Source organism: Gossypium hirsutum, chromosome D12, assembly GCF_007990345.1.
Source record: "Gossypium hirsutum isolate 1008001.06 chromosome D12, Gossypium_hirsutum_v2.1, whole genome shotgun sequence".
NCBI classification, from domain to species: domain Eukaryota; kingdom Viridiplantae; phylum Streptophyta; class Magnoliopsida; order Malvales; family Malvaceae; genus Gossypium; species Gossypium hirsutum.
The window spans coordinates 21,292,021-21,364,109 of NC_053448.1; the positions used below are offsets into that span (position 1 = coordinate 21,292,021).

The window sequence follows — 72,089 nt, forward strand, 5'->3', positions numbered from 1 at the left end:
GGAAAAGGTCAGTGTAGTCGACCCCTGTAACATGGGAGACTTTGACTAATAAACTGTACTAGTTGGCCCAACCAAAAATTCTAGAAAAAAATCCATAGGTGGGGACATGAGTCTAGCTTCAGGAAAAATCACAAAACTGATTTTTGAGTTGTGAAACTCAAGATATGATTTTTGAAGCGACTAGTACTCAGACTGGCAGTGTCTGGAAAAAAATTTTTTTTTTTTAGTTTGTTAACATCTCGTGTCCGACTCCGGTGTCGGTCTCGGTTCGGGGTGTTACAATTTAGTGGTATCAGAGCTACGGTTTAGTCGATTCTAGGACTACCGTAATGTGTTGGGGTCTAGCTATACATGCCATTTTATGTGATTAATTGATAGTGTGGTGATTTCTGACATTTGCAAATGTGTTTATTTATAGCAATGGATCCCGATCCCAACCGAGCGGTAGCTGATGATCTTGAGAGTGTAGCGCCTGCTCCCGCACAAGGGACAGCGCCGGTGGACTCTCACCTAATGCGAGTAACCCGAACGATGAAGCTAGACAAGCTTTCTATAGCGTGATGAATGATTGGTTCAACCAATACATTCGAACTAATACGGCTGTTCCACAACCCCATTCCCGACAAACACCACCCCCGCACCTACAATACCTCCGGTAACTGACCAAATAAGGTCAAATAAGCCCCCAGTTGACCGAATCCGAAAACATGAGGCTACTGAATTTAAAGCTACGGATAGCGACGATGCCGAGCAAGCTGAATTCTGGTTGGACAACACTATCCGGGTACTAGATGAGCTATCTTGTACACCCGATGAATGCCTAAAGTGTGCTATCTCCTTGCTACGTGATTCTGCCTACTATTGGTGGAGTACTCTGACTTCTGTTGTGCCCCGGGAGCAAGTAACTTGGGAGTTTTTCCAAACTGAGTTTCGGAAAAAGTATATCAGTCAGAGATTTGTTGATCAAAAACGGAAGGAATTTCTCGAGCTTAAGCAGGTTCTATGTCAGTTACTGATTACGAGCGAAAATTTGTTAGACTTAGTAGATACGCTCGGGAATGTGTTTCGTCCGAGGCTGTTATGTGTAAACGCTTCGAAGATGGGCTGAATGAAGATATAAAAATGTTCGTTGGCATTCTTGAGATACGAGAGTTCGTAGTACTTGTCGAGCGAGCTTGTAAAGCCGAAGAGCTTAGAAAGGAAAAACAAAAAGTTGATGTGGGAACCGGGGAGTTTCGTAAAGATTCTCGGGAAAGTCTCATCAACAGGCATCGAAGAAATTTCGAGATGATGTGGGCCGGTCTAAAAGCACTTCGGGCCTTTTTAGACGAGATCGTGATCGACCCCCTGTGGGTACACGAGGCACTTCAGTCGCCAGTGTTGGGAATGAACGTCGAGGCCGAACGGAATGTCGACATTGCGGTAAATGGCATTTGGGGAGTTGTAGATTCCATGACCGCTCCTGTTACAAGTGTGGATCAGTGGACCACTTCATTAAAGATTGCCCGAGGCTGTCTGAACAGAATGTAAATCAGAGTGGGAGACCGGGTGCTACCACTGCTCGAGGTAGATCATCTAGAAATATGGGCAATGCTAGTGGTGGTCAGAGAGGATCTAGAGATGCTACGACCGGATCCGAGGCTCGTGCACCTGCTAGAGCATATGCTATACGTGCCGCGAGGATGCTTCATCGCCTGATGTTATTACCGGTACTTTTACTCTCTTTGATACTAACGTAATTGCTTTGATTGACCCCGGTTCTACTCATTCTTACATATGTGAAACCTTAGCATCCAGTAAGACTTTACCTATTGAGTCTACTGAGTTTGTAATTCGGGTGTCAAATCCCTTGGGTCGTTACGTGCTTGTCGACAAAGTGTGTAAGAAATGTCCCCTAGCAATTCGAGGTTCCTGTTTTCCAGCGGACTTGATGCTTTTGCCGTTTGATGAATTGATGTTATCCTTGGGTTGGATTGGTTGACCGTGCATGATGCGGTTGTGAATTGCAAGAGCAAGACTATTGATTTGAGGTGCGCAAATAACGAAGTAGTCCGAATTAAGTCCGCGGACTTGGAGGGGATACCAGCTGTAATATCAGCAATGTTGGCACAGAAATATGTGAGAAAAGGGTGCGAAGCATACCTTGCATATGTGCTTGATGACAAGAATTAGAAAAGAAACCCGAATCTGTGCCGGTGGTTTGTGAATACCCGGATGTTTTTCCTGAAGAATTGCCGGGTTTACCACCTGTTCGGGAGATAGAGTTTGGTATTGAGCTTATACCTGGGACTACGCCGATTTCGATAGCTCCGTATCGTATGGCACCAACTGAGTTAAAAGAGTTGAAAGCTCAGCTGCAAGAATTGACAGATAGAGGTTTCGCTCGGCCAAGTTTCTCACCTTGGGGTGCACCCGTATTGTTCGTGAAAAAGAAGGACGGAACCATGAGGTTGTGCATTGACTATCGTCAACGGAATAAAGTGACGATAAAGAATAAATACCCACTACCACGTATCGATGATTTGTTTGATCAACTAAAGGGGGCCTCAGTGTTCTCAAAAATAGATTTGAGATCGGGTTATTATCAGTTGCGGATTCGAGATTCAGACGTACCCAAAACTGCTTTCAGAACGAGGTACGGTCACTACGAATTCTTAGTGATGCCGTTTGGGCTCACTAATGCCCCGGCAGTATTTATGGATTTGATGAATCGGATCTTCAGACCATATTTGGATCGGTTCGTAGTTGTGTTCATTGATGACATCTTGGTCTATTCAAGAGATGAGACCGAACATGCTGAGCACCTGAGACTAGTGTTGCAAATTTTACGGGATAGGCAGTTATATGCTAAGTTCAGTAAGTGTGAGTTCTGGTTAAGAGAGGTTAGCTTCTTGGGTCATGTGGTATCCGCGTCGGGTATTCGAGTTGACCCGAACAAAATTTCAGCCATACTTGACTGGAAACCTCCGAGAAATGTTACTGAAGTTCGGAGCTTTTTGGGGCTCGCCGGTTATTACCGACGATTTGTGAAAGGTTTCTCGATGATAGCCACACCAATGACGAAGCTACTTCAAAAGGATGTTAAGTTCGAGTGGACGGAGAAATGTCAGAAAAGTTTCGACCAACTGAAAACTCATTTGACTGAAGCTCCAATTTTGGTGCAACCCGAATCGGGTAAAGAGTTTGTCATCTATAGTGACGCATCCCTACTTGGGTTGGGTTGCGTATTGATGCAAGAAGGTCGAGTCGTGGCCTATGCGTCGAGACAATTGAAGCCACACGAGAGGAATTATCCGACCCATGACCTCGAACTAGCTGCCATCGTATTTGCTTTAAAATATGGCGACATTATCTGTTTGGTGAGAAGTGCCATGTATTTTCGGACCACAAAAGTCTCAAATATTTGATGACTCAACGAGACTTGAATCTGCGACAAAGACGTTGGCTTGAGTTGTTGAAAGATTACGAGCTTGTCATTGATTACCACCCGGGAAAGGCTAACGTGGTTGCGGACGCCTTAAGCCGGAAGTCATTGTTTGCTTTGCGAGCGATGAACGTGCATTTGTCTGTTCTACCAGACAATGTGTTAGTAGCTGAATTAAAAGCTAAACCATTATTGACTCACCAAATTCGTGAAGCTCAGAAAGTCGATGATGAATTGGTTGCAAAACGGGCTGAGTGTTTTCCGAACGAGGGATCAGAGTTTCAAATTGACGACGATAATTGTTTGAGGTTCAGAAATCGGTTGTGTGTTCCAAGGAATTCGGAACTCATTTCGATGATTCTGAACGAAGCCCATTGTAGCCGAATGTCAATTCACCCGGGGAGTACGAAAATGTACAACGATTTGAAACGTCAATTTTGGTGGCATGGTATGAAACGGGACATCTCCGACTTTGTTTCGAGATGTTTAATATGTCAACAAGTGAAAGCGGAACATCAAGTGCCTTCAGGATTACTCCAGCCGATCATGATACCCGAGTGGAAATGGGATCGAGTCACAATGGACTTTGTGTCCGGACTGCCCTTGTCAGCAAGTAAGAAGGATGCGATATGGGTTGTTGTCGATAGACTAACTAAGTCGGCTCACTTTATCCCCGTGCGTACGGATTTTTCATTAGATAAACTAGCTGAATTGTATGTTTCTCAGATTGTGAGATTACACGGGGTACCGATTTCTATTGTGTCGGATAGAGATCCGAGATTCACCTCGCGATTTTGGAAGAAATTGCAAGAAGCTTTGGGTACCAAGCTGCATTTTAGCACCGCTTTTCATCCACAAACAGATGGTCAATCCGAGCGGATAATTCAGATACTTGAGGATATGTTGAGATGTTGCATCCTCGAGTTCAGTAGTTCATGGGAACGGTATTTACCTTTGATTGAATTCGCTTACAACAATAGTTTTCAATCAAGTATTAAGATGGCACCTTACGAGGCTTTGTACGGTCGTAAATGCCGTACACCATTGTTTTGGACCGAGCTCGGTGAAAGCAAAATTTTCGGAGTTGATTTGATTAGAGATGCGGAACAGAAAGTAAAGGTAATCCGTGAAAGTCTGAAGATAGCCACGGATCGTCAGAAGTCGTACGCAGATTTGAAACGAAAAGACATCGAGTATCAGGTGGGAGACAAAGTGTTCCTTAAGGTTTCACCTTGGAAAAAGATACTCAGGTTTGGCCGTAAGGGCAAGTTGAGCCCAAGATTCATTGGGCCGTATGAAATATCCGAAAGAATTGGTCCAGTGGCATATAGATTGATTTTACCCCCTGAACTTGAAAGGATTCACAATGTTTTTCATGTTTCGATGCTTCGACGTTATAGATCCGATCCGTCACATGTGATTAATCCCTCGGAAGTTGAAATTCGATCTGACTTGAGTTATGAAGAAGAACCAATTCGCATCCTAGCTCGTGAAGTGAAAGAGTTGCGAAACAGAAGGGTTCCGTTAGTTAAGGTGTTATGGCTCAAACACGGGATCGAGGAAGCTACTTGGGAAACTGAGAGCTCGATGAAAGAACGATACCCAAACCTATTCACCGGTGAGTTTTTCGGGGACGAAAATTTCTTAAGTGGGGGAGAGTTGTGACAGCCCTAAATTGACCCTAGTCGGGAAGTGGTTTCGGGACCACAAAACCGAGTTAAGAAAATAATTAAAAGTTATATTCTGTGTTTATGAAGTGAGTAAATGCATGTGTGAAAGTTTCATGCATTAATTTGATCATCTTTATGTGAATCTTTTTTTATATGGACTTATATGAAACTTTGTTGGAAAGTGAGAGGCTAATTTACAATGGTCTAATAGTACATGCATTGAAAGGAAGGGTTTTGCATGTCAATTTACCCATGATAAACATGGTGGCCGGCCAAGGAAGGAATATGCTCCACTAATTCAAAAATTAAAATAATTTTGTATTAACAAAGGATTTAATAATTGATATTAAAGGAATTATAGTATGGAAGGAAATAATATAATGAGAAGTGGGAGGAGAAACCAAAGTGACTCATCCTTACTCCTCCATTGCCGAAACTAGAAGAAAGAAAGAAGAAAAACTCTTGTTGAATTTCGGCTAAGGTGTTTTGATACAAAAAGGTATGTTTTATGCCACTCTTGAAAATGTATGCATAATTTGGAGGTTTGGTTTAAAAGCTACTTGAATCTTGGATTGAAGTTAGGTTATTATGAGGGTTGAATTTCGGCCTAGGAGCTTAAAATTTTTAGTAGAAGTTTTGATGACATTAGATGGATAGTTAGGTTGGATGTGTTAAATTGTTAAGTGTTCTAGCTTGAAAGTTAAGGTTAATATGGCTTATGGGGTTGCCGAATCTAGTTTAGAGAGAAAGAAAAATATATGTATTCGGATGTGCTTCAAGGAATGACATTAGGGTAGCTAGAGTCTAAGAACTTTCGGTCAAGGACTATTGTGTGAGCAAATTCGGTATAGAGGTTTAATTGTTAAGTGCATTGTGTTCAATGTTTAAAGAATGGGTAGTAGCTAATTAAAGTTAAGAAGGCTGGAATTTCTTTTAAGGGAGGTGTGACCTTAACATGAACAAAATAGAATCAGCCTTAAGCTTGACTAAATGGTTCGGTTATTATTAGTTTAGAAGAAACCTATATGAAATGGTTGATATATGGTGAATTGGTAGTACTCTACTTGGGACAGCAGTAGTAAGGTGATTTTCGAAAATCGCCATAATTTGTAGGAGTTGAATTAGAAGCTGAGTGAATTATGTCATTAAAGCTTCAAGGGTCTATTTTCTTACAAAAGAAACTATAGAAACAAAGGAGTTACCGATCTAGAGATATTTGAAGTATTATGGGGCTGAGTCAAAATGACTGCCGGATTCCCTGTTCTGTTTTTAGAAAATCATTATAAATTGTACAAAAATGATTATAAGATAAAATTTATATGCTTAGACTCCTTAATGAGTCTAGTTTCAAATGAGATTAAATACAACACACTTGGAATTCTGTAAAGTGAGAAATTGGATTCGTAGTGAAGAGTGGTCAGAATAGTCAAACAGTGAAATAGGGGAAACTTTAAGAAAAATCTGGTATTGATTGGCCAAGCCTAAAATTCTGAAAATTTTATGGATGGAAGATATACGAGTCTATATTCAGGGAAAATTAACGGCAAGTGATTTGGAGTTTAGTAGCTCCAGTTATAAGTAATTTAGTAACTACTGCTCAGGAAAACAGCTCGTAGTGAATATGAGATTTTGTTGTAAACATTAATGAAAGTTTGCCGATGAATTATTTATTGATTAATATAAAGCTTGCTATAATCTATGTGTGTGAAAGTCGGATCAATATATATAATATTATTCGGAAAGTAATATTTGAATAGTCGATTAATGACTATTTTAATTTTTGTTGAACTTAAGCTCAAGAGCAAAGGGGAACTAGATCCGATAAAGGGAAGGAAAAAGTAATTGAATAGCCGTTGAAGTCGTTCGACGACATTTGAGGTAAGTCTTCGAGTAATGACCCTACTTGAATTATATTGAAATGATTAGTCATATTATGACGGATAGTCGAATGTGCATAGAGACTATGTTATAAAGCCAATTGAAATTATGCTCTTTGTGTGTGGCTATTGAGCCGAAATTTGAAAGATTTAATAAATGTTTTGTGTTTGAGCCTTAGTAACGAAGAAATGATATGGATGTGTTATGATTATTGATATATGTGTGCATGAGCATTGGAATATATCCGGGCTAAGACCCGAAGGCAATTATGCGAGTTGATATATCCGGGCTATGACCCGAAGGCAATTATGCGAGTTGATATATCCGGGCTAAGACCCGAAGGCAATTATGCGAGTTGATATATCCGGGCTATGACCCGAAGGCAATTATGCGAGTTGATATATCCGGGCTAAGACCCGAAGGCAATTATGCGAGTTGATATATCCGGGCTATGACCCGAAGGCAATTATGCGAGTTGATATATCCGGGCTAGGACCCGAAGGCAATTATGCGAGTTGATATATCCGGGCTAAGACCCGAAGGCAATTATGCGAGTTGATATGTTCGGGCTAAGACCCGAAGGCAAATGTGTTTGCGGTTGCATTCGGTTAAATACCGAAGAAACTTGGGTTGAATGTGAGCATTTTGTGCTGTAACTAATTTAATAATTATGCTTGACCAACCCGAATGATAAGGTATGTTTGCATGTGCATTGGAAAGTCGGTTTGTTTTAAATGGTATTCGTGCGATCGGCTAACGAATTCTCGGCTTTTATAAAGGTTGATACCTTGTGTACCTATGTGGGTGAAGTGTGAAGTAAGTATGGGTATGAGAATGTGTGTTAATAAAGTGATTTAGTTAACTATGTGAATGTAATACTGTAGTCAAAGCCGATTTCATTACTTGAGACTTACTAAGCTTTAAATGCTTACCCGGTTGCTTTGGCTCTCTGTTTTATAGATTTTGCTCGTTAGCTATCGGATTCGGGATCAGCGAAGTCGAAGTCATCTACACTATCAAGCTCTTTGGTACTCTTTTAGTTGAACTCTGGATATGGCATGTATAGGACTACCCCCTATTGTTTAAGTTCTTTTGTGATGTATGTGTGTAAAGCCATGCGAAAATGGCTTGTAAAAGTGGAGTATGGCATTAGACCATTTGTGTGTATGTATGTATATATATGGTTTCTTGATGTGACTATGGTTTGAAATGGAAGTGTTGGGCTAATGATCAGCCATTGGAATGGCTAAATATGATCACATGTGGACCTATGTAGGGCAAAATCCTAGTTGGTCCATGGTGACCACAAAATAGGTAAAGTTTATCTTGAAAACAGATTTTGACAGCAACAGTGGTGTAGAATTGAAAAATCACATAAATTCGTAGGAGTGGAATTAAATAGTGAATAAATTATGTAATCAAACCTTGATGAATCTACTTTCATATGGAAGTAACGAAACAATTATAGGAACAGTACAGAAAGAGATATTCCGGTTCTTGTGGAACAGGGCCAGAACAGTTTCTGGATTCACTGTTCCGCCTTTGGAAATTCACTATAAATTGACCAGAGATAATTAGGGGTCATACCATATATGTATGGATTCCTCTCTGAGTCTAGTTTCCATAGAAACAAACGGCATCAGTATTGAAGCTCTGTGCAGAGAGATATCCCAGTCGTAATGGGAAAAGGTCAGTGTAGTCGACCCCTGTAACATGGGAGACTTTGACTAATAAACTGTACTAGTTGGCCCAACCAAAAATTCTAGAAAAAAATCCATAGGTGGGGACATGAGTCTAGCTTCAGGAAAAAATCACAAAACTGATTTTTGAGTTGTGAAACTCAAGATATGATTTTGAAGCGACTAGTACTCAGACTGGGCAGTGTCTGGAAAAAATTTTTTTTTTTTAGTTTGTTAACATCTCGTGTCCGACTCCGGTGTCGGTCTCGGGTTCGGGGTGTTACACTATTAGCTGTACTTCTTTTCGAATGGTTCATTCCCTACTTACTCTATTAGGGGCATACTCAATAGTTGTCTTTCCTTTCCTGCACTTTTTGATTTCCCTATTTGATCTAGTAAGGGGGAAAGGCAGACCGCTTACCATAAACAGAAGATCGATATCACACAGAAGGCCTGGTATCGCCCTATTTGAGAATACTGATTCAAGTTAGAATACTTCTTCAGAGCGATTGAACTATCCTTTTGACTAAATAGATGCATAGAGAGGGAATCCTGAACTATAGGAAAAAAGGAGAGCTACTTGCCAGCAGAAGGAAAGGAAGAAGCAAAAGCTTTCGCATGTAGTCACTCACATTATCTATACTTTACGTAAGCTTGATAGTGCAGCTCAGCTGGAAGAGATTCTAAACGAGAAGCAGTACTGAACCGGAGCCACATCGAGTTAGTTCCCCTCAAAGCCTTCTTCCGAACTTGCCAACAAGTGCTTATGAAAGCAGGTCGGTCTCTATCAAACAATCAAGCGCAAGAGACAACAGGGTCTTGAGGCAGAAAAATTGATAGACACAGAAAGAGAAGATCTAGATTTCAAAGAAGAGAAGCGAAAGCCGCTCAAATGCAAAATTGGAGGGCAGAGGTCACTCGCTTCACTAAGGGCAAGGAACAAAAACCACTCAATTCTTTGTGAAATTAAGGAGAGCAGCCAACCCTTTCTTATTATATTAATTATTAGCGGGTAGGTTAAACTTTTTCCTGAAGCATAGATGAAATTAGAGATGAAAAAGACGCTAGCATTACCAGAAGATCATAGATCATACTTTCTTTCCTTAGGCCACTATCGAGGAAGAGAAACTCATAGCACAGATGATTCTTACCCGTGAAGGTAGTTTACTTGCTTTGGTGCCTAGTCTATAGGTCCAATCTCATCTGCTAGCACTTATTTGTTGCTTGGTCCGGGCACATTCATCGATTTCTTTTAATTGTTCTCGAGCTATGGGCATTGGTCTACATGAATCAAGCTAATCCCTTCTTTTTCGATAGCGATATCAAGAAATGCATTCCACTTTCTCGAATGTATAAGTGGACCTCTCAAAAGTATAAGTAGACATTAGTCTTGCTGGTTCGGTCTTTTTCTTTTATTGTTTCTATGCCCACATTGACTAGTTTTAAAGCGTTGTTTAGTGACTTTCATGTCTTCTGCCTGCTACTTTAACTTTAGGAAGATTCTTACAGTCTTATATGCCTTTTTTAGGTGTCTAGACGCCTTCCCCCAATTCTAGGATGCGTAGTAGCTCTAGTAAGTCCGTAGCTGGATCTGGATCAGGATGCGGAGTTTGAGCTGCGGGGTGAGGGAGAGATGGCTATGTCTATCCCATCCCTTCTTTGGTTCAGTCTTTGGTAGTAGGTACGATATTGAAGGAGTTTAGGGCTAAAGGCTGGAGCTTTATTCCCACTCCCAGTAGTCTGTCTTCAGTAGTTCGCTTGGAAAGTAGTCTTTCGTAAGCAGGAGCGTAGTGCTTCGCAGGTGAAGGTGCAGGATTTGCTTCTTCCCCTTATAGCGGCTTCTGTTATTTTCACATAAATGTTATAATAAATCCTATCTCCCCTATCTCTACTTCTGCTAACGAATGCTAGAATTGGGATATCGAGAAAGAAGGTAGACCGTAGAAGGTTCAACAAAGAAAAGTAAGAAAACGTAAGCCCAACCTATACAAGGGCTTACGTTTTTCAACTGTATCGTACCGGGAGGGGTCCGTACCTCCTTTAGATAGATAGAGCCCCGTGCTCCTAATGTAGAGCTATAAATACTGCTACCGTGGAATCCGCGATCACACATGAGTACCTCGCCTTCCAAAAAAAGTGGCTGCTAATTGGCACTAATGCTAATGGGGACCATCGATCAAGAAGGACTTCGGAGACTGCAATAAAATAAAAAATATTTATATAAATATGGAGCCAACTCTTTAGTTGTGCCTCTAACCTTACTACGCTACCCAACCAGCTGATAAAAGGTCTAATTCAGCAAGGCTAGAGGCACGAAATGCCGATCAAACCCGTTAAAGGAAGCCTAATCAAAGCAGGCAAACAAGAAGATCTGACTGAGTTGATGATGGACCGGATCTCGAAAGGTGAGAGACTTTGATAAAGACGTATGAGAAAGGGAGGGTCGAGAGAGGCTTATTGCACGATCCGCCCAACTCAGCTAAGCTAATAAATGCTGCATAAGAGAGTGGGAGGCCGGTCTCTGCCCATCTGGAGGTGTACACCCATTTAGGAACATATGCAAAGGGGTAAAGAAAGAAGTTAATGAAGAACTACCAAATCCAATAACTTTGATTTGTTCGTATCATTCTGTCATCGATCACTACTGGGTCGGTTGGTGAGTCACCCCAAAAAAAGCATCGAGAAAGGTCAAGCATAAATGTTTTATGAAATGATCAGCGGTCTCATTTATGCTATGCCCTGCATCGTGTTCGTGTGTGTTTATTGAGCTTTCTTCACTTTAGTGCCATGCGCTTTGCTTCACTTTATAGAAGAGAGAGACCGTTGTCTTGAGAGTGAAAAGCAAGTGCAAGCGATAGAAAGGATAGTCCCTCGCGCGTTCACGCGAACTACTAGAAAATGGTGAGATCATTAGATCCTTAGTGAAAGAAGGACCAACGACTTTGAAGGTAAGGAAGGGAAATTTTAGCCAATGCTGCAAAAGAGGATCAGGGCATAGGTTCTGATACACGTAGTGGGAAATGCTATGATTTAATAAGTCCTCCAATCGAGCCTTTAAAGGGAAAGACCATAGTGATGGAGCAAAAGAAAGAGAAAGCAACCGACCCTATGTTACTTGTTATTGAGCCAGTAAAATAGGAAGAAGCCAAGGAATTCCTCAAATTCCTGAAACACAACGAATATAGTTATGTGGAACAACTGCATAAACAATCAGCCCGTGCATCGAAGGGCGTTGATGAAAGTGCTGAATGAAACCTATGTGGCCAATGATATCTCTATCAATAAACAAGATCGACTGGTCAACAACATAAGCGTCGATAACTTTATCTTCTTTAATGATGATGAAATACCACCTGGGGGTATGGGGTTCATAAAGCTTTGTATATTACCACCCGATGCAAAGGGTATACCTTGCCAGGAGTTTTGATAGATAACGGGTTAGCATTGAATGTATTGCCCCTATCCACACTTAACAGACTGCCTGTGGATAGTTCGCATATGAAGACATGCCAAAATATAGTGAGGGCATTTGATGGCATAGAAAGAAAGGTCATGGGAAGAATCAAGATACCCTTATTGATCGGTCCAACTATATACGAGGTGGATTTTCTTGTAATCGATATCAAGCCCTCCTATAATTGCTTGTTAGGGAGGTCGTGGATACATTCAGCGGGGGCCGTACCATCATCGTTACATCAGAAGTTAAAGTTGGTGTCAGAAGGTCGGCTGGTGACAATAAATTCTGAAGAGGATATCATAGTAGTCATAGCTAATGATGTGCCGTACATGGAAATTAATGATGAAGCAGTTCAATGCTCATTTCGATCCTTGGAGTTTGTAGATGCAACATTTATTTCTGAAGGGAGCAAAATTCCAATGCTGAAAATATCCAAGACTACGAAGATGGGGTTACAATTGTTGGTGGTGAAAGGAGGCTTACCCGGAAGAGGATTAGGGAGGTGTCTTCAAGGAAGAATTGAGGCTCCGGTGCTGAAAGAAAAACAAGATTGCTTTGGCTTAGGATATAAGCCAGACATAAAACAGAGAAGGAAAGAGCTAGAAAAAGGCAAGAAAGAAGAAGGGCACGCCTAAGTGGGGAGGAAATTAAATAGGAACCAATGATAATTCCCCACTTATCCAAGACCTTTGTATCAGGGGGGATCATTCATCTGGGGAAAAGGATACCAATGGAAGAAAGCATTGAAGAGAGGTTGGAAAATGTTCACATCAAGGCCATACATGAAGATACAAATGAGGAAGGGACTCTGTTAGATATCCGTCCTGATGAACCTGGGAGTGTTCTAAATAATTGGACTGCAGAAGAAATAACTAAAGTTTTTAGAGGTTTCTCAGTGTAATATTCAGAACATACTTGTTGCTTTAGCCTAGAGACAATAAGGACTTCTTTGTGAAATAGGCATATGTCTGAACATCATTATTCTAATGAAATACATATTTGCAATTATTTTGAGTAGATATTCTTTGAAGATTCTTTCGTTATTTTTGTACGAATAATCATTTTGGATTCTTTCATTTTCCTCCAGATCATTCTTTCATTAATTCATAATCATACCATACAAATAAGTATTCTTAAATTCATACATTCTTTGTATATTCCTTGGTACCTATAACAGGTCCCCAGATATGAATGACATGAGTGACTCTGCTATCGACTCGAAAAATCCTTTTGAACGAGAAATGTATTTAGAGGGATTTCATGACTTTGAAGATAACATATATTGTGACCTATCTCTAGACTTGTTGAGGATGGTAGAGCAGGAGGAGAAAGAAATCCTACCTCATAACAAAACGGTGGAGACTGTGACTCTGGAGGAGGGAAAGGAGGTAAAGATTGGAACCTGCATAACTAAAGAAGCAAAATGAGACTTCATTGAGTTACTTTGAGAGTTCAAGGACGTCTTTGCATGGTTATACCAATATATGCCTGGGTTAAATACCGACATTGTAGTACACCGTCTTCCTATAGAAGAGGATTGCAAGCCAGTTCAGCAAAAACTCCATAGAATGAGGCCCGATGTTGTACTGAAAATAAAGGAGGAAGTTCAAAAGTAGTTCGATGTTGGGTTCCTACGAGTAGTCAAATACTCAGAATGGGTGGCCAATATCGTACCCATCCCTAGGAAAGATGGGAAGGTACGAATGTGTGTAGATTACAGAGATTTGAATAGGGCTAGCCCGAAAGATAATTTTCCCTTGCCTCACATCGACACCCTGGTGGATAACACGGCAGGACACTAACTATTTTCCTTCATGGACGGTTTCTTAGGGTATAACCAAATTCAGATGCATTTTGAAGATATGAGGAAAACCACTTTCATAACCTTATGGGGAACTTTCTATTATAAAGTAATGCACGATATGATGCATAAAGAAATTGAAGTATATGTTGACGATATGATTACAAAATCCCAAATAGAAAAAGAACACGTGCAAGTCCTGAGAAAGTTGTTCTTAAGGTTAAGAAAGTTCCAACTCAAACTCAATCCAGCCAAATGTATCTTTGGGGCTAGATCAAGAAAGCTTCTAGGGTTTGTAGTCAGTGAAAAAGGGAATGAAATTGATCCAGATAAAGTCAAAGCTATTCAAGAATTGCCTCCCCCGCGTACTCAAAAAGAAGTTAGGGGATTTCTAGGGTGAGTAAATTACATAACATGGTTCATCTCACAACTAACTGAGAAGTGTGATCCTATATTTCGTCTCCTTAAGAAGCATAACTCAGGTGTATGGGAGGAAGAATGTCAGAAAGCTTTTGACAAAGTAAACCAGTATTTGTTTAGTACCTCAGTACTGTCACCACCTTGTCTGGATAAACCACGGATCTTGTATTTAGCGGTGTTTGATCACTCCATGGGATGTGTGCTAGGTCAACATGATGAGACGGGGAAGAAGGAGAAGGCGATATACTATCTCAGTAAGAAATTTACTAACTGTGAAATGAGATATTCGCCCATTGAAAAATTACGTTGTGCCCTGATCTGGACGACACTGAGATTGAGACAATACATGCTTTACCATACAAATTGGCTAATTTCAAAGTTAGACCCTTTAAAGTATATGATGGAGTCAACTGTGTTGAAAGGGAGGATGACTAGATGGCAGATTTTACTCTCCGAGTTTGATATATTATATGTAAATCAAAAGACTTTCAAAGGGAGTGCAATAGTAGACTTTTTGGCCAGTAGAGCTCTAGAAGACTATGAAACTCTGAATTTTGATTTCGCGAATGAAGACTTGATGTACGTGGCAATTGCTGAAGAGGATTCTCAAGAAAATCATCCTTGGAGGCTAACCTTCGACGAAGCTTCGAATGCTGTAGGTAATAGGATTGGGGCAATCCTTGTATCCCCTAATGGAGACCATTATCCTTTTAAAAGTAAATTGGATTTTGATTGCACCAATAACATGGCTTAATATGAAGCTTGCATCATGGGTATCCGGGCAGCCATGGAGCGAAAAATTAAGATACTAGAGGTATACGAAGACTCATCATTGGTGATATACCAACTCAAAGGGGAATGGGAAATGAGAGACCCAAAATTAATCTGTTATCGGAGATTGGCTCTGGAGTTGATCGAGGAGTTTGATAGTATCACTTTTTGTTATCTCCCACGGGAAGAAAATCAGATGGCTGATGCTTTGGCTACCTTAGCCTCTGTGCTCCAAGTGAACAAACTAGAAGACATGAAGCCTATTCAAATCAGCATTTATGAGGACCCGGCTCATTGCTACAGTATTGAGGAAGAAGAAAATGATGACCATCCTTGGTACCAAGATATACTGCAATATGTGAAGAATCGTGAGTACCCTGATCAAGCAACAGAGAATGATAAGAGGATATTGAGGAGGCTCGCCATTAACTACGTATTAGATGGAGAGATTTTATATAAGAGGGGAAAGGATCAAGTACTATTGAGATGTGTCGATGCTGTGAAGGCCAAGAAAATTTGGGAAGAAGTCCATGAGCGTATCTGCAGAACGCACGCCAATGGTTTCACAATGGCCGATAGATCATGAGATTTGGGTACTATTAGTTCACCATGGAAGGAGATTGCATCAATTATGCCAAGAAGTGCCATAAATGCCAAATTTATGGGGACAAAATACATGCATCTCCTTCACCTCTTCACATTATGACTTCTCCATGGCCTTTCTCCATGTGGGGTATGGATGTCATCGGGCCAATGTCACCAAATGCTTCTAATAGGCATCGTTTCATCTCTGTGGTTATTGATTATTTCACTAAATGGGTGGAAGCTACTTGTCTATCGAACATCTATTAGGACTATTAGGACTAGCATGAGAAATTACCATTCGCTCTCCTTGCCTATCAAACATCTATTAGGACTTCTACTGGGGCAACACCTTTTTCTCTAGTTTACGGGATGGAGGCAGTCTTACCCATTGAAGTTGAGATCCCTTATCTCTGGGTGTGAGTTGAACTAAAGTTAGATGAGGCTGAATGGATCAAATCTTGATATGATCAGTTGTACCAGATATGAATGATGCGAGCCTATAACAAAAAGATTCGTTCCAGAGAATTTCATGAGGGGGACCTGGTGTTGAAAAAGATCCTTCCTCTACGAAAGGATTTTAGAGGGACATGGATGCCAAATTGGGAAGAACCTTATGTTGTAAAGAAGGCCTTTTCTGGAGGAGCTTTAATCTTGAGCGAGATGGATGGTAAAAGCCTGTCAAATCCTGTAAACTCGAATTCAGTCAAGAAATACTTCACCAGAAGAAAAAAAGGGACCAAAGCGAAAACCCACAAAGGGCGCTTTGAATCTTCGAAAATAAAAGGAGAGGCTAAGGTGAAAACCCGCAAAGGGTGCCTTGAGACCAAAGGGGATTTAAGTTGAAAACCTGAAGAGGGCGGTTCAAATGATGATCAGAATGGGGCATGAGGTGATCAGAGTAGCTCAATTTTCGGTTAGATTGGGGCATGTGGCGATCTTGTATACCTGAATCAACAGGAAAGGGTAGGCTACATCTTGGGGCATCGACAAAGTACTGTAGATCTCCTAAACACATGTCAAACTCAGAATATTCTTTAAAAAGTTTGTACAGAGATGTTCAAGCTACGATATCTGGGGCACCTAGTCTTCATACTATTTATATTGAATTTGTTGTTCCCGAAATACTTAATTCTTTTTCTCAAGATACATGTTTCCAATCAATTCCTTTGTTATTCTTACTATTACTGATAATTTATTCATTTTGAGCCATGCTCCCAAATCAAATCAAATCAATTTTATCCATTATTATGATCCCTTTTCACAAGCATGTTGAATTGGACTAATAATTAATGGACTAATAATACTTTCACGAAGGAAGTTTAGCATATTACTCTAGAAGTTTCTAAATAATACAAGAACCTAAAACAGGACTATTGTTTAGAATGCACCAGGTTTAAAGTTTGAAATATCTAAGTAGGAAAAGTCCAAATTAAGATTATCCTTTCAGATTTTGTTATGAAAACATTGATTGAACAAAATGACAGCATATCGTGCCGGTGATAAAGTTTCAATCGTCAGGCAATAAGAAGAATTTATTCTTGAAAATTTTTATACTCCTGCATAAACATATGGTCACGGCATACCAGGAATGGTGTAAATGAAAAATATGAAAAAAGAAGGATAGCCCAAAACTCAGGTTCCAGAAGAACAGTTGAACCTTGAGGTTACAGTGAGGCAAACTGATTAAGTGTTTCTTTGGGTTTTTGTCGAAGGCACCACCCGAGCAAGTCAACTCTATAACACATCAGTGACGAAATCTTAATGAACATTGGACAATGACAACTCAAACATTAGGGGATCATTTTCATGACATTTTGCATTCATGCATACACATTTAGTTAGGATATTTTTTGATTCATTCCGATCATAACATCCTAATCACTAGCCATAAAATAGGCCCATGAAGGGGATTCTGCATATCATGATCCCTAGAGATCAGATTAAAGCCAATAATCCTATTTTCCTGAAGTTGTAGTAGAGTGGATTAAAGTTACAAGACTTATCTCCCTGAAGTTGCAGTGGAGCAGACAGAAGAAACCAATCCTATTTCCCTGAAGTGGCAGTGGAGCAGATTAAAATGATGAATCTTATCTCTCTGAAGTTGTAATAGAGTAGATCGCATCAGGCCTTATCTCCTTGAACAGGCAGCGAAGCAGACTGAATAAACCAATCTTATCTCCCTGAAGTTGCAGTGGAGCAGACAGAAGAAACCAATCCTATCTCTTTGAAGTTGCATGGAGCAGATTAAAATGATTGATCTTATCTCTCTGAAGTTGCAATAGAGTAGATCGCATCAGGTCTTATCTCCCTGAATATGCAGCGGAGCAGACTGAATAAACTAATCTTATCTCCTTGAAGTTGCAATAGAGCAGATTGAAGTTATAAATCCTATCTCTCTGAAGTTGCAGCGGAGCAGATTAAAATGATGGATCTTACCTCTCTAAAGTTGTGGTAGAACAATCGCATCATACCTTATTTCCTTGAAATTACAGTGAAACCAATTGAAGCTACAAGTCTTATCTCATTGAGGTTGCAATGGAGCAGACCAAAAATAGCAGATTCTGTTGAGAAACTACAAGTTATAAATCCTATTTCCCTGATGTCGCAGTGGAGTGGATTGAAGCACCAGTTTCTATACCCCTGAAGATGCAGTGGGTTAGAACGAGGCTACTTGAAGAAGAGAAGCACCGAAGAAGTTGAGGCTCGGCAAGACTAGGCACAATTGAGCTTTTAGTCTTTGTTCTATTCCTATTACACGACAACGAGCAAAGAGGGGTAGCTGTAATAGCCCAATTTGCCCGGACCCATGTAAATAAATAAAACCAATATAAAAACAAAAAAAAATTAAAAGTCCATTTACATAAATAAGTCCATTAAACAGTTAACAGAAACCCAAAATTATAACCAAAACCAATTAACCCAAGCCCAAAACCTAAATTTAACCTAGCCCACTAGCCTAAAAAACTCTAGCCCAATGAGCCCAAAACACAAAACAGAAGCAAGAAACCCTAGCAACATTCGGCTCCCAGCGCCGCAGCAGCCAAACCCTCCTCCGCGCGTGCCAAGCCTTTGCCCTCACGTGCGCCTCCATACTCGCCACGTCCACTGCCTTCGTATGCTGTACCTACAAATGGGACAAAAAATAGCGCAGCAAAGAGAGAAAATGTTGTATTTTTCTTGATTTTTATTTTTGTTTTCGTTTTTTTTGAAAGATCCAGCTATAAAAATTAGCCAGAGAGCCTTTATAATGTTTACACGCATTGAGAAAAAGAAAATGACTTAACAATTTTGAAGATGAAAACTAATTTCGACTATTTTTCATTTTTTCCCTCTTTTTTTCATTGCTTTTGATTTCTGTTCCTTTTCTTTTTGCGAAACAACAAAAAAGAAAGAAAAAGAAGAGTACATATCTTGTTGTCAGGACCGCCAAATCTCCAACCTTATCCGTCATAATCGGAGCCTCGGTGGAGATCAAGGGCGCAAGAACGGCGCAACATTTGGGGTGGGCTCCTAGGGTTTTTTTCTTCGCGTGGTGGTGGGGGAATTAATGTAATGTTTGAGTTTTTTTTAGGGCTTTATAATGTTCATAAAATGACGTCGTTTGGGTCTGTTTCACTGGGACCAAATACGACACCGTTTAGAGGTGCGACTCGATGACCCGACCCAAATGCAGCTAGATTCGCGCTTTTTGGCATGGGGAGGGATATTTGCGCGCCAAGTCCTTTTGCTTTTGTGCTGTAGTTCAATCTAGTTTTTTGTTACTTTAATTTTGGCCAAACAATTTTCTGCTGATTTCACTTCGACGCCTATTGGAACGCAGCGTTTAGGAGGGCAAGGATTAATTTCCCTTTTGACCCCTCTCTATTATGCGCGTGTTCAATAGGGTTCGCATCTTTATGTTTATTTCGAATTTGTTCTTAAATTTCTGTCTGGATTTCAAACTAGTCCTGTTCTTTTTGTACTCTTATAATTATCGCTATCATTATTATTATTAATACTATTATTATTATTTGTACTATTATTTATTATTATTACTACTTTCATTATTATTAGTATTATTATTATTACTATTACTAATAATGTTATTTGCTTATATATTTACCTATTATATATATACATTATTTCACTCTATATGTATTATTGATTTAAGTTTCTTTTAAAATTTCATATGTTATTATCTTTTTATAATATAATATCATTAATATTATTTGAATTTATTTTATTTGTTATCTATATGTAAATTCCAGATAATTTGTATACATTCTTTATAATATATATGTTTTAATGATTTTTATTCACTTTTTAGATTTTCTACGTTTTAAAGATTTATGAAAAAATATTTTTATATAATACTATTTTATATAGACATATATAATTCATATTAAATTATTTCTTATTTCTATACATATGATTTATACCTTAAAACCTTATTTTATTATATACTTGGTTTATTTCAATTTTTTGCATATATTACTATATATATTAAGATTTTCATTTCATATATATATTACTTATTTAGACTAATATATATTCTTTTGTATACTACTTATTTGATTTTCTTCTTATGCAACATTTAATTTAAAATTCATGTTTATCTTTATTTTTAAGTTTTCATGTATATTATTTATCTTAAAATTTTCTTTTATACACATAATTTATTACTTGTACATTGATGATTTCAAATGTTCTATCTTCCATTCTATTTTTTACTTTATTTTATTTGGTGTTTCTTTAATTAACTTTCAATTCATTTAGCTTTCCAATACTAATGTTAGTAGTTGGATAATATGTGATATGAAAATATGATACTCATGGGTTTTGTATTGCTGGTACTTAAGTGAATGTTTTCCGTTCATTAGCGTACATTTTAGCTTGCTAATTCTCACTTCGTGTTATACATTATCATTCATTCGAATTTTATTTCATTCAAATGGTTGCATTTGTTTTAACTATTGAAACCGTCTTGTCCATAAATTTTCAAAATACTCGGTATCCATGATTCACGAGAAGACTGTGCCCTAACTTACTAGGCTTCAATTTTCCTTGTTGAATTTAAGTAATCGAGTATCTTTTTTTTTAACAAACGTAAAAAAATTTCAAATCAAAACTTATCTTGATAATTTGAAACATTGCGTCCTAACTCATTGGATATAACATTTCGATATCTCGAGACAAGGTTTTTCTTAATAAAGGCAAACTTGCATGTCGTTTCTGGAACTTCGAGGATCGGTGCCCTAACTTACAGGGTTTCGGTACTCTCGTCGAACTAAAACGGCTAAACATTTTAAATTTTTTAAATATATCACGTTTCAATAAAGATTTTTAAAAGGTTAGCTTATGCTCGGGAATTCAAGTGTTACATCCTAACTTACGGGATATAACATTTTGTGTGTCGAGATGAGAAGACCTTTTTTATATCCAAGTCTATCCAAGTATTGTCTTAAAAAAATATGGCATTAATAAAAAGAGGAATTGTTTTTAACCTTTTTAAATTTTTGACATTTGACTTTAAGACATTAGTTATTCAATTCGGTACCGACTCCCGAGCCCATTTTCTTACTAAAACTAGTAGACCAAAATCGTTTTTAAGGTGATTCAATCACACCTTAATAAAGGATCGGTGGCGACTCCAATTTTCATTTTTAAGTCGAGACTAATTTTTTGTTTCTCAAAGAGTGGTTTCGACAATAACATCTTCTCTCACCAGCTTGCTTAAGATCAAAGTTCAACAGCTTCAAAGCCCAGTGAGCTTTATTCACCAACTTTAATGGCAAATGACATGTCTTTCCAAAGACTAACCGATAAGGAGTCATTCCTGACGGAGTCTTAAATGCTGTTTGATAGGCCCATAATTCATCATCGAGCCTTCGAGACCAATCTTTTCTACTAGGGTGTACTACCTTTTCAAGGATACATTTGATTTCACGATAGGGCATACTACCTTTTCAAGGATACCTTTGATTTCACGATTCACTCTTTAAACTTGCCCATTAGATTGGAGGTGATAGGCAGTCGCAATCTTGTGCTTCACATCATATCTGTCAAGCAACCACTTAAGCCATTTGTTCACAAAGTGAGAACCTTCATCACTAATAATAGCTCTTAGTGTCCCAAATCGTGTACACACATGCTTATGTAGGAATCGCATGACTACCTTAGCATCATCTGTAGGGTATGCTTCATCTTCAAGCCACTTGGATACATAGTCCACAGCAACTAAGATGTATTTGTTCCCATACGAAGAAGGAAACAGGCCTAAGAAGTCAATGCCCCATATGTCGAACAATTCAATCTCCAAAATGTTTGTCAAGGGCATCTCATTCCTCCTTGATATATTTCTAGTCCTTTGGCATTTATCACAGTTCTTCACATAAGCATAGGTATCTTAAAATAGTGTAGGCCAAAAGAAACCTACTTGCAAAATCTTTGTTGTAGTACGTGAACCACCAAAGTGTCCCTACTTGGAGATGAATGGCAGTGATACAAGATCTCAGCAATCTCGCTTTCAGCTAAACACTTTCGGATTATATTATCTGCACATTGTTTAAACAAAAACGGATCATCCCAAAGATAATATTGACTATCATGAAGGAATTTTTCCTTTGTTGGTATGTCATTTCTTAAGGAATTATTTCATATGCAAGATAATTGGAAAAATCAGCAAACCAGGGTATTTCATGAATTCAATTTACCTCAAATAAGTGTTCATCTGGGAAATTCTCCTTGATAGGCACGCATGACTGAGTTACCTCATCTAACTCCAACCTCGATAGATGATCAGCTATTTGATTTTCAACACCTTTTCTGTCTTGGATATCAAGGTCAAATTCTTGGAGTAAAAGTATCCAACGAATTAGCCTTAGTTTTGCATCTTTCTTCGTGAGCAAGTATTTAATGGCCGCATGGTCAGTAAATACTATAACTTTGGTACCTATAAGATATGAGCGGAATTTGTCAAAAGCAAAAACTATAGCGAAGAGTTCCTTTTCGATTACCGTATAATTGCGTTGGGCTCCCGTCAAAGTTCTACTTGCATAGTAAATAGGGTGAAACACTTTATTTCTTCTTTGACCCATCACAGTTTTAATGGCATAGTCACTTGCATGGTACATCAACTCAAAAGGTGAGTTCCAATCAGGTGTAATGATTATTGGGGCTGAGATTAACCGCTTCTTTAACTCTTCAAAAGCTTCCAAACATGCTTTGTTGAAATCAAACACTGTATCTTTCTCTATCAACAAACACAACGGTTTAAAAATTTTCAAGAAATCTTTTATAAACCTTCGATAAATATCGGCAAGGCCTAAGAAACTTCTGACTCCTTTCACATTCATTGGGGCTGATAATCTTTCAATTACTTCCACCTTTGCTTTATCGACTTCAATTCCTTTTCTTGAGATCTTATGACCTAAGACAATCCCTTCCTTGACCATAAAATGGCATTTTTTCCAATTAAGGACAAAATTTGTCTTTTTGTATCTCTTCAGTACCTTAGCCAAATTACTCAAATGAATATCATAAATGTTACCAAAAACAGAAAAAATCATCCATGAAACCCTCAACAAAATTTTCAACCATATTAGTAAATATTGCCATCATGCATCGTTGAAAAGTTGCAGGTGCATTGCATAAACCCAAAGGCATTCGCCTAAAAGCAAACGTACCGTATAGACAAGTAAAGGTTATTTTATGTTGATCCTCTAGGGCTACAACTATTTTGTTATATCCTCAATAGCCATCTAAAAGACAATATCATTCATTACCTGCCAGTCGATCTACCATCTGATCCATAAAAGGCAATGAAAAATGGTCCTTCCGAGTGGCTTTGTTCAACTTTCTGTAATCAATACAGATTCTCCAATCGGTAACAATTCTTGTTGGAATTAACTCGTTACGCTCATTTTCAACAATTGTTGCACACACTGCACCAGACTTACCCACAAATTGTCTGAAATAGGATAGATGATTCTTGCCTTTAACCATTTGATCACTTCCTTTCTCACAACTTCTTTCATAATAGGATTGAGCCTCCTTACCCATCAATTCGAGCTCTTTCACCTTCTTCTAAAATGATTTTATACATGCAAAAAGAAGGGCTTATACTTCGAATATCAGTTATGGTCCAACCAATTGCTTTCTTAAATTTCTTTAGAACATCAATTACTTGCTCCTCTTGATCTTTCGTCAGTTTCGCTGAAATAATCACAGGTAAAGTAGAACAATCACCTAAATAAACGTATTTCAAATGGGAAGAAAGTACCTTTAGTTCAAGTTTAGGTGGTTCTTCAATTGACAACTTGGGTTGCACAAATTCTCTGACTTCTAACTCCAACAATTCAAACCAAGTGAACTGAATAAAATTTCCCGAATTAGCTTCCATCAAAGCCATGTTTTCTTCACCTTCTTCATCCTCCAGAGGGTCAAGCTCTAAGGCTTTCTCCAATGGATCTTATTCAAAATTGCTTTCCATAGAAACCAAGGTTTCTATCTCTTCCATAACTGAACACTCCTCTACCGGATCGGGTAATTTCATCGCTTTAAGAATGTTAAAGGTTACCTGATCATTTTGAACTCACATGGTGAGTTCTCCTTTCTGCACATCAATTAACATTCTTTCCGTGGCTAAGAAAGGTCACCCAAGGATGATCGACTCTTACCAAAACATCCTTGATCTTTCCTTCGAGATATGCTAAAGATCGATCCACTAGCTGAAGCGTCACAGTTGTAGGTCTTACTTCACCTATCCCTAACATCTTGAAAATACACTTAGGCATCTAGTTGATACTCACTCCTAAGTCACACAAAGCTTTACCATAGTAAGATTCACCAATGTTACAGGGTATAGTAAAGCTTCCTAGGTCTTTCAATTTTGGTGGCAATTTGTTTTGTAGGAACACACTGCACTCTTTTGTCAATGCATCAGTCTTATACTCACCCAGTCATTTCTTCTTGGACAGTATATCCTTCATAAACTTCACATAATTCGACATTTGTTCTAAATCCTCCACCAACATAATATTGAAGTGTAACTGCTCCAAAATATCCAAAAACTTCTTGAATTGTAGCTCCTATTTCTGCTTGTTTTGCTGTAATCTTTGTGGATATAGAGGTGATGGAACTTTCAGTTGAACCGAACAACTTTTCTAAGTAGGTAAATCTGCATCCAAAGAACATGTTAAAATATCTAAATTCACTAAGTCAGGGTTTACCTTGTCAGACTTTGCAGATTCCGATTCCTTTGGTGTAGGAACTTCAACAGTTAGTTGATTCTTCTCAACAGGCTTATCTTCGACATCAATCAATCGGGGTTCTAGAATTTTACCACTTTGCAATGCCACTGCCTTGATATGTTCTTTACCAAAATTTCTTGGATTCTCAGTATTGCTCAGTAAGGTTCCTTGCGGTCTATTATGTAGCTCTGTAGCTAACTAACCCATTTGGTTTTCCAAAATTTTCAATGTTGCTGCTTGGCTTTGGATCAAAGCGTCATTCTTTTCCATGTACGCTTTCAACAAGTTCTCCAAACTATTTGATGCCTCAGCTTGAGGTGGTTTTGGAGCTTGATGATTAAACCCTTGAGATTGGTTGGGTCTTTGCTGCAATAAGTTCTTGTTCGGTCCATTTCCTTCTTTCGTCCAAGAAAAGTTAGGATGATTACGCCATGAAGGATTGTAGGAGTTGGATTGGGGTCCTTGTCCTCTCCTATTTTGATATTGGTTCCCCACATAGTACACTAACTCAAGATTTGATGGACAATTCTCAGAAGAATGACCTTCCCCACAGTACACACAGAAAACTACTTCAAACGAACTTGGTGGCTGAACTGTAGAATTATTAGTACTATTAGCAGTTAACTGTTTTATCATAGAGGAAATAGACGATACTTGAGCTGATAACGAAGTGAGGGCATAAACTTTATGAACTTCGGCTACACGTCTTCCTGAAGTTGTTCGATTTGTTGACCATTGATAGTTATTACTAGTGATCCTCTCGATGATCTCATAAGCCTTATTATAAGACTTAGACAAAATTACACCATTCACGAAAACATCAACCATCAATCTTGTACGTGCATTAAGGAAATTATAGAATGTCTCCAACTAGATACAATGAGGAATCCCATGATGAGGACACTTACGAAGTAACTCCTTTAATCACTCCCAAGCCTCATACAAAGACTCATCATCCAATTATTGGAAAGTTGTGATCTCATTCCTTAACTTAGCGTTTTTGCTAGGTGGGAAATACTAAACCAAAAATCTCTTTGCTAATTCTTGCCATGTAGATATGGAACTTGGTGGCAATGAATTGATCCATGCTCGTGCTCGATCTCGCAACGAGGACGGAAACAACTTTAACCTCACTGCGTCTTCAGTCACACCGACTATCTTGAATGAATCACCCACCTCCATAAACAATCAAAGGTGGAGATATGGATCTTCCGTGGGCATACCACTAAATTGGCCCACCGTTTGTAGCATTTGAAACATCACTGGTTTCAATTCAAACTAGGCTGCCTCAATATCTGGCCTTCTAATTCCTGGGTTTAACACACTGAAAAGTGGCACACCATATGTCTGATGTATGGATCCCTATCATCGGCAATGAGGATAGGATTTCGTACATGATCGACTTCATTACCTTGGTCTTGATTCTGATTTCCAAGGTCCATCTCGACTTGTCTTTGAGTTGTTCGTTCACGTCTTCCTTCTCTGAAAGTTCGCTCAATTTTAAGGTCTATAGGGAGTAAATCAATAATTCGATCTATGCTCATAAACACCTGAAAAGAAAATGACAACAATTAAAAAGAATAAGTTAGTAATGTTAGAAATAAATCAAATTGAAAATAAATAATTTCACGAAAAAAATGACTATGGCTACAGTTGACAATCCCCAACAACGGCGCCAAAAACTTGTAAAGTGTAGGTTTGTGCAAGTGTACACAGTCGTTATCAAGTAATAAGTAAGTATCGAGTTATCGTCTCCATAGGGATTGTATTTGTGCGAAGTCACTTAATTTGTAAAATTATATTAACAATTCGATAAATAAAAACGGAATGTAGTTGAGAAGTGGTGATTAAAATATATCAAACTAAATGCAATGATCCCTAATGCAAATTATTCTAAGTATGCAAACTATATGAATGAAATAGATTTTCATAAAATTAAACACAATTTGCAACAATTATAACATAAATAAACAATGATAATTACTTTAATCAAACTCAATCTATCATCAACGTGCTTAATAACATTCAGAAAAACATTCCATGGCAACTCGATCTTCCATGAGTTTCGAAACCACATTAGGTCCTTCTAAAATCCTTTACTTAGTAAATACGCATTTTACCGATCCTTATTTACTAAGGGTTTCTTAACATTCATGTGAGGTAACAGGGACGTGTCAGGGTTGAAACAATTTAATCACACAAATCTAAAAACTATGCAGGTAACAGAGCTTGGCCAGAGTTGTTATGCAACCTTTGAATTTAATCAGGTCAAGATATAAATTGAGCATGCACATTTCAATTATGTGTCCATTAGCCGTCGTCTGATCAGGATCACTCAGCTAATTCAAGTGCATTTCAATCACGTATGAATGAAATACAGACTTGATTTTAATTGAAAACATGATCGATTGAGGCACAAACATTATAAGCATGAATCAAATAAATATTATTTAATCAAAGAAATCATCCTAGCTTAAATAAAATTAAGCTAACATTGTTGTAAACAAGAACAAAGAACACATAGAAAACATCTTTATATTAAATTAAAGAAAAGGAAGATTAAACCCAATTTAGAGTGGTTGTCACCTAAGACTCAGACTGACGAGGTTCCTTTGTTCCTTTGCTTTGCTCCTTTGCTGATGGCTCTCCAAGGATGCCGACCAAGGGTTCTTTAAGAGGCTTAATTGCTAAAATCTCTATAAAGAGATGATGCTAGGCGTGGGAATGGAAAAGGCTAAGAGAATTTGGAGAAAAGAGAGAATGATGAATGATAAGAATGGATGAGGAATGATTGAAGGATGCTTGAGGGATGGTGAATGAAGGAATGAGAAGGTCTTATTTTTAGGTGAGGAGAGGGGGATATTTTGCTAAAAATACTGGATGTTAGCCTCTTCATATCTCCTGAAATTGTGGCCAGCCATGCTTAGTGGCTTTTGACTTGATTTGTTGCTTGATTTTTAAGCAAATTTTGATGCCACACAACTCAAGACTGAGACTCGGCCAATCATAAATCTTTGTGCAAATCTCTAATTTCTTCAATACTACAAGGACCTTGTGTAATTAAACCAAAGAATGGTTTAAATGGATAGCCATGTGTAGCCGAATTTTGGGTTGACTTGGTCTCCAATTTGGACGGTTTTGTAATCCAGCAAAACTATTAGACTTATATAGAATAAATCACCAAGTTAAAGGACCAAATAATAAAATTTATCCAATTTAATCAATTAATTAAAACCCAAATTATTAATGACAGATTTTAAACTGAATTATTAAATATAGTTTTATATTTTATTATTAATTTATTGAAGCATGACCCACTTTATGTCTTAAAAAATATAATATATTCAAATTAATATAAAATAAGCCATTTATTGCATGAAAGCTATATAATAAACCATAAAATCACATTTTAATAATTTCTATGTCCTAATTTCATATTTTCACATATTTCGTTAATTTATTAAACGATTACTTAGTTTTAACAACGAATTTAAGTAATAAGGTAATAAATTGCATAGGAAAATTCCTATATATTTTTCCGTTTACAATTACATGGGTAGAGACACGGGCTAGGACACGGCTGTGTGTCCCTATTTCAATTGTTACATGGCTTGAGACATGGTTGTGTGTCTCAGCCATGTGAGGCACACGGCCGTGTGACCCCTGTTTTTAAAAAAAATTGTAAAATTTTCTTAAAGCTTTCTAATGATTTCAAATTGGTCCTGATTTGTTTCTATTGTATTTTTAGGGCATTGATGGCTCGGTTTAGGGAAGATATATGTATGTCTTAATGGTTTGGGCTATGTTAATGATATTGAATGAAAGTAAATATAAATGTTTAGATTGTTACAGTAATGCTCGTAACCCTAATCTGTGACAGAAAGGGGTTAAGGGTGTTACATTATGTGTGCTTATTTCTTGTTTTAATATTTTTGGGATATTAATTCATGTTGAATGTGCTTAATAAATAGAGCAAAAGTCTCTGTTTAAGAGTAGATCTAGCATAATTGAGTGGAGTTGTATGCAATCTTAGAAATAGGACGACATAAATCTACCGGATTAGAGTCAAATCTAATAGGGGAATCCATAAATCGAGTTAATATGATAATAGAGGTTTTAATTAGAAAGAGATTTCAATTAATCAACCTAGAGTTAGCTGCTCTTACTCTCGAAAGAGATATTAGCATAATTAGAGATTTCTACGGATCAAGACACCAAGTGAATAAATTGTTTAAAACAAATTCATAATAATAGAAGAAGTCTAGGTGGATTCTTCCTAAGTATTGTCTCTCTCATTGGTTATCTTTCAATTTTTTCTTGATTCGTTCTCTGCTGCATTCTTAGTTAAATTAGTTTAGTAATTTTAGATTAAAACTCATCACTCCAAATTGTTAGCTAAATAATAAGAAAACGGTAATTACTAATACTTTTAGTCCTCGTAGATACGATATCTCTACTCACCGTAGCTATACTATTGTTCTATAGGTGCGCTTGCCTTTTTATATTTATAGTTAGTTTCGTGATCATCATTAGTTATGATTGCACTACATGAGGCATTTATATTAATTGGTTCCCCTTTCTTAAGTTTCCTACTCTTATCCATGATTTCTTTTAAAAATTTTGTGCACTTATCAATTAGTTCTAATAGGGTAAATTTACATTTAGAGACTTAAATAAATTTAAGAAACTTACAAATTCAGCTTTATCCCTTTTCTTTTTATCCTCGAGCCTCGATGGGAATGGTATGCTCTTACCACTCGAATCGACATTCAACTTTAGCTCAGGTTTGACTACTTCCTCCTCTACCTTCCAAGTCTCATTATCATTTGGGGAGTCATCCACGGGATTATCTATTTCTTCCTCATTTACTTCCTTCAGAGATGGAACACTCGGGTTTTCCAGAATTGTACCTGAAAGGAGCATAATAGCTTTCACATGCTCCTTTCCATCTCTCCAAGGGTTATTCTTAGTGTTACTTGGGATGCCCATTCCAACTTGCTTTTGCATCATCTTCATCGTTTGGCTAAGTTGGGTTCGAATGTCAGCCAACTACGTATTCGTTTGAGTGCATTGAGTCTTCACTTGTCGTAGGTCACCACGCATTGACTGCATCTCCCCTTTGATTTTATCCATTTGCTGATCACATGAGGCATGATTGTTATTCATAAAATGACTCTCATACTTCTGAGGTTTATAGATATGTGGAGGTTGATAGGGAGGAGTCTATTGGTTCTGATTTGTATTGCCACCTCCTTGGTTATCTCCTTATTTGAGATTTGGATGGTCCTTCCAACATGGATTATAAGTATTGGAATAGGGGATTTTCTCCCCAATTTCCCACATAATTGACCTCTTCAGGTTGTCTCTTAAAGTAGTTTCCCCATGTTGCACTATCCCCTTGACCACTTATTTGAAATGGTTTAGACATCGATGGTCGGTTGGAACCCATCTCTAAATGACTCATCTTCTCAAGGATCTATTGGTATTTATCATCCTCTTAGACAACTTTTACCATCTAGGTTCTTGGATTTTTTATATGAGCCTGTCAACTGGCCACATGTATGAGTTCATGGCCATATATTCAATGAGCAGACAAGCTTCCATATAGGCTTTAGACATGAACATGCTGATAGATGCCCCATCTAATCCAAACCTCAAGTTTCCATCTAGATTGTTATAAAAGATCTACATCTATCACCATTCAGCTAGTCCCTGGTATGGACACTTACACAACAGCGATTTGAACCTCTTTCATGCCTCATAATAAAGAGTCTCCCTTTCAATTTGGCAGAAGTTGGTAATGTCTCTCCAAATTTGTACTATCTTACTTGGTGGAACTAATTTTGCCAAGAATTTTCTTGCAAGTTCCTCTCATGTGACAATCAAACTTGGAGCCTACGAATCTAACCAAACAGAAGCATTATCACAGAATGAGAATGGGAACAACCAAAGACATATATCGTCATTGGTGACCCTATTAAACTTGAAAGTATCACACATTTGCAAAAAGAGTTTTAAATGTTGATTCGAGTCCTCATGTATTGAGCAGTAAAATTACAGGTTACTCTGGATTATCTGTATGATGTTCAGCTTGATCACGAAATTATATGTGTTTATGGTTGACCTGTTCATGCTACCTCACACAACATTTGGATTTGGGATTGTGTAGTCACACAATGTGTGATTTTGCTCTACCATTTGTTCTTCAATCTATGGAACTGGTTCTACTAGTGGTGCTATCTACTCTGGCTGGTCCTTGTACAATGGTTTTTCATGTGGTGGACCAACCACTGATGGATCTTCTCTTGGAATGAGATTTATTTATGCTCACCTTAATGCACGTTCTGGTTTAGGGTCGAACTTGATCAGATCGCCTCTGCTGCGAGTCATACACTACAAATAAGAAAAATAACTAAGTTAATAAAACAAATCAAAAATAAATTTCATATAATTAAAATAAATATTGTATCTATCTTCAGTTTTCCTACTTATCCAACTTAACTTGCAATATTTTTCACACCCGAGTTACGGATCAAGTTTAGTCATATTAAATCGCAGTCTCTAGTTTACTAGGAATTTTTAAAACTCTCCTACTACATGACTTAGGTACCAAATTATAAGGAATTCTAATTGAAGAGAGCTTAGATTAAATTTTAAAATCTTACCAACCAAGCGGTTACAGAGCTGAATTCTAACCAAAATTTCATTTTCTACACGTTCTCCTAATTTTCTTTTCTTTCTTTTTCCATTCTCTTCTCTAGTCTATTTGGTGAGCAATAGAAAGAGGTATAAAAAAATGGGTCTGCATGTTGTCTGAAGCTAGTGATTTAGCTTGATAATTTGTGAATTTCTCTAGCTGTTGACCAAAAAGGAGGAGACTCGAGTGTCTGGGGAGAAGCTAAACAGGGGTAAGGGAGACAATTTCTAGGTAATTTGATGGTGAGTCATTGAACTCAAATCTGCAACTTTTGTCCGTCATGTTTCATTATTGTGGTGTTTTAGTTTCTTCTTGTTGTAAATTTTGTTGTTTGCTAACGATGATGAAGGATTGCTCTATAATGAAGATTTTACTAAACTGTTGATTCTTGTTATATGTGGAACGAAAATGCATGTTATGTTGTGATCATGAATGTGTTGTATTGATGAAATGCATGCAATGTGAATCACAGTTGGTGATGTTGTATCATGCATATTGTTTAGTTGGTTGTGTAGTAAATAGCTTACTTGAATGTGTGGAAGTGTGAAAACTTGTTAAAAATGTTTTGAATGTTATCCTATTATGTATGGTTAAAATGTTGTTGTTTGCATACGAAGCTTGGAGGGATGAGTTGTGGTAGAAGTGTAAGAGTGAAGATGTGCATGTTATTTATTTATGGAGGTTCGGATGGATATGAATATTGTATATGCATGTTATTTGTTTATGTGGCTTTGCAAAGGTTCAGATGGATTTTGTAAAATTTTCCCTCTATGAGACATTTAATGATGTAGCTTATAATGGGAGATTGTGCAGTTTTTTCCCTCTATGAGACATTTAACCCATAGATTTTTTTTGATAGACATCCAGGGCAGAGTGTTTGTAAATTTTTAACAAAGTGTCCCTACAAAAAAAGAATACAGTGGAACTTGCAACTTATAAAATATCCATTCAATTTACTGAGAGGTTTTATATTCCTATTTATATTATTTTTAGCCTATAATTGTTGAAGCCTTATAGATTGAAGCCATGTACAAGCTTAGGAGATATAAGTAGAAAAAAAATTATCATCTCATTTCGTATCTTGAATTTTCTCCTATCTTTTGTTCTTATTGTTATTTCCCTTAAAACAAGATTGTAATTCTTTTTATTTATTTGAAATGTAACATACTATATACTACTAGAGAGAGAAGGAGGGAAGGAGAGGAAAAGGTAAAAAGAAAATTAAAATAGCAATAATAAAAATATTTTTACTTATTAGATCGAGTTCATGATAATTTATTTCAAATTGCACCATACATATCACCATTTAATTCAACTATAGGAGTGTGAAGATGCTAATACTATGGAAATGGAGGTGGGCCTAAAAGGAAAATACAAAAATGATTAATGCATTTACAGTTGGAACACTTGGCGCAAACACTTCTTGTTGCATCTAAACAAAATGATAGGTCCTCTTGCCTCCGCCATCATCTCTAAATCTGCATCCAAAATTCCCTTGTATTAGATTAAAAAATTATAATATTCATACGAAAAGAATTATAAAAGTTACGTAAGAAGAAATTAACGAGTTGCAATGATTAAGATGATAACAAATATAAAAAAAATTGAATGAAAACTTCTCCATCTCTTTATATCTAATAACTATGTTGGTGGAAATGTATAGCTTATGGCTTAATATATATAGTACCTTATTTTATGTTGAATGAATAAGATTAATTTCATTGGATTCTTTAAGATTATTATGTTTTAATTTTTTCTTATGAAACTATGTCTAAAAAGGAAAGTAAAATCAACTAAACATCCATGAAAAGGTTTATGGGGATTTTTTTAACTAATTATTATTTTGTTTTAAGTGTAGTCATGGATGTTTAAACTTAAAGCTACCAAATTTGGAATGCATGATACAAATAAATTGATTATTAGTCCAGCGGTTTTGAAACAAATGTGAATGTTTCAAATTATTTTTTTGGTCTAGGATAAGAAAAGATTAAATTATATTTTTCTTGTTAGTCAAAGTTACTTTTTACTAAGTTTTAAATATTAAAATACTAAAACATTAAAATTTTGAAAATAGTACAGAGAGAAAGCAGACCAAAAGCCTGACCTCTTCGTACACCACCAGTTATATGCTTTTGAAAATAATACTAACTCTTGTATCAAAATAAAATCTTTAAACTTATTCAATGGGATAGAACCGAGCCTAGAAATTCAATCTCAATGTCCATAGAAACCTCGAGAATTGAAAGCTTAAAGATAGCTTCATTGACTTTCACATTTAAAATATAAATTTGAAACAAGATAAAGATTAAAATGCTTTAATCAGCTTTACTAAATTTAATTAGGCTTTTTTATTTGATAAAATTGAGTTTGGTTCTCATACTTGGCATCAAGCTCAATTTATGTGCTCCAAATGAAGTTCAAACTCAAATTGGAATTGGAATTAGAATTGAACATATTTGATATATAGTTTTTGGTCTTTATTAATTTTGTACAAACACGATATCGTATTCACGTGTATATATTTATCATATCAAGTTCTTGTTCATCAATTTAGGTGGTAACAAATTATCTCTTGTTTTTGTTTGAAGTAAAATCATTTTCTTTTTTACAAATGGAAAATTTACAAGTCCAAATTAAATATCTTAATTAACCTCAAATAAACATAAATAATCTATGTTAAAGATGAATGAAATATGTTTTTAGTACTTTATGCCACTGATATTGGCCACCCTTCAACTGTCACTTTTAGAGTATTAGGTTGCAAATGGCTTAGATTAATAAAATAACCAAAAGAAAGACAATTTGTCAAAACTAGAGTTTCGGATACTTGGTGATAGTCAAAATTCTGTAAAATTAGCACCATGTAAAACATAGCTAGAACTGCTCTATTGCTAATTAAAGAAATTGTACTTGAGTGAATACCTAAGAAGAAACATTATACAACATACTATTAACAACTGAGCTAACGCAGAACAATATAATCAAAATCTTAAAAGAACCATTAGAGCAAACAAAAGAATTCTACATGCTTAGATATGCTAAGATAAAAATAAAGAACAATTCTTTCAATTAATTTAATTAATTAATTTTATCTTTGATGCCAAATAAAAAAATTTCATCAATTTTGGACTTTCGAAGTAGGGACACACGGTCGTGTCCCAACCTATGTCCGTACCCGTGTAACTCTCTAACTTAGTTCACACAACCGAGCCATACGCCCGTGTGCCAGGTCATTTAACTCTCAAAATGCAACCTTTTAAAACTATAGGGGACACATGGCTGTGTCGCGTGGCCATGTGTCATACATGGTTGAGATAGACACCCTTGTCTTAGGTCGTGTGGACAAGAAATAGGCCAATTTCAAGCCATTCCTTTCACGCATTTCAAGCTCACACCTACAAGACATGTGCATATACAATCAAGCTTTCAAACATACCAAAACATGCATATTAAGACAAATTCAATAAGTCATTTATCCATACAACCAATATGTCATAAAGCACCTCAAACATGATCATCAAATCAACCTAAACATGTGCACATTTACCATTTATCAACTATTTTGTTTCCATGCCAAAACATATCACAATTGATACATATCAACCATACCATATTAGATTCATGCCATATCAAAATAACCTTACTATTCGGAACATTCCTCTCGTGCTTCATAACCACCTAAATGACATAAAACAACCATTTCCAAATAGCACCAAACAACCGACATTTATATACCATATTTACATCATGCACATCTAGTTCAAAACCTTTCCAAAGTAAACTATATATTGACTACGTTCAGATTAATTTATCACATGCCATTTTGGCCATTTAACGATACATTAACACATACAAATTTTGGTCATTTCAAAAAATGCATCAATTTAACCATATTAACCACAACCAATAAGACATCAATAGTATCTTAAGTACCTCAAATCCAAGGCAACATTTTATGCCATGATCATTAACCAAAATGACATATACATGCCAAACTCATCAATTAAATATTATACATTGTCCACTTATACATGCCATTATAACCACGACTAAAGCATCAAAATCTACTGATAAAATCAATGGATAGTGTGATGGATCTCCGACTAGCTTCCTACCTGATTGAGCTTCTAATAGTCTGTAAAGTAAAGGAAAATAACTACGTAAGCAATGAATGCTTAGTTAGCTCGGATAAACTTTAAGCATAATATTCCATTTATATAATAAACTTTATAGAATAAAAATAAATCTATGCAAATGCCATAAGATTCATAGTTTGATATGATCGTCAACTCACAAATGAGCAAGTTAATTAATGTCGCATATATTTATTATTCATAACATGATAGGATTTTATATGACGTAATATATAGTCACCAACCTATTGATAAGATTATACACCTTTTAGTTTACTTAATTTCAATTCTATTCCCAATTCTTATCATAACCCTAAACCACATTATCAATTCCTGACTTAGTGTATTTATCCATGATATAAGTATATTCATACACATCATATATAAATTTCTCTCAGATATAGTACATCTTTCAAACTCATTATTCCCTTTTCATCAAATTTCATTTCAACTATGAATTTACCATTTCATTACCTTTCCTCACCTGTTTCATATGCATAAAACACAAGATAATAGCATAACATTAACCATGACTACAAGATAGTGTAATTAAACATTGCTCTTTTAGAATCAACTACCTGTTAAACCATTTCATAAGAAATTACATACTTTAATTTATACCACCTTTTCATGTACAAAAACAAATTACCAATTGTTCACTTACCATTTCAATGTATTTCATTAAGACTAAGCATGATATATCCAATCATAAACTTGGCACAAGCCTAAGCCCCACCAACAACACATGTTAGTGCTTAATCACATAACTTAACAATATCATTACATGATAAGATAGATTTCATAAACATAATTCATATGAGCTCAAACTTTCCATAATTATGAATATACATACTTCATACCATTCCATAATATTAAGGTGAATTTCATCGAACCCTTACCGAAGCTTACACAAAGTGTGCTAAACGATGGTCGAAACCATCCCTTTTCATATTCAATGGTCGTCACCATCCCTTTTCATATTCAATGGTCGAAACCATCCCTTTTAATATTCCATGGTTGTCACCATCCCTTTTCATATTCGATGGTTGAAACCGTCCCTTTTCATATTCGATGGTCGTCACCATGCCTTTTCATATTCGAAGGTCGTCACCATCACTTTTCATATTGGATGGGCGTCGATACGTCATTGGATTTTTTCGCCGAGACATGATATGATAACGTAAGATGATAGCATTTAAAAAACAATTTAATACGCTATTTAAACGTACAAATTTACTTGGGTAAATTGCAGAAATGACAAAGTATAGGGGAATTTTGGAAATTTTTCATTCTTCTCGATATTCCACTCAATCTTGATCTAAATTTATTAATTTTATTCAATCTATTAATTTAGACATTAAAACAATGTATTTAATGCAATTTATTCATTTTTGACATTTTTACAAAATTATCCCAAACATTTTACTTTTATTTAATTTAGTCCCTGAGCCTAAAACATGCAAATCAGCCATTTTTAATGCCAATTCACATCAGCCAAATATTCAGGGGACACAAAATTGCCCACATTTGTAATAATTTCACATCAAATCCTTGTATTGTTACTATTTTAGCAATTTAGTTCCTAATAGGTAAATTCATCAAAAACCACTTAAACAAATACTTTTAAATACCAACTAACACTTAAAATTCATCATTTAACATCTAAAATCACAAAGTTCATCAATGGAAACATTCAATATCTTTAACAATTTCAAAATTAAAGGTACGAGCTAGCTGGACAAAGTTGCAAAGATCTCAAAAACCTAAAATTATTAAAAACGGGGCCAAAATCACATGCCATGCATGACATTTCACCATGGTTGAAAGCTTCATCTCAAAAATGGCTTCTTTCTCCATTAAAATTTGGTGAAGATAAGTTGTAAAAGATGATAATGGATTTTGGTTTAATTTAATTTAATTTAATTATCAAATTACCATTTTAACCTTTATTAATAAGTAACTAAAATACCAAAACCAAGCCCATAATTGTCCACTAATTCTATAAATGGTTTATTTACCATTTAAGTCCCTTTTCCTTTATTCAAAAAGCTATTTATAAATATATTTACGGCTCTATTTATAAAAAAAGGTCACGATACCTTATTTTTTAAAACCACTTGACTTCAGGGTCTTACCACTTGAACTTAATAAATCATTTATATAACAAAAACCACTATATCAAAAACCTTTTTGAAACCATGTTTGACTCGTAAATATTACATAACAATATTTACAAACTTACTCATCAGATTTGTGGCCCCGAAACCACTATTTTTGACACCATTGAAAAACGGGTTATTACACCGTGTTGGTCCACACGGTCGTGCAACACACCCGTGTGTATTGAAAATTCAAACCTAGTCTTCACATGACCTCGAACATGCCCGTGTGTCAAGGCTGTGTGGCACACACGATCGTGTGCCAGGCCATGTGTGGTATTCCTTTGCTTCTTCTATGCGCGTGTGAGAGGTCATGTGGGGCATACGGTCTCACACACGCTCGTGTGATAGGCCATGTCTCGCACACGAACGTGTCTATTACCCGTGTAACTCATTGACTTATAATTAATTTTGAAATTTTAACTCTAGTATTCACACGACCGTGGACACGCCCGTTTGTCTTGACCGTGTGAGACCCACGGTCGTGTCTCCAGGCCATATAACAATCGAAATTGGAAAAATTAAGTCCCAGGATCACACGGCCCAGGACACGCCCGTGTGACCAGGCCATGTAACCTACATGGCCATGTGTTCAAACTGTGTAACTCTTTGCCATTTACTTTGTCAAAAATCATCCAGGTTGTAGCTCTTTTGTATTCCTTCAGCACTTGCAATAACTCATCTTTCTTTTTCAACTTTAAATATGAAGCAATAATCATCGGTAATGTAGAATTGTTTCCAAGAAATGCATACCCTAGGTGATTTGGTAATTGATTTAGTTCCAATTTGAGAGGTTCTTCAATAGAGGGTTTCAATTTTGATTCCTTATTTACCTTAATGTCCTCATAATTTTTTTGTCACAGTAAAGACTGATTAGAATCTAAATCATTTTTTGTCTCACTTATCACAACATTATCGCCATTTACCTCATCTCCTTGAACAAGACATAGTTCTAACGGGTACTTATAAACGATTTCCTACAATGAATCTTGAATAACGTGATCAGTAGAATCAATAAAATAACAGGAATTATTTTTTTCTATAGAGAATCACATGACATCATAAATTTGAAAAATGATATCCTCATCACCTACCCTAACCACAAGTTTACCATCACTCATATCAATGATAGCCCTAGTAGTGGCTAAAAAGGGGCAACCTAAAATTAAAGGCACCTCAATGTCCTCATCAATGTCAAGCACAACAAAATCAACATGAATATGAATTTATCTACCTTCACAAGTACATTTCAATAATACCCTTAAGATATTTAACAGATCTATCAGTCAATTGAATACTCATCCTAGTGGGTTTTGGTTCCCCAAGACCAAGTTGCTTGAACATTTTATAAGACATCAAATTAATGCTAGCACCCAAATCAGCTAATGCTTTCTCAATGTTTAAAGTGCCAATAAAACAAGGAATAGTAAAACTTCTTGGTCTTTCAGCTTAGTTGGAAGTTTATTTTGGAGAATAGCTGAACATTCCTCGTTGAGTTCCACAGTGGATAGCTCTTCAAACTTCCTTTTTTATTTGTTAATAGCTCTTTTAAAAAGTTTGCATATGTGGGCATCTACGAAATAGCTTCAACAAAAGGTAAGTGAATATGTAATTGTTTAAAAAGTTCAAGAAATTTATCAAAATTTTAATCCATGCGGTCTTTCTTCAACTTTGCCGGATATGGGATCAGTGGTTTATATTCTTTAAGCACTGGTGTCTAAATTTATTTGGGTTTTACCCCCTTATCATTTGCCTTATTAGTTTCCTGTTGCAAATTCTTTTCAGGCTCAGCAAACACTTTCCCATTCCTCAATGTAACTGCCTTCACATGCGCTTTTGGGTTAGGTTCAGTGTTACTAGGTAAACTATCTTGCTGCCTTTCTGAAACAAATTTAGTAAGCTGCCCAACCTAATTTTTGAGCACATGAATTGCTCCTTGTTGATTTATCAAAGCTGTCTTTTGCCAACATCTCTTCAAGGTTCGACTTTTTCTCTTACTAATAAGGTTTCTAGAAGCCTGGATGGGGTTGTGATCTTTGGTGTCCTTGACCACCTCATGAGAAATTTGGATGGTTCCTCCAACCTGCATTATAGTTATTACTATAAGGGTTATTTTGCGGTCTAGATTTATTACCCATATAATTGATTTGCTCATTCTCTATGCTAGGATTGCAGGGTAAACATGCTGGATTATTCACTCCTCCTCCATTTGTATCGCATTACATCACTAGATTCACCTGCGTAGAAAAATATAAACCATCAATTTTCTTATTTAATATTTCTACTTGGTTTGATAACATGGTGACTGCATCTAAATTAAAAACACCGATTGCTTTCATCGGCTTTGTCCTCATAACCTGCCACTGATAATATTCAGTTCAATCTCTTCTATAAACTTATAAGTTGCCTCAGGTATTTTATTGTTTAGTGTTCCACTGACTGTTGCATCAATCAACTGTCTAGTTGAGGGATTCAAATTGTTGTAGAAGGTTGAACTTGTAACCATAAAGGTAACGTATGGTGAGGACACCTTCTCAATAAGTCTTTATATCTCTCCCATGCATCGTATAATGTCTCTAAACTGATTTAAAGAAAAGAAGAGATGTCTTTCCTCAATTAGTTGTCTTAACCGATAGGAAGTACATCAGAAGAAACTTCTCGGTCATTTGAGTCCATGAAGTGATGGAACCTCGTGGTAAAGAGTTTAACCACTATTTTACTTTGTTCCTCAACGAGAATGGGAACAACTATAAGCGAATGGCGACATCAGTGGCGTCATTAATCTCAAAAGTGTCGCAAATCTCTAAAAAATTGGCCAAATGAGTATTTGGGTATTTACCTTGCAAACCATTAAACTGAACATACTGTTGTACTATCTAAATAGTGTTCGGCTTTAGTTTAAAATTATTTGCAGCAATGGTGGGTCAAACGATACTCGATTTAGCCCCAGTTAGAGTGGGCTTGTCAAAATCAATCATAATACGTAGAACAGGAGCTACAGGAGGTAGTTGAATATTCTGATTATTGCCCATCTCCTTAGTAATATTGTTGTCCTCTTATTCATCTACTATATTCTATCGACTCTGCCTTGCTTCTTTACAATTTTTACTAGCAGTACTTTTAGTGTCACTGTCAGAAAGTAATGGTCCCGACGGGTCTAGTAATAAACTAAAAGAACTTGCCAGAAGCAAAAAAAATGAAAAATTAAAAACAAAAATATAAATAGATAAAATAAAATAAAAAAGTCTAAATTAATAAAAATTTGATGTGTCACAAGACTAACTAAAAATATGACAAAGGTAAGTGCACCTATAAATAAATAGTATAACTATGGTGAGTAGAGATATCGTATCCACGAGAACTAAAAATATTAGTAATTATCGTTTTCCTATTATTTAGCCAATAAATTGGAGTGATGGGTTTTAAACTAAAATTACTAAATTAATTTAACTAAGAACTCAACAGAGAATGAATCAGGAAAATAATCAAATAATAACCAATGAGAGAGGCAATACCCAGGAAAGAATCCACCTAGACTTCATCTATTACTATGAATCTGAATGAAACAATTTATTCACCTGGTATCTTGATCCGTAGAAATCCCTAAATTATGCTAATATCTATTTTGAGAGTAAAGTAATTGACTGCAGGTTGATTAATTGAAATTTGTTTATAATTAAAAGTCTATTACCGTATTAACTCGATTTATAGATTCCCTTATTAGATTTGACTCTAATCTGGTAGATGTATGTCGTTCTATTTCTAGGACTGCATACAACTCCACTCAATTATGCTAGATCTATTCTTAAACAAGAACTTTTCATCCTCTGATTTAAGCACATTAAACATGAATTAATATCCTGGAAATATTAAAACAATAAATAAGCACACATAATTGAGAACAAGAATAAAGTATTTATCATGTAAAACAAAAATTAAATAATAGAATTCATCATAGGGTTCATCTTCTCTAGGTATTTAGGGAATTAGTTCATAATCGTGAATAAAAACATCTCAAAGTTAGAATAACCACAAGAAAAAAGAAACTCATAAAATCTTCAAAAGAAATTAAAATGAGGTCTTTAATCTTGAATAACAATAAGAAGGCCAGCTCGTGTGACTATTGAAATCTATTCTTTTTGTCCAATTTTTGCTTCTTTTACTCCTAAACGCTCACCTAAGTATATAAACACGAATTGAAAGAATTAGGAGCATAAAATTCATCAATTTGCACAAGTAATCTTCTAAATATACATTAAGAACGAGAATAAAATATGTTACTTTCATCGCTTATCAACAAGATCCAAGTATTTATTGCGTTAAAATAGAAATAAAATAACAGAATCCATCTTAGGGTTCATCTCCTTAGGTTTTTGGAAAATTAGTTCAGGATAGCAAATAAAAGCATCCCAAAGACAATATAACCATAAGAAATAAGGAAACTCATAATAAAGTTCAAAGAAATCAAAAGGAGATTATCAATCTTGATGGAAATCTACTTCAAAGCTGACTCCAATGGTGATTTTTGAGTTGTTTTCTTGAGTATTCTATGGCAGCTCACTCCTCTCTTCTTATCTTTCTCATATATAGGTCTTATAATGCCCAAAAAACCTAAAAAAACACATTTTCCTGTAGTTTTGGAGTGCGATTTTTTATTTCCACACTATTTAACACATGGCCATGTGTCAACCCGTATGGCTCACACTACCGTGTTTCTAGCCCGTGTGGAATGGCCTAACCCGTCTGGTTCCTAAAACTTGCTCTGATTTTCCAATTTTTGCTCCTTTTGCTCTCAAATGTTCTCCTAAGTATAAAAACATGAATTTAAAGGATTAGGAGCATAAAATTCACCATTTTAAATCGAATAATCACCCAAATACTCATTAAGAATGAGGCTAAAACTTGTTACTTTTGGCATTTATCAAATATCCCCACACTTAAGCGTTTGCTTGTCCTCAAGAAAAATCCTCAACCCACATTCAAGTTAACTTCCCTTAATTTGTCATTTTCATCAATAATGTTTTAAGATAATTCGTAAACAATCATGCATTGGAAATTCAACCAAGAGGACACTAAAGATTCGAGCAGTCTTAAGTCGAAATTTTTAACGCACTATAAAAATTCAAAATAAACAAGAATTGACATCCTCACTCAAGATCAGTCAAAGCAGTCAAAGTGTTTAAGGTCCAAATATTGTACACTTAACAATCAGACAAAAAATGTTATTACCATATGCTTGGTTAAAAATCAAATCTCCACCACTATAACATGAGATGACACTCTAATCAAGATGTCTTCAAAAGGTTGTAATGAGACTTATGTTAAGGGTATGGAAAAGGCTAGAAAAATTGGTTACAATCGAGAGTTGAGTTTATAAGTTACAAAACTAGGAAAAAAAATCAAATGCTGAATTAACAAAATTTACATTAACAAGAAATAAAGAGTAAAAATGAGCTTTTCAACATAGTATGAAACTAACAATTCAAGCTCAATCAAATATTTTTTTTATTTTTTTCTCTTCTTTTTTTGAGAACAAAATAAAATTCAGTAATTCAAATAATGAAACATAGTTAACTAACCAACCAAATCAAACTCGACATAAAGGGAGTCAATAAAAAGGAAAATTTTACAGCGTTAATTCAGGTCACGAGTTAACATTAACAGGTTAATCAAATAAAAAATGTTAGGATCAATGGGGTTTACTAAGGTTAACACAACAATTAAGGTGGTTAAAGGTTAAATGGCTTAAATCCTAAGTGTCTCTATCATCTCAATATATCAAATCAATAATGTGGTCTCGACATGTATAATCAAAGGAAGTTTTAGAATAACAAATCAAGTTGACACACTCACAACCAAAAATAAAATGAGCATGAAATAAAATATATGCTCTATTGGCTCAAAAACTCACAAAAAATTATGGTTTTGATGTCAAACATGCAAATTTAAAATTTCAAGATAATACTTCAATTCAGGGAGACAACCTAAAATATTTATTTCTAAAAAACAACTTATCATGCTTGACACTCTTGTGACTTAAAGTATAAATCAATTAATACATAAAAATCTACAAATTAATCCATAACAATGTAAATAAAAATTCCAAATAAAAGAAATTCACCCTAATGGATGATATGAGAAAATTACTTAAACATAACAAATAATTCAAAGATTTTATCACAAATATACAAACAACCTTCCCACTCTTAAGATATACATTGTCCTCATTGGACAAACAGATATAATAACAGAAGAAGCATAATATCATGAAAAAGAAAGGGAACTGAAACTGCCTTGAATTTGGATGATTTCATCTCAATTATGAGAAACCGAAAATTTAAATGAGTCTAAATGAAGTGTATTTTTCTGAACAAACTAATAAGAAAATTGACAAACATAATTAAGATAGGGCGATAACAACTAGAAAACTAAATGGACTCAGTAAAAAGAGAAAAAAAAGTACAAGTAGAAAGAAAAATAAAATATAAAAGTAAACGAAATCAGTGATTGGTTGGTGGTGGAAAATCCAAATCATGAGGCGCAGTAGGAGGAGGAGAAATATGGAAGTGTTGGCACATCCTCTACAGATAAGCCTCAATACTGTTGAAATGTGTAGACTATTGTTTGATGTGCTCATAATGTAACCGCTCAAGACGATTGATCTTTTTAGACTGCTGTTGCTCGAGGCGGTTAAGCCAGTCAAAATGTCTCTGTTCAGAATGATCGAACCGATTAGGAATATCGTCAAAATGCATGGAAGGACCAGTAGTAGGGTGATTTGGTGGAGATGGTAAATGAGTTGGCTGATCGTGTAGAGGAGCATCATTTTCAAGGAAGTCCTTAGGCTCGCCCTAAGGGTCGAGATGAAATAAAGTATAGCGAGTATGACCCACTTGATGCTGACGTTTAATCATCTTCATGTGACTCATGATAAATAGTCCCTGTGGGATCATCTACCCAACTAGTGTGTAAAAGGACGTCTACTCTAGAGTGTCAAGTAGTCCAAAATAACATGCCAATTTGTGCTAGCCTAGTCACGTAAAGGCCCAAGTAGACAGGACCCTTCCTACTATAGTCAGACTGATGGCAGCAAACGAAGGCTACGAAGTAGGCAATGTTGATGGGACGTCACTCTGTCATACACCAAAGAAAATATGCATCATTCATGCTCACGACCCTAGCACTCTCCTTACGTCTTATCAGTATGTGTGCAAGAAAAGCGTGGATGTAACAGAGGGCAAGAGGTAGGCATGTGGCCTTTGACTATTTCTGGTTATAAGGTGTCGTTGTCGTTACAATATTGGACCAACAAAGATTCATCGAGTTTTGAATATGCCAATGTAGGGTGGAGAACTCTGATGTGCTCATAAACTCATTAGTGCAGATACTGAGGGCCGCTCCAAAACTCGGGATGCTCAGATAATGTGTCGCACCACCCAATCAGAAAGAGACAGTGCGTGGCTCATCATATCTCGACATCGCGTGCTGTAGAAAAATGTTGAGCAGAACTCCAAAGTAAGCTTTGAGTAGATAGGCTCGATGATGGAGACAAGCTGATCTCATGGAGTTATCTCAATTAATGCTCGCACTCTTTCGGGTAAGTGAATCTCCTGTAAGGCCACCCAGTCAATACAACGACCCAATTCCAAGGGTCATTGCCTAAGATGCTGATACTGTTCTACGTGTGGACCCGGAGGGATTTAGAGACATGTACGTCTCGTAACTAAAGTGGGATAGGAAGAAGAGGTCGTACCCCAAGTCTTTCACTTTTTCCAATTGGGAATAGCGACCTTAGATTTACCTCTCTAGTTTCTCATGATGTACCTGAAATAAAATATAACAATTAAATATCAAAGAACCAAAATAATCAGTATCATTGACAGATAATCGAGTAGTTAACCAAATTGGCATTTAAAATAACAAATCAGCTCTCAATATTTCTCAAGGCGAATACCAAACCATGTAACAACTAAATCAAAAATCACATCCTAAGAGTAATTCAAACTAACACTAATTAAGAATAAACAATTTGACTAATACTCTAAAACTAACAGCAATAGAAAGATATAGAAATAAAATAAAAATAAAAATAAAATAAAAAATATAATACTAATTCTAACAATAATAAGTAATAAATAATAACAAAATGAATAAAATAAACAAAACAGCAATAGTAAGAAAAATAATAAAACAATTAAATAAACTAAATACAATAAATAAAGAAAATAAAATAGTAAAAGGAAAAAGACGGGACCAAACGATGTGTGGTGTATGATCGGCTATGGTGAAGGTAGTGCGCACGGTGACGGTGACAAAATTCAGGGCTCCTACGACATGCGAAAAATGACCGACAAGGGGGGTTGAAACGAGATAGGGAAGAAAAAAGGAAAAAAGGAGAAAATGGAAAGGAATGAGAGCAAACGGTGACGCATGGTAGTGAAGTTATGTGGTGAGCGAAGGATGGGGGTAAGGGGAGAAACGAAAGGTCGGTGGAAGTAAAATAGGTGGGGAAAGAGAATGTTGGCTGGTGGGTGAAGAAAACGACGGTGTGAGGCAATGGGGAAAGAGAAGGGAAGGAAAAGTAAAAGAGATAAGAAGGGGAAAATAAGGAAGAATCGAACGGCGGCGAGGAGATTTTGGACAACGTCATGGGGCTATAAAGAATCGAATGATGGCTTGGTGGCTGGTGGTCAGACTGGCAACGATCGGTGACAAGTGTGGTAGGAAGTGGGATTAGCGGTAAGTAGGTTGGGTACTTTGAGGGTGAAAGCGGTGCAAAAAGGGAAGTGAAATATTTTTGAAACCCTACATTTAATATAGGTCACAGTCATGTAGTGGCCCGTGTTGGGTCACACGGCTGTGTCTCCAAACCGTGTTAGTCCCCACAGGCCATGTGTCATTAGAAATTGTTTAAAAAATCAAGCTCCAAGGTTCACACAGCTTAAGACACGCCCATGTGTCACAGCCGTATGCCACACACGGCCGTGTGGGTCATCTTAGCTCATTTGACGCTTTGAAAAGACAATAAAAATACGTCCAATATCCATAAAGCTTAGTACATGCCCATGTGTCCAAGCTATATGCAATGAACCTTCGCTTCTACCACGCCAGTGTGACAGGTCGTGTGTCCCACACAGTCGTGTCTCTAGGCCGTGTGGACCACTTTTTGTTTCAAATTTTAAAATATTTTTTAAGTAATAAAAATAAATGTACTATATATATTTATTTTACTTTTTAAAGAATATGACAGTTAATTAAAAAACACTTGGGTTGCTTATCGAAAAGCGCTTATTTAAATTCTAAGCTTGACTTTTCTATCAAGCTAACGGTTAAGGCGGATCTTGGAGTTGAAGCTCCTCTCTCTCGATATTAATTTTACCACCAAAATAAGGTTTGAGACGATTATTGTTTACCTTTAATGTGTTGTATTCTGGATGTGTTATCTTAATTGTATCAAATGGAAAAATAACTTTTACCACACATGGGTCAGATCCTCTTGACTTAAACTCTGAAAGAAAAGCCTGTCAATCTCATTTGTCTAACAACATTTTATCCCCAACTTTGAATTGATTCATTCTCTTTACATGCACATCATGGCATTGCTTTCTTACTTTCTTTTGCTTTCTCGATTTCTCAGCAACCTTCATTTTCTATTGATCTAGTTCATCAACTTGCACCATTCGCTCTTCACTTGTCCCTCGAGTTCTATCACTTTGAATAAAATATGGCTTCAATATGTTTTCATGACGGATTTCATACAAAAAACATTGAACCACATAATTACTAACATTAACAGAACAATTAGTATCATCTCACTCACTAGGGACTCTCATAAAATCACCTGCTTGAAGAGTAATCTTTTCATCACCTAGACGAAGCACAAGTTCACTAGTACTGACATCAATACCAGTTCTTGTAGTGGTTAAAAAGGGTCAACCTAAGATCATAGGTACCTCAATATTATCAATACCTGTTACTACTTGGGTTGAAATGAAGCGCATCTTGCAAAAACGGTTTGTTACACCATACTATTATCGAGAACTCCATCAAAGAATCCAACATCTTGTTCAAGGAGATAGATCTGTGGATGACTATTACAAAGAGATAGAGACTATTCATATTAGAGCCAATCTTGTTGAAGAGGCTGAGGTGACTATGGCTAGATTCCTTGCCGGCCTAAAGCCTGAGATTGCAAATCGAGTTGAGTTACAACACTACATGGATGTTGAAGAGATGCTTCAAACCGCACTCACCATTGAAAAGCAATTACGAAAGAAAGGGACAACGAGGGGTGTTAGTTCAGTTTCTAATCCTGCTTGGAGAGGAAATTGGCAAAAACAAGATGATAGATTGTGGAATGAGAGAGATGCACAATTCAAGCCAAACGAGCCTAGAACTTACTCCAAAGATAGAGGTATGCCTAATTCACTTAAAGGTTCTACTTCTACTAATCGAGCTCCATCTTCTTCTTCTACTTCTCCTAGTGCCATTAAGCAGCCAAAAGATATTACCTGCTTCAAATGCCAAGGAAGGGGTCACTATGCTTGAGAATGCCCTAATAAAAAAGTCATTGGAGATTTGAGAAGATGGCGAGGTTGATTTTGAGTCTGATAACGAAGATGAGATGCCTCCTTTGGAAGATGCTGATGATGTGCGTACTCATGATGAGTATGAAGAATACTTGGAGTATGGTGAGAAAGCACTTGTTGCTCGAAGGGGTTTAAATGTCCAGTTTAAAGAGGAAGGGTACGAACAAAGAGATAACATTTTCCACATGAGATGTTTGATTAGTGGACAACCTAGTTCATTGATCATCGATAGTGGAAGTTGCACCAATGTGGTAAGTTCTTCCCTGATGATGTGCGTACTCATGATGAGTATGAAGAATACTTGGAGTATGGTGAGAAAGCACTTGTTGCTCGAAGGGGTTTAAATGTCCAGTTTAAAGAGGAAGGGTACGAACAAAGAGATAACATTTTCCACATGAGATGTTTGATTAGTGGACAACCTAGTTCATTGATCATCGATAGTGGAAGTTGCACCAATGTGGTAAGTTCTTCCCTTGTTGAGAAACTTGGCCTACCTTGTGTGAAGCATCCAAGGCCATGCCGCTTGCAATGGCTGAATGATAGTGGGGAGGTAAAAGTATCTAAACAATGCTTAGTTTTATTTTCCATTAGTAGATACTCTGATAAAATTTTGTGTGATGTTGTTCCAATGCAAGCTGGGCACATATTAGTTGGGCGGCCATGGCAGTTTGATCGACGAGTAAATCATGATGGTTTCTTTAACCAAAATACCTTTGTGTTCCTTGGAAAGAAGTTTACTTTGGCTCCACTTCCTCCTCAAGAAGTCTACAATGATCAACTCAAACTTGCTAGCGAGATGGGTAAGGGAAGTGAGGTAAAACAATTGAAAAAGGTTGAAAGTAAAGAGGCCCTTAGTGTTCAAAGCCAACTTAAAGGCCCAACATTGGTGAGTGATTGCACACACAAGTCACGAGATGAGAAAGTGAGTTTATTCGCTAGGTTTCGAGATATCAAATTTGCTCTTTGTACAAAATAAACATTTGTAATTATTAGGTTTAGGGAAAACTTTTTTTGACTAACCATAATACACATTTGCCTAGTTGTTTTGTTGATCTTTTGCAGGATTTTGAGGATGTATTTCCTTCTGAAATGCCTAAGGGATTACGTCCTTTACGAGGGATTGAACATCAAATTGACTTTGTGCCTGGTTCGAGTATTCCGAATAGACCAGTCTATTGAAGCAATCTTGAAGAAACTAAGGAGTTGCAAAGGCAAATTGAAGATCTCTTAGAGAAAGGGTTGATTCGTGAGAGTCTAAGCCCTTGTGCGGTCCCTGTACTTCTCGTCCCAAAAAAAGATGGTTCTTGGAGAATGTGTGTTGATTGTTGTTCTGTCAACAAGATCACGGTAAAGTATCGATATCCAATTCCTCGATTAGATGATATGTTGGATGAGCTTAATGGTGCATGCATTTTCTCTAAAATTGACTTAAAAAGTGGTTACCATCAAATAAGAATGAAACAATGTGATGAATGGAAAACTGCTTTTAAGACTAAGTATGGCCTGTATGAGTGGTTAGTCATGCCATTTGGCTTAACTAATGCTCCTAGCATATTCATGAGATTAATGAACCACATACTTAGACCGTTTTTAGGAAAATTTGTCATTGTGTATTTTGATGACATACTGATTTATAGCAAAACTTTGAATGATCATGTTGGGCATGTTAAATTAGAATTGGATGTGTTAAGGCATGAACGACTCTTTGTTAATCTTGAAAAATGCACCTTTTGTATGGATAAGCTTGTTTTTTTGGGTTTTGTGATAAGTTCTACAGGAATCCATGTGGATGAGGAGAAGTTAAAGGCAATTAAAGAATGGCCTATCCCTAAAACTGTTTCTGAGGTAAGGTCTTTCCTTGGGTTAGCCAGTTTCTACCGCAGGTTTGTTCGTAACTTTTCCACAATTGCTTTGCCTTTGACTGCACTTATTAAAAAGGATGTTCTTTTCATTGGACAGATAAGCAAGAGTTAGCATTTAATGAACTTAAAGATAAATTGTCTAATGCTCCTATTCTTGTTTTACCTAATTTTGAAAAGACCTTTGAGATTGAATGTGATGCTCTGGTGTAGGTATAGGTGCCGTCCTCATGCAAGATAGTAAACCACTAGCCTACTTTAGTGAGAAACTTGGTGGAACACATTTGAACTATTCGACCTATGATAAAGAGTTGTATGCCTTGGTAAGGGCATTAGAAGTTTGGCAACATTACCTTTTACCAAAGGAGTTTGTGATTCACACTGACCATGAATCACTTAAGCACTTAAAGGGACAAGGTAAGTTGAACAAGCGACATGCGAGGTGGGTTGAATTCATTGAATCTTTTCCTTATGTTATAAGGTATAAGAAAGGTAAAGATAATATTGTGGTTGATGCTCTATCAAGGAGGTACACTTTACTTAGTACTTTGCATACTAAGTTGTTAGGTTTTGAGTATCTCAAAGATTTATATGCCACTGATTCTGATTTTGCAAGCATTTATAACGCATGTGAACATGGTGCATTTAACAAATTTTATAAGCATGATGGCTATCTTTTTCGAAATAATAGACTATGCTTACTAAAGTGTTCAATGCGAGAATTGTTGGTTCGAGAGACTCATAGTGGTGGTCTTATGGGTCATTTTGGAGTCACTAAGACTTATGATGTTTTACATGAGCATTTTTATTGGCCTAACATGCGAAAACTTGTTGAGAAAATTTGTTCTACTTGCATTACTTGTAAACAAGGTAAATCCACTGTGATGCCTCATGGTCTATATACTCCTCTTCCTGTTCCTAGTTCACCTTGGACTGACATTTCAATGGATTTTGTAATAGGTTTACCAAGGGCAAAGTGTGGATGAGATAGCATCTTTGTGGTTGTGCATCGATTTTCTAAAATGGCTCATTTCATTCCATGCCATAAGACTGATGATGCAACCCATGTTGCCGATCTATTTTTCCGTGAACTTGTGAGATTACATAGAATCCCAAGGACTATCATTTCCGATAGAGATGCAAAATTTCTTAGTCACTTTTGGAAGGTGTTGTGGGGTAAGTTAAGTACTAAACTACTTTACTCTACTACATGCCACCCTCAAACTGATGGTCAAACCGAGGTGGTAAATCGAGTTTTGGGATCTTTGCTTAGAGCCATAATAGGTTTTACTCCTTTTGAGATTGTATATGGCTTTAATCCACTTACTATTTTAGATTTTCTTCCTTTACCTTTGAATGAGATTGCTAATTTAGATGGTGAAAGGAAAGCTGATTTAGTGAAAGAGATCCATGAGAAGGCTCATAAAGCCATTGAGAAAAAGAATGAGTTGAATGCACATTGAGCTAATAAAGGGCGAAACCAAGTCTTGTTTGAACCTGGAGATTGGGTATGGGTACATATGAGGAAGGAACGATTTCCTTCTAAGAGAAAGAATAAACTTGATGCACGAGGGGATGGACCATTCCAAGTACTCGAGAAAATAAATGACAATGCTTATCGCATTGATCTTCCTGGTGAGTATAGTGTTAGTGCTACTTTTAATGTTTCTGATCTTTCTCCTTTTGAATTTGATGTAGGTTCAGATTCGAGGACAATTCTTCTTGAAGAGGGGGAGAATGATACGAGCCAAGGAGGTGACACTCAAGGGGTTGTTTTTCCTAGTGGTCCAATCACTCGAAGCAAGGCACGACAATTAAAATCAAAGATGAATGCTTTTGTCCAAGACTTTTTTGCTACAAATTTAACTCATCATGTTCGTGACGTTGACAAATACTAGAATGAAATTCACTGGACCAATCTTAGAATAGTGAAAGCCCATGAATTGGTGGATTAATCTTTTATGTATCTTATTATTATTATTTACTTAATTCTCATTGGTTGGGACACATCACTTATGAGTTAAGTAATTTTATTAGTTAGGTTATTATTTATTTATTTTCTTAGATAATTTTAAAGAGTTTTATTAGGATTCAATTACTCTTATAAGTTGGCTATAAATAGGCTTGCTTTCTACACATTGGGGGGAATAAAAAAAAGAAAGTATTTTGTTTTCTTCCAAATTTGTGTGAGGCAAATTTTTGAGAGTAGAGTGATTCTTCTCTTGCTATTTAGTTTGGAGTTTGTTACTTTCGAGGGTATTTCAGAGTTACAAATATTCAATTTTTTCCCGTTCATCGGTGTTTCTAGAGGTTCTTCTTCTAGGGGTTTCGTAGGGAGCCGCTCAATCATTAGCGTTTTTGGTTACAAGTTAACCAAGGGTTCCATAGGGCAAATCTATCCTTTTTTTCTTTTTTTTTTATTTATTATTTAACTAATTTTATTTATTCTCGTTTTATTTCTAATTTGTGTTTCTCTTGTGTCTAGATCCAGGTTTTCTGCATCAATGACATTTATACTAGCCCCCCAATCAGCCAAAGTGTTTTCAACATTTAAACTACTAATAAGACAAGGAATAGTAAAACTCCCTAGATCTTTAAGTTTGTTGGGTAATTTGTTTTGGAGAATGGCCAAGAAAAGTGCATTGAGCTCCACATTCAACAAGTCATCTAACTTCCTTTTATTTGTCGACAGCTCTTTTAAAAATTTTACATGCTTTGGCATCTGCGAAAAGCCTTCAACAAACGATAAGTTAATGTGTAATTTTTTAAGAGTTCCAGAAATTTACCATATTGTCTTTTTATGTGGTCTCTCTTCAATGCTAATGGATATGGAACTCATGGTTTATAGTCTTTGATTATCAGCTTATGCTATTTCTTACTCTCCTTAACCTCATCCCTTTTCACAACAGCTTCTACCTTCTAGCTTCGATTTCTTTTCTGACTCGACTGACCCTTCTATGTTTCGAACAGTGATTTCATGGATTTGCTCCTTTGGATTAGTTTTAGTGTTGCTAGGCAAGCTACCTTGTGGTCTTTCCAAAATAAGTTTGAAATGTTGACCAATTTGGTTTTCAAGCCTATGAATCGATGCTTGCTGATTTTTCAGTGTTGTTTCAGTGTTTTGAAATCGACTTTCTGACACTAAAACAAATTTCGCCAACATCCTTTCAAGGTTCAGTGTAACACCTCAAACCCGGCCTAAACATTAGGGCCGACTCTGGTGATGTCACATTGTAACACCCCTTACCCTTATTATATGCTGAAATAGGGTATGAGGCATTACCAGAATAAATACACTTATAAACATATTAAACCGAGTTATAAAATTTCATCCAAATTAAAAACTTTCAAATTATTATCTTCGAGTTGCTAATTAGGGTTTGCGAGGCCCAATACATACCCATTCATATGCTCAATATATCCGTTAAATCAATCCAATATTGAAGAATCCACTTTAAGTCAGAATCAATATTAATCACAATCATAAATCTTTTCATGTTATTTTCATATATCACTAACTGAACTTTGAATGTCAATTTACGAATATGTAATTCACTAACACATTCTGATATACACAATGTTTAATTGATGAAATCATTTAATTGAGCTAAATTTCATATTCACTCCAAATTTTCTTTTATATTCATAAATGCTTTCACTTTCCATTTACCTAACCAATTTCTCGAACCAAGCTATCACACAACAATAATACATCACCTGTGCTTCATGAATTTAATGTTCGAATCTTATCACCATCAAATCCATGTCATTCAAACACTTGAAGTTTATTCAAGCATATATTATTACGTTTCATATACCAAGCATATGTCAAAATTACGAATACGCAATGAATTCATTTGTCATTTATTTGACTAGCAAATTAATCTCAAAATTAATAACATTCTATTACTTAAGATATTCCATAAAACACTCCTTTAACATAAACTAGCACCATGGCCGAATTTTCAGTATGCTATTTATTCCTCTTTTTCTGAATCACATAGCAAAATATTACAAATATGTATATATTTGAATACTATAATTATGCATCAACTTACCAACATGAGTTAATTCATGAGCCACTCATGACATCATTTTATGCCAAATAAACCACACGCATATGCTATGAAACTTTATTTTCTCTCATGAGCTTACCATGACCAGTAATGCACCAATATAAGCATCACTCCTATTTCAACATTTATCGATTATAATCAGACATTTAACCAATTATACACAATTCATTCATATACTTTACTGTCCTCCTCCTCCTCTCCATCCCACATCCTTTACGTATATAACATGCTTAAATAGCATTATACATAATTTTACTATTCACTTATATTTAAATTCAAAGCTGTCTAGTCAAGTTATAGTCACTAAATTATTTTTATCGAGAGATACAGAGATCCAAATTAAGTTCCGTTAATTTTACCCAAAACTAAACTCACATATCTTCTTACCATAAAATTTTAAGAATTTTTTTCTTAGTCAATTAGTACAATTTATTCTTTAAAGTCACACCTATTTCACTGCTCAACATCTCTGCCCTCTCTTCACTAAAAATGAATTATCTCATTGTCCAAAATTCAGATGATATTTCCGTTTATTTCCTTTGAAAATAGACTCATTAAGGATTCTAATAGTATAAATTATAACTCATAATTAATTTTTTTAAAAAAATAATTATTTTTCAAATCAGAACAGGGGATTCCGAAATCAATCCGACCCAACCTCACTAAAATTCAAATATCTCAAAATATATAACTCTTTTGCTTGCTCTGTTTCTCTTATGTAAAAATATACTCATTAATCTTTCATTTCATATCTTATTCACTCTCTAATTCAATTTCCATCATTTTTTATGATTTTTCAAAGTCACACTATTGTTACTGTCCAAAACTATTTTGTTGCCAATTTTACTTTTTCACTTTCAATCATTATTCAATTCAATTCCACACATATATTCATCATTCAATCACACTTAATCGTTACATGATCTCATGTATTTTCACTTAGTCAATTTTCGATGAACACTTCGGAATAATAATAGATACACGATGGATTCAGTACACAGCAACCACCCTTTGTAATCAATGATATCCGGTGGGATTAGCACATAGCAAACACCTTATAATTAATGATACCGGTTCACATAGTAGCCTGCACATAGTACTACACATGTGACCATCACTATCCGATACACGTAGTAGCCTGAATATAGTACTACACACGTGATCGAAGCTATCCCGTACGCATAGTAGCCTGCACATAGTACTACACATGCGACCTATCATTCTGGTACACGTAGTAGCCTGCACATAGTACTACATACGTGACCATCACTTTCACTATCACATAGTGGCCTACACACAGTCCATGCCACACATGTGATCATTTCTGTCACTTCATTCGTACCCCTTTTTATTCCAAATGTTCAATCGGGAAATTTCTCACTTTTTCTCATATTTTTCCTTTTTCACTAATCAAAGTCAATTCCTTGTCTTTCTTGACTTGTAATAACACATTTAACTTATTTAAAACTCACATTATTCAATCTAATCAAAAAATCACATTTTGGAAAAATTACATTTTTGCCCCTAAAGTTTCACAAAATTACGATTTTGGCCCTACCCTCAGAAATTAAACTTTATTCCTTTTTCTTATGGTTTATGACATGCTGAACATTTTTCCCTTCTATGGAAAGATCAAATTCTCACTCTAACACTTACTTATGAACATTAGGTATTTTTACTGATTATGTCAATTTACTTGTTTTCACTTAAAATCGGCTAGCAAAAGTTATTTAACATAATTTAAAGCTTCATATTCTATCATAAAACATCAAAATAAACACATTTCACCTATGGGTATTTTTCCAACTATGAACCCTAGGTTAAATTATTGCTAGAATAAGCTAAATCAAGTTATCGGGACTCTAAAAACGTAAAGATCATTAAAAACGGGGTTTGGAATCACTTACGATGGAGCTTGGAAGCTTGAAAACCCTAAATTTGGCTTCCCCCTTGCTGATTTCGTTCACTATGGATAAGATGGACAAATTTTTGGCTATTTTGGCCTTTTTAATTCTTTTAATTACTAAATGACCAAAATGCCCTCAACTTAAAAATTTCCTATTTCACTTATCTCTTGTCCATTTTTGTCCAAAAAGTTAACCAATGTCTAATTACCATTTATGAACCTCCAATTTAAAATTTCATAACAATTGACACTTCTAACATGTAGAACTCAACTTTTGCACTTTTTACAATTTAGTCCTTTTGACTAAATTGAGTGCCCAAACGTCAAAATTTTCGAACGAAATTTTCACAACATCGTTTTTGTGAAATCGTAGACCATAAAATATAATAAAAATAATTTTTTTTTCTCGTCGAATTTGTGGTCCCGAAACCACTTTTTCAACTAGCCCAAAATTCAGGCTGTTACATTTAGTTTCTTCTCTTGTTGATAAGGTTGCTGAAAACCTAAGAGGGTTGTGACCTTTGATTATCTTGACCATCCTAAGAGAAATTTGGACGGTTCCTCCAACCTAAATTATAATTATTGCTATAAGGGTCATTTTGAGATCGAGAATTATTACTCATAAAGTTGACTTGTTCATGGTCCATGTTAGACTTGAAGGGTGAATATTTTGAATTAATCATCCCCACTCCATTCACAGCACACTGCGTCATCGAATTCAACTTCTTAGAAAAAATCAAACCATTAATTTTCTTGCCAAAAGCTTCAACTTGATTTTATAACATAGAAACTGCATCAATATTAAAAACACCAGTTGCTTTAATCAGTTTTGTTCTCATGACTTGTCATTGATATTTATTCAGTGCTATCTCTTTAATAAACTCTTAAGGTAGTCCATGGTGAGGACACCTTCTCAACAAATCCTTAAATCTCTCCCATGCATCATAAAGACTCTCAATATCAAGCTGAACAAAAAAAGAGATGTCATTCCTCAACTTAGTTTTTTTAGCCGGTGAAAAATATTTTAATAAAAACTTTTTATTAATTTGAGCTCAAGTCGTGATAGAACCTTGTGGTGATGAATTTAACCATTATTTTTCCTTGCTCTTCAAAGAGAATGGGAACAACCATAATCGTATAGAATTATCAGTAACACCATTAATCTTAAATATGTCGCAGATCTCCAAGAAGTTAGCCAAATTAGCATTCAAATCTTCATCTTGCAAACCATCAAATTGAACTTACTATTGTACCATCTGAATTGTGTTCGGGTTTCAAAATTTTTTACAACAATAGTCACTCTAATGATACTTGATTCAGCCCCAATCAGAGTAGGCTTAGCATAACCATACATAGTCTGAGGAGTAAGACGTTCAAGAGCTTGCTGATTATTTTGATTATGGTCCATCTCCACAACCTGTTAGAATCAAATAAAAGAAAAATGAAAATGTAACAATTAAATTAAAAAAAAATATTTTAATCCCCGTCAACAGTGCCAAAAACTTGATGTAGTCGTAAACTAACTAAAAATCTGACTAAGGCAAGTGCACCTACCAATTAATAGTATAGTTACGGTGAGCAAATATATTATTCCCACAAGGACTAAAAGTACTAGTAACTACTATCTTTCTATTATTTAACCGAATAATTTTAAGAGATTCATTAAAAACTAAAATAACAAATTAAATTAACTAAAGAACACGAAAAACAACGAACCCATAAAATAAAAAATTAACAACCAATAAGGAAAACAATACCCATGAAAGAATTCACCTAGACTTCATCTATCATTATCAATCTAAATTACATAATTTCTTCACTTAGTATCTTAATCCATAGAAATCCTTAAATTATGCCAATATCTCTCTTGAAAACTAAGAGCAACTGTCTCTTGGTTGATTAATTAAAACCCCAATTATCCTGTTAACTCGATCTATGGATTCCCCTATTAGATTTAACTCTAATCTGGTAGATTTATGTCGTCCTATTTCTAGGATTGCATGCAACTCCTGTGACAGCCCAAAATTGACCCTAGTCGGGAAGTGGTTTCGGGACCGCTAAACCGAGTCACCGAAATGTTTGAATGTGATATTTATTGTCTAGAATATGTAATTATGAATGTGTGAAAATTTCAAGCTTCGATTTAGTCGGTTGCATGTGAATTTAGTCAATAGGACTTATGTGCGACATTTTTGAAATGTGATAGGTCGAAGCATAAGGACCTATTAATGCATGAAATAAAAAAGGGGGGGACTTGCATGTCAAATTCTTCCCCCAATTAGTAGTGGCCGGCCATGACAAGCATGGTAGACCAAGTGTGATGGGCAAGACATGTCATAGACATGTTGTGTTGGTGCATCATGGGTGGAAAAAAATAAAATAAGGAGCATGGGCATAAAATAATGAAAGGGAATATGATGAAAAAAAAATGTGTGGTTGTTTCCCCCCCCCCATTGCCGTGAGTTAAAGAAAAGAAAAGAGAAAATTTTGTTCATCCTTTTTCATCTTCATTTGGCTGAAAATTCAAAGGAAGGAGGAAGGAGTTCTTGCTTCATGTTTTGTTTGGAAGAGGATTAGGAGGAGGTTTGGCCATACTTGTATCTAGATCAAGGTATGTTTGAGGTTGTGCCATGAGATTCATGCATGTTTTTAGTTGCTAGCTTGAGTTATAATTAGCCCATGGTTCAAATCTTTGCTATGTCATTGGGATGATATTCGGCCTAGGTAGATTTTGTGTTAATGTCATTGCATGCTAAATATGAAGCTTGTTAATGATGCATGTGATGGTGGATTGATGATTCTTGAATCTTCCTTTTAGCATTTTTGAGTGAGCACATATGTGCATTGGTTGCTAGATGGAGAAGAATCGGCTAGCAAGTTGTGTGCTAAGGCTGAATATAATTTTTGTATATTAATGAGTAATGCATGTGTTAAATTGATAGAAAGGGAGAGGATGCTTTACTAGTGTATATATGTGTGTATTAGCCAAGTTTTGAACTTGAAACAAAAGGGTGTTTAGTCAATACAAGTGACCATACTTGTAGAATGTATTAAGTGTTGAAATCGGCCCCAACATAGACATGCATATTCGGCCATAGGAAGGAGATTGGTGTTGCATGTATTCGGTTAGAGGCAAGCGTATTGATGCTTTTGTCTTGGCTTAGAAAATTCGGCCATGGGGGAAAAATTAGCTAAAATGTTGAGTTTGATTCATGATTCCGTACATATGTGACTTTAATGTCTAATGTATAAATATGGGCTAAGTGCCTTGTGTTCCTCTTTTCGATGCTCAAATGATTAAATCAATTTATTTGTTTAATTAAGCTCAAGAGCAAAGGGGAACTAAATCCGATAAAGGGAAGGAAAAAGTGGTCGAATAGCTATCGGAATCGTTCGACAACACCCGAGGTAAGTTCTTGAGTAAAAGAGCTTAAATTATGATTTGATTAGATCATGTTTTAAGCAAATTAAAATCATGCTCTTTGTGTGTGGCTATTGAGCCGAAATTGCAAGAATGATAAGTGTCTTGTGTTTGAGTTTTGTTAACGAAAATGAAATACGAATGTGCCATGATTTACTGTTAAATGTGCATGGTTATTTGAATGATGTCCGGGCTAAGTCCCGAAGGCTTTGTGCTAAGTGACCATATCCGGACTAAGATCCAAAGGCATTTGTGCGAGATACTAATTCCGGGCTAAGCCCGAAGGCATTTGTGCGAGATACTAATTCCGGGCTAAGCCTGAAGGCATTTGTGCGAGTTATTAAATCCGGGTTAAGTCCCGAAGGCAATTGTGCGAGTTACTATAACCGGGCTATGTCCCGAAGGCATTTGAACGAGTAGCTATATCCGGTTAAATTCCGAAGGTACGTGATTTGGGAATGAATGATCTTGCTGTAAAAATTTCAGTAAATACTCTAGAAACATCCCAACATTGAGGTATGTTTCGTATGTGCTTGAATTTAGTTGAGCCCTTACAAATAAGTATTCGCTCAGTTGATAAACGAGCTACCAGCCTTTGGCTAAGTTGATCTTTTGTGTATGTACATAAGGGTTGGTAATGTGAAGCAAGTATGATATTGAAAAATTGTGCATATGAAATTATCCGTTTAGCTACATGAATGCTATACTTTTGTTGTGCTGGAATTCCTTTCTCAAAACTTACTAAGCATAAATTGCTTACTCCGTTTCTTTGATCCTCTGTTTTATAGATTTTGGTTCTCCAGCTATCGGACTCGGGATTTTGAAGTCGAAGTCGCCCACACTATCAAAGCCCCCCCTTTTTGGTACAATTTTGGTTGAACTTCGAAATGGCATGTATAGGACTACCCGTTTGTTGTGGGTCATGGACCCTTTGGACTTGTATAATTTTGGATAGCCATGCGAAAATGGCTTATGTATGTTTGAGTATAATGTTATAATCATTTGGTGTGGATATGCTTGACAAGGATTGGCCATGGGAATGGTTAATCACTATCATAAATTGTGCTATTTATGCAAAAAGGGCTAGTTGAATCATGGAAACTATGAAATAGGTAAAGTCTACCTTAAAGGCAGATGCTGACAGCAGCAGTGATGTAGATTTGGAAAATCACTAAAAATAGTAGGAATGGAATTAAATAGTGAATAAATTATGTAAACGAACCTTGATGAATCTATTTTCATAGGAAAGTAACGAAACAATCATACAGACAGTATGTTAAGAGATATTCAGGTTCTCGTGAGACAGGGCCAGAACGGTTTCTGGATTTCCTGTTCCTACTTTGGAAATTCATTATAAATTAACCAGAGACAATTAGGAGTCAAGCCATATATGTATAGATTCCTCGCTGAGTCTAGTTTCTATAGAAACAAACGGCATCAGTATTGAAGCCCTGTACAGGGAGATATCCAAGTCGTAATGCGCAAAGGTCAGTGTAGTCGATCCCTGTAACATGGGGGACTTTGACTAATAAACTGTACTAATTGGCCCAACCAAAAATTCTAGAAAAAAATATGTAGATGGACATATGAGTCTAGTTTCAGGGAAAATTTTCGGAACTGGATTCCGAGTTTCTGAACTCAAGATATGATTTTTAAAGCGACTAGTACGCAGATTGGCAGTGTCTGGGAAAATTTTTTTATAAGTGGGTTAAAGTCTGTTAACACCTCGTGTTCGACTCCGGTGACGGTCTCGGGTTCGGGGTGTTACATTTGATTGGTATCAGAGCTACGGTTTAGTCGATTCTAGGACTACCGTAATGCGTTGGGTCTAGCTATACATGCCATTTTATGTGATTATTTGATAGTGTGGTGATTTCTGACATTTGCAAATGTGTTTATTTATAGTAATGGATCCCGATCCCGACCGAGCGGTAGCTGATGATCTTGAGAGTGTAGCGCCTGCTCCCGCACAAGGGACAGTGCCGGTGAACTCTCAACCTAATGCTAGTAACCCGAATGATGAAGCTAGACAAGCTTTCTATAGCGTGATGAATGATTGGTTCAACCAATACATTCGAACTAATACGGCTGTTCCACAACCTCCCTTCCCGACTAATACAACCCCCGCACCTACAATACCTCCGGTAACTGACCAAATAAGGTCAAATAAGCCCCCAGTTGACAGAATCCGAAAACATGGGGCTACTGAATTTAAAGCTACGGATAGCGACGATGCCGAACAAGCTGAATTTTGGTTGGACAACACTATCCGGGTACTCGATGAGCTATCTTGTACACCCGATGAATGCCTAAAGTGTACTATCTCCTTGCTACGTGATTCTGCCTACTATTGGTGGAGTACTCTGACTTCTGTTGTGCCCCGAGACAAGTAACTTGGGAGTTTTTCCAAACTGAGTTTCGGAAAAAGTATATCAGTCAGAGATTTGTTGATCAAAAACGGAAGGAATTTCTTGAGCTTAAGCAAGGTTCCATGTCGGTTACTGATTACGAGCGAAAATTTGTTAGACTTAGCAAATACGCTCGGGAATGTGTTTCGTCCGAGGCTATCATGTGTAAACGCTTCGAGGATGGGCTGAATGAAGATATAAAAATGTTCGTTGGCGTTCTTGAAATACGAGAGTTCGTAGTACTTGTCGAGCGAGCTTGTAAAGCCGAAGAGCTTAGAAAAGAAAAACAAAAAGTTGATGTGGGAACTGGAGAGTTTCGTAAAATATCCTCGGGAAAGTCTCTTCAACAGGCATCGAAGAAATTTTGAGATGATGTGGGCCGATCTAGAGGCACTTTGATGTGATCTCAATCGCATCATGTTGTGGCACCACTCGTTGCTATCATGATTGGCCTAAACACGAGGGCCCCAAGTGCAAGATGAAGCTCAATCTCAACTCAACAAGCTCAATCTTAGTTTTTCCCAGCTCGATTTAGCTCACATGAGCTTAATTTAGCTCGTTTGAGCTCAATTTAGCTTACTTTAGCTCGTTTGAGCTTGGCTTAAGTTTATTTCAACTCATTTATTTTAATGTCTGAATAAATTAAGTAATTTATTAATTTAGTTTAAATTACTACAGCTCATAATTATGTTTTGACTTATTACATGTTTTAAATGTGTCTTGGCCAAATTTAATATGTCTTGTTAAGACTTTATTAAATTTGTCTAATTTAATTTATGTTTAATTAGTGTGTCTAAATTATATTAATGTTTGTTCAGCTGAATTTTATGTGATTTAATTTTGGTTCATGTGTTTTTGTAGGTGAGCTGAATTTGGAGAGTAATTAAACAAGGTTCATGCATGATAGGTTCAATGTATGGGACGGTGCATGTAAGGCCTCTTTCAATGAATGGTGGCTTATCCATTTGGCTCCCCAAGGCACCTATTTGGCCAAAAGGTGTCCAGCAATTTAAAGCACAAGCTTGGCCGATCGTATTCCCAAGGCAGCATCTAAGCCATTCACACCTCAATTTGACCAATCAGCTCCTATACATGTATGGGTGGATTCATGAACGTCCAAAGGGAGGAAATATTACCTTAATTCATCACATTGAATGTATAATGTGCATGTACAAAGGGGAGAACGAATTTAGAAGGTACATGCTTCCATTCATGAACCAGCCCATCATTAAAGCTTTAATTAAGAGAGATACATGACCCATGCACCTAGCATTTGTCCAAGAGGGGTTGGATATGAATTGAAGATGCACATTCATGGAACAAGGAAGCTTTCTTATTGGTTAAGCATGCATGAACGGGTTTTGGGAAGAAACATGATTATTCAACCATGCATGAACTTACACTATCCATGAACAGAGATTTAATGCTTGAAGTGTGAACATTTTTAATTGTTGTGTGAACACATTAGTAGCTGAATTTTAATAGGCATTAGAGAGCCTATAAATAGTTTATTTTGTTTATTGTAAAAGGTTACAGACATTTCTGATTATTAAACTTATTGTGAGGTTACCTCCAATCCGATTTCGTTTGAGTCTCGTCTGACTTATCTAGCTCGCTAGTGGCGTCAACTCGACTTCTTGAACTTATCACCATCCTGGTGTGGCGTTCATCCACCTTTTTATACCTTTGGTTCCTACCTCTCTATAGGTAACGGGTCAAGGTCCATCTTCGACAATCCATTAAACCCACCTTAAGCAATATAAGTCCCGGGGCAATACTTCATATAGTATTGAATCGTTCTTCGCTTGAGTTCTATTTTTCCATTCCATTTTAACTATTAAATTATAAACAATATTTCTTTATTTCACCGAGCCTATCAAATATCTATCCAAACCATCTTTTGAACCCATTTTCTCAACTTCCGCTATAAAAAATCATCTAACTCCATCTATCTACAAAATCGAACAAACTTCTCGTCGACGATCGGGCAATCAAGTGAATCGACTCAATCAACCGAGCCGGATCACATCATTTGGTATCAGAGCTACTAAAACGAGGAGCGCCGATGTTCGTATTAGGCCGCAAGTAGGTTCGAAACGTGAAAAAAAAATCAAAAAAAAATTTTGAGTTGTAATTTAATTTTTTCCCTTGTATTTAGCTTACTATTGTATTGGAGTAACAAAAAAAAATAAGAAAATTTCGAAAAAAAAATTGATTGAAAAAAAAATTCAAAAAAAAAAAGTGAAAAAAAAAATCGAGCAAAAAAAAAGGTGACCAAAAAAAAAATCAAGTTAAAAAAAGTGAAAAGTCTTGCGAGTTTTTATTTTTATTTTTTCTCTCTTATTTGCTCCGATCATCAAGTTTCCCTTCCTACCATTATTTACCCATCCCAACGCCACACTTAGCCTTGATTTTATTTTGTTTAGCCTACCTTACACCCACATCATTCCTTTGTAACCTATTTTGAAACCGACCCTCAAGCAGCAAATTAAGTCTATCGAGACGAATTACGAAATTGTGAGACGAGGTCGAGAGGTAAAAGGCACGTGTGTTTTACATCAAAGAAAAAGCCTAGAAGAGTGTAAACACGAGTGGAGTGCTATCCAATTTCCATTGTGAGTGAAACGTGAGATTTTTGTGGTGAGGTATTTACTTTCTATTTTATTTTAATCATTTAAAAAAAAAATCATGTCACAAGAATTTTCCGAATCAGATTTCCAATATTTGAAGCAAGAGATACGTAGAATTGTGAAATCAAATTTTGATAAATTGCATGATAGATTGGATCGAATAGAGACAAGAGCCCAACAAAAGCAAATTTCATCGAGTCATGAGACGGAGTTAAGATCATCCCGACGACACTACTCGACAAGAGACTCTTATCAAGACATTTATTCAACAAGGCGTTCGAGACCAAGAGAAGCAAACTCCGAGTTTGAGTCCTTCCGAGATGATAAACGAAAAAGTAAACGTGTCTCTACAAGTGCCTCAATTTATTCATCTACAAAGGATTATTTACGAAGAGGCGAACGTGCTTCAAGAGTGTCAAAGTACTCGGCTACGGAAGATCTATCACAAAGAGAAGATTGCCATTTGTGTGAAGAACCCTTTTCTTATTCTCAACAAAAGGTTTCTCTTTTTGATGATTTATACTTTTGTAATGAAATCGAAACATCATGTGAGAAAGAAAAAGAGTGTGAGCGAGAAAATGAAAAAGAAAAAGAAATGAAAGAAAAAGAGGATGAGTGTGAGATAGAAAAGAAAATTGAAAATGAGATTGAAAATAAAAACGAGTGCGAAAAAGAAAAGGAAACCGAAAAAGAGAGTGAGATTGAAGGAAGAAACGAGAGTGAAGAAGAAAGGAGTGTTGTTACTAACCATCCTATGAATTTTCCTTGTTTTGTTTCTACTTTTCAGGTTTCTCAAAATCCCATCGATCAATTTCAACTTCAATATTTTTCTAAGGAGAAACGATTTCGATTAGTCGAGAAAGGTAAGATCGTAGATGACCCTAGTCCACAAGTGCTTAAAGGTAAGCCATGTAAGGGATCTACTGTATTTGAGTCTTCCCAATCTTACTTGATTCTTGATGACGAGATTAGCAAAGACTTAGTTTGTGAGAAAGTTTTTCATCTTGATCTGATTGGAAATCATAATTTGATTGTTGATAAATGTGTTTTACATAGTAATGTGAAATATCTTTCTGCTCATGAGCCTATCATTGTCAAGATTGATCAAGAAGTAAGTCAAGGTAAGCCCGAACAAAATTTGGGATTGTGTGATGAAAAGTTGACATCTAATCTGTGTGTTTGTGATGATCATGTGAATTATCTAAATTGTGGTGTGAACTTTTCTTGTTTACGTGTGCGAATGAAATATGAAGGATTTGATTGCTCGAATGTATGTATGCCTAACTCCTATTTGCTTGACATGTGTGAAGTCTTGGTGAAGAAGAAATTTTTGTTGCGTTGCGAAACGACCAATGAAAATCGCGTTTTTAAACCCGGGATATACATTCCTAAGTTAACGTCAAGCCAAGCAAGAGGAAGCTTTATTTTTGACCCCGGAGATTATTATTCTTTGTTCTTGTTAAAAAGGTTTGGATTTTGCAATTTTGATTTTCGAGATTATGCTTTTCGACTGACTTGTGATTTAGGTTTGTGTCCATTGGAGAAAAAGGTAAGAACGGTTTTTACTTTTGATCCCGGCACTGGTTCATTGGTTCAATTTTTGCATAAGATCTTAAGAAGACCTTTTGAACTTATAAACCATGGTGTCACTAATCTATTTAATTTTTGTGTAGGTGACACTTCGAAGTGGTTCCCTCCTAAAGAGGGAGGGTATAAACATAAATTGTGTCCTACTCAAGGCATGTCTGATTTCCAGGTTTTTGGGAGCAACTATGCCAATTCCATCGACAAAGGGGCTGGTGACGATGTAAAATTTTTTTTGAGAAAATGGCCCGATTTGAGGACAAATCGTCTTCAAGAGGGAGGGTATGATGTGATCTCAATCGCATCATGTTGTGGCACCACTCGTTGCTATCATGATTGGCCTAAACACGAGGGCCCCAAGTGCAAGATGAAGCTCAATCTCAACTCAACAAGCTCAATCTTAGTTTTTCCCAGCTCGATTTAGCTCACATGAGCTTAATTTAGCTCGTTTGAGCTCAATTTAGCTTACTTTAGCTCGTTTGAGCTTGGCTTAAGTTTATTTCAACTCATTTATTTTAATGTCTGAATAAATTAAGTAATTTATTAATTTAGTTTAAATTACTACAGCTCATAATTATGTTTTGACTTATTACATGTTTTAAATGTGTCTTGGCCAAATTTAATATGTCTTGTTAAGACTTTATTAAATTTGTCTAATTTAATTTATGTTTAATTAGTGTGTCTAAATTATATTAATGTTTGTTCAGCTGAATTTTATGTGATTTAATTTTGGTTCATGTGTTTTTGTAGGTGAGCTGAATTTGGAGAGTAATTAAACAAGGTTCATGCATGATAGGTTCAATGTATGGGACGGTGCATGTAAGGCCTCTTTCAATGAATGGTGGCTTATCCATTTGGCTCCCCAAGGCACCTATTTGGCCAAAAGGTGTCCAGCAATTTAAAGCACAAGCTTGGCCGATCGTATTCCCAAGGCAGCATCTAAGCCATTCACACCTCAATTTGACCAATCAGCTCCTATACATGTATGGGTGGATTCATGAACGTCCAAAGGGAGGAAATATTACCTTAATTCATCACATTGAATGTATAATGTGCATGTACAAAGGGGAGAACGAATTTAGAAGGTACATGCTTCCATTCATGAACCAGCCCATCATTAAAGCTTTAATTAAGAGAGATACATGACCCATGCACCTAGCATTTGTCCAAGAGGGGTTGGATATGAATTGAAGATGCACATTCATGGAACAAGGAAGCTTTCTTATTGGTTAAGCATGCATGAACGGGTTTTGGGAAGAAACATGATTATTCAACCATGCATGAACTTACACTATCCATGAACAGAGATTTAATGCTTGAAGTGTGAACATTTTTAATTGTTGTGTGAACACATTAGTAGCTGAATTTTAATAGGCATTAGAGAGCCTATAAATAGTTTATTTTGTTTATTGTAAAAGGTTACAGACATTTCTGATTATTAAACTTATTGTGAGGTTACCTCCAATCCGATTTCGTTTGAGTCTCGTCTGACTTATCTAGCTCGCTAGTGGCGTCAACTCGACTTCTTGAACTTATCACCATCCTGGTGTGGCGTTCATCCACCTTTTTATACCTTTGGTTCCTACCTCTCTATAGGTAACGGGTCAAGGTCCATCTTCGACAATCCATTAAACCCACCTTAAGCAATATAAGTCCCGGGGCAATACTTCATATAGTATTGAATCGTTCTTCGCTTGAGTTCTATTTTTCCATTCCATTTTAACTATTAAATTATAAACAATATTTCTTTATTTCACCGAGCCTATCAAATATCTATCCAAACCATCTTTTGAACCCATTTTCTCAACTTCCGCTATAAAAAATCATCTAACTCCATCTATCTACAAAATCGAACAAACTTCTCGTCGACGATCGGGCAATCAAGTGAATCGACTCAATCAACCGAGCCGGATCACATCACACTTCGGGCCTTTTTAGACAAGATCGTGATCGACCCCCTGTGGGTACACGAGGCACTTCGGTCGCCAGTGTTGGGAATGAACGTCGAGACAGAACGAAATGTCGATATTGCGGTAAATGGCATTCGGGGAGTTGTAGATTCCCTGACCGCTCCTGTTACAAGTGCGGATCAGTTGACCACTTCATTAAAGATTGCCCGAGGTTGTCTGAACAGAATGTAAATCAGAGTGGGAAACCGGGTGCTACCACTGCTCAAGGTAGACCATCTGGAAATACGGGCAATGCTAGTGGTGGTTAGAGAGGATCTAGAGATGCTACGACCAGATCCGAGGCTCGTGCGCCTGCTAGAGCTTATGCTATACGTGCCCGCGAGGATGCTTCTTCGCCTGATGTTATTACCGGTACTTTTACTCTCTTTGATACTAATGTAATTGTTTTGATTGACCCCGGTTCTACTCATTCTTACATATGTGAAACCTTAGCATCCAGTAAGACTTTACCTATTGAGTCTACTGAGTTCGTAATTCGGGTGTCGAATCCCTTGGGTCGTTACGTGCTTGTCGACAAAGTGTGTAAGGAATGTCCCCTAGTAATTCGAGGTTCCTGTTTTTCGGCGGACTTGATGCTTTTGCCATTTGATGAATTTGATGTTATTCTTGGTTTGGATTGGCTGACCGCGCATGATGCAGTGGTGAATTGCAAAAGCAAGACTATTGATTTAAGGTGCGCAAATAACGAGATAATCCAAGTTGAGTCTACGAACTTAAAGGGGTTGCCAGCTGTAATATCCTCAATGTTGGCCCAGAAATATGTAAGAAAAGGGTGCGAAGCATACCTTGCGTATGTACTTGATGACAAAGAATTAGAAAAGAAACCCGAATCTGTGCCGGTGGTTTGTGAATACCTGGATGTTTTTCCTGAAGAATTACCGGGTTTACCACCTGTTCGGGAGATAGAGTTTGGTATTGAGCTTGTACCTGGGACTACGCCGATTTCGATGGCTCCGTATCGTATGGCACCAACCGAGTTAAAAGAGTTGAAAGCTCAGTTGCAAGAATTGACGAATAGAGGTTTTGCTCGACCAAGTTTCTCACCTTGGGGTGCACCAGTATTGTTCGTGAAAAAGAAGGACGAAACCATGAGGTTGTGCATTGACTATCGTCAACTGAATAAAGTGACGATAAAGAACAAATATCCGTTACCGCGTATCGATGATTTGTTCGACCAACTGAAGGGAGCCTCAGTGTTCTCAAAAATAGATTTGAGATCGGGCTATTATCAGTTACGAATTCGAGATTCGGACATACCCAAAACTGCCTTCAGAACGAGATATGGTCACTACGAGTTCTTAGTGATGCCGTTTGGGCTCACTAATGCCCCTGCAGTATTTATGGATTTGATGAATCAGATCTTTAGACCATATTTGGATCGGTTCGTAGTTGTGTTCATTGATGACATCTTGGTCTATTCAAGAGATGAGACCGAACATGCTGAGCACCTGAGACTAGTGTTGCAAATTTTGCGGGATAAGCAGTTACATGCTAAGTTCAGTAAGTGTGAGTTCTGGTTAAGAGAGGTTAGCTTCTTGGGTCATGTGGTATCCGCATCGGGTATTCGAGTTGACCCGAGCAAAATTTCAGCCATACTTAACTGGAAGTCTCCAAGAAATATTACCGAAGTTCGGAGCTTCCTGGGGCTCGCCGGTTATTACCGACGATTTGTCAAAGGTTTCTCGATGATAGCCACACCAATGACGAAGCTACTTCAAAAGGATGTTAAGTTCGAATGGACGGAGAAATGTCAGAAAAGTTTTGATCAACTAAAAATTTATTTGACTGAAGCTCCAATTTTAGTGCAACCCGAATCTGGCAAAGAGTTTGTCATTTATAGTGACGCATCCCTACTTGGGTTGGGTTGCGTATTGATGCAAGAAGGTCGAGTGGTGGCCTATGCATCGAGACAATTAAAGCCACATGAGAAAAATTATCCGACCCATGATCTTGAACTAGCTGTCATCGTATTTGCTTTAAAAATATGGCAACATTACTTATTTGGTGAAAAGTGCCATGTATTTTCGGATCACAAAAGTCTCAAATATTTGATGACTCAAAGAGACTTAAATCTGCGACAAAGACGTTGGCTTGAGTTGTTGAAAGATTACGAGCTTGTCATTCATTACCACCCGGGAAAGGCTAATGTGGTTGCGGACGCCTTAAGCCGGAAATCATTGTTTGCTTTACGAGCGATGAATGTGCACTTGTCTGTTCTACCCGACAATGTGTTAGTAGCTGAATTAAAAGCCAAACCATTATTGATTCATCAAATTCGTGAAGCCCAGAAAGTTGATGATGAATTGGTTGCAAAACGGGCTGAGTGTGCTCCGAACAAGGAATCGGAGTTTCAAATTGATGATGATGATTGTTTGAGGTTCAGAAGTCGTTGTGTGTTCCAAGGAAATCGGAACTCGTGTTCGACTCCGGTGACGGTCTCGGGTTCGGGGTGTTACAACTCCACTCAATTATGCTAGATCTACTCTTAAATAAGGTCTATTCCTCATCCAATTTAAGCACATCAAATAGGATTAATAATATATAAATATTAAACAAAGAATTAAGCACACGTAATTGAGAACAAGATCCAAGTATTTATCGCGTAAAAATAGAAATCAAATAACAGAATCCATCCTAAGGTTCATCTCTCTAGGTATTTAGAAAATTAGTTTAGAATAGGAAATAAAAACATTTCAAAGATAGTATAACCATAAGAAATATTAAAACTCATAATAAACTTCAAAGAAACTAAAAGGAGATCTTCAATCTTGATGGAAATATGCTTCACAGTGGACTCCAATGGTGTTTTTTGAGTTATTTTATTGAGTATTCTATTACGACTCACTCCTATCTTCTTATCTTTGTCACCTATAGGTCTTGAAATGCCCAAAAAAAACCTAAAAATGCATTTTCCCAAAGGTTTGTTGTGCGATTCGCAATTTCCAAACGGTCTGGCACATAGCCGTGTGCCAGCCTGTTTGGCTCACATGGTTGTATTTCAAGCCTGTGTGGAATGGCCCAGCCTGTGTGGCCCTTCAAACATAAAATTTAAGGATTAAGAGCATAAAATTGATCATTTTAAATTGAATAATAATCCAATAGCGCATTAAGAATGAGGCTAAAACATGTTAATTTTGGCATTTATCAGGTAGTTCCAAGAATTAAAGAGTCCTTGATTCCACGGTTGTTTGATTTGTAGAGGAGGAACAATGGCTAGAAAAATAGTAAAATTAAAAAGAATGGATTAGTAAAAAGGATATTCAAAATTCCTTTCTAATTGATTTGTAGATGTTGAAATGAATAAAAATTCCACTACCATCAAGTGTGCGATAAGAGGCAAAGAAATGAAGCATAAAATGGAAAATGGTGGAGATGGTGAGGTAGTGGCAAGACGGTAGTGTGGCAATAGGGTGGTGGTGAGTGAGGAGTTCTGGAAGAGAGAGAAGGTTTAGTGGTGTCGTGGTGGTGATTTGTGAAGAAATGGTGGCCAATAGTGGTGGTGTGGTGACAAAAAGTAAAAATAGTATTGGTTTAAGGAGGAGGAGAAAAGAGAAATGTTGAGAGAAAGTGAAAAATGAAAAATAAATGTTGAGAGAAAGTCTGTTAACACCTCGTGTTCGACTCCGGTGACGGTCTCGGGTTCGGGGTGTTACAACTCCACTCAATTATGCTAGATCTACTCTTAAATAAGGTCTATTCCTCATCCAATTTAAGCACATCAAATAGGATTAATAATATATAA

General features: G+C 36.4%; 1 protein-coding gene and 3 non-coding genes across 4 annotated transcripts; all 4 read left to right on the forward strand.

Annotated features, from left to right (window-relative positions):
• Positions 1-15,296: 15,296 nt before the first annotated feature.
• On the forward strand, positions 15,297-16,105 carry LOC107942616 (uncharacterized). Its single transcript, XM_016876319.1, has 2 exons — positions 15,297-15,660; positions 16,047-16,105. Exons 1-2 carry the CDS (start codon positions 15,297-15,299, stop codon positions 16,103-16,105), a joined length of 423 nt encoding a protein of 140 aa, XP_016731808.1.
• A 9,696-nt stretch (positions 16,106-25,801) lies between these two features.
• On the forward strand, positions 25,802-25,908 carry LOC121224901 (small nucleolar RNA R71). Its single transcript, XR_005922643.1, has one exon. It is a non-coding gene; the product is annotated as a small nucleolar RNA R71 (small nucleolar RNA).
• A 14,508-nt stretch (positions 25,909-40,416) lies between these two features.
• LOC121224849 (small nucleolar RNA R71) lies at positions 40,417-40,521 on the forward strand. Its single transcript, XR_005922592.1, has one exon. It is a non-coding gene; the product is annotated as a small nucleolar RNA R71 (small nucleolar RNA).
• A 16,704-nt stretch (positions 40,522-57,225) lies between these two features.
• LOC121224773 (small nucleolar RNA R71) lies at positions 57,226-57,332 on the forward strand. Its single transcript, XR_005922518.1, has one exon. It is a non-coding gene; the product is annotated as a small nucleolar RNA R71 (small nucleolar RNA).
• Positions 57,333-72,089: the final 14,757 nt, after the last annotated feature.

What these genes read in the sequence shown, in the direction of transcription:
- LOC107942616 (XM_016876319.1), top strand. Translation starts at nt 15,297, where the DNA reads ATGGCTGATGCTTTGGCTACCTTAGCCTCTGTGCTCCAAGTGAACAAA. An exon ending in CTGCAGAACGCACGCCAATG is followed by an intron (nt 15,661 to 16,046) that starts GTTTCACAATGG and finishes CTTTTTCTCTAG; the next exon opens with TTTACGGGATGGAGGCAGTC.